The sequence below is a fragment of the Dipteris shenzhenensis genome, chromosome 20 (assembly GCF_047967505.1).
Source record: "Dipteris shenzhenensis isolate YYH24624 ecotype China chromosome 20, Dip_SZ_1.0, whole genome shotgun sequence".
NCBI lineage: Eukaryota > Viridiplantae > Streptophyta > Polypodiopsida > Gleicheniales > Dipteridaceae > Dipteris > Dipteris shenzhenensis.
In genome coordinates this window covers 26718836-26790924 of record NC_141615.1, presented here as the reverse complement: position 1 = coordinate 26790924, position 72089 = coordinate 26718836, and the positions used below count along the sequence as shown (strand labels likewise).

Sequence of the window (72089 nt, the reverse complement as noted above, 5' to 3'; positions counted from 1 at the left end):
CTACTTGCAAAGATTCACCTTAACATCTTTTATCAACGTGTTTTTACTACCAAGACTGACGAGGTCATCCATATCGAGTGTGCAATTATTGTGAGTGCATTTATATTCCTCTTCACATACACCTCGTGATATGGTTCACTCTTTGTGAGCCCTTCTATATTAAGCAAGTGTTAATATTCTTGTACCATACTTGAAACCATATAGTGTGTTTTTCAATTGGCATACTAAGTTTTCAAATCCATTTCCAATTTAACCTTTTGGATGTAAACCTCTTCTTATAGGTCACCATTTATGGATATAGACTTGGCATGCATTTGATGTAAGTGTAGATCCATACTGCATGCAAGAGAGAAAATAAGCTAGATGGTTTTCGTCTTGGTATCTAGAGAAAAGGTTTCTTCAAAATCAATGCACTCTAGCTAATCATATTCATTTTCCAATAATCTTGCCTTGTACTTGTCTATGCTTTTGTCAACATTATCCGTCGCCTTGTAGACCCAGTTGTAGCTTGTGGCATTCTTACCTTTGGGTGATGCCACCAACTTCCAAACATCCTTCTTCAAATACCTTTATACTCCTCTTCCATGGCATGTACCCATTCATGTGATTTGACTAACTCTCAAAATCTAACAACAAGTTTCTTGATTTGTGTCTCAACACCTATAAAATTGTTTGATGTGTTGTAGGCTTCATATCCTTGACAATATATTTTACCTTATCCACTATCTTCTTGGCCCACCTTGTCATGGGTTTTGATAACTTCTTGATCCACATGACCATCAAATGCTCCCTCAAAATTTTATAGATCACCTTATTCTTAAGGGAGAGTATCCCATTCCACAAACTATTCCTATTTGTGCTAGGTAGCATGTCCACAAATATTCCTCATTCTTTGCATGTATGAGCTTCATTTTGCATCTCTAGACTTCCTAAGTTGTGTTACTACTAGTATTCTCTTCTAATTATTCATGGCCATGATCACTTGTCATGTGCTTTTTTTCTCATCAACATCACATCATGGAAATAAAACATTTTATGCATTGTTGGATTATGCATCCTATATGCTCATGCTATTCTACTTAACTATCCATGATGCATTTTTCTCTCCTAGCATCAAACTTGCTCTCTTGTCCATTGGCATAAGAATATTAGGCAGTTGATCCAAATTTTTTGAGATGTTGAACATTTGGCATATGTCTACGCCATTCTTCCTCTAGCTTCATATCATGTAAAGCATTTTTGGGGGATTATTATCAAGTAAAACCTTGTGCATAGTGCTTCTATCCAATACTTTTTGCTGTCCTTGGTTTGGATCATACTTCTTTGCACACTCAACAATGGTGGGGTTCTTTCTTTAAGGTACACCATTCCACCATTGTGTCTTAAGGAAAAAGTCTCTACATATTCCTATGTTTGCAAAAATCAAACATTATAAATGCTTTAGAGGTGTAGTTCTCCCCATTATCAGATCAAAGGCATTTGGTTCAACAACTAGCTTGAGCTTCTATAAGTGTCTTGTACTCTCAAGCAATTCAATCCTTTTGTTTATAAAATAGACAAAAACCTTGTGTATACAGTCATCTATGAAGGAATAGTATTATAAAATATTTGCTACTTGCAGTTGATTGTGTGTTGTCATGTATCCCATTATGTCACTGTGTGTCATTGCCTATTAAAGTTCAAACCGTTTGCTTTCCCTAGTGGTTTGATTCTTGATAAATGATTGCTACATTGTTTCCCATACAAGCATCCTTTACACATAAGAGGGAGACCATGGACCAGGTTTCACTACTTGTATATTGGCATAAGGCAAAAGGGAAGATGACCATATCTCTCATGCCACAAATTTGGATCATTGTGGGCTAACATGCATATTTCACGTGGTGTCACAAATAGTTTGTAGAAGATACCATGTCCAATCCTTTTTTGTGTGGATTAAATAGACCAATATTCTTATCATAATAAAAACTTCGATCTTTGGTCTACGTATTGTAAAGGGAACATTATCTTCATGCAAATCAAGTTGCATAAATACATCAGATATGGACTTGCTCTTTCCATTAGGCAATTCACAATCAAGGTTCTACCAATTCCCTTGATTACAAGTGGATGATTGTCTCCTAAATGAACATCTAGAGCTTCTTTGACTAGATCTTGAGCCAATCCTTTCTACAACACATTTGTTCTAATGCCTTGGAATCAACAATGCAAAAAATTTGGCCCGAATCATTGGTTGCAAGCAAAACAATTTGGCTCGAATCATTAGTTGCAAGCAATGTCATGCACAAAGTGATGGACTTATGATGTCCTAGACCTTTGCATGGCCTATTTACCATAGTTGGCACTCTTTCCATTGCAAACATATGACCATTGGATGCATATCTAACAATTGTTGCATTTGTCCTATGATGTCACTTATCCTTTGTGCCTTGCCCACTCTTAGGCTTGCTTTGTCAATCTAAGGCAATGTGGTCTAGCTTGCCACACTTATAGCATTTTGCTTTACTTTGCATACATGCTTTTTTGCAATACATTGACGTCTCTATTGACTTTGATTACTCCCAATTTGTGTAGGAGTGGATATAGAGAGATTCCACCATGTCGTGCTTTTCTATGGGGCTTTTTACCTTCAAATTGCTTGTAGCTCATGTTTCCAATGCATCTACAACATTCCTTCCACAACACCTTTTGATCGATCCTTCTCTTGGATTGGTAGGCAGATGGATTCATCTAACTTGATAGCCATTTCTCTAGCAATGACTACACTCTATGTCTTTCACATCAATGATATTTTCTATCTATCCATCTTATTCTAATGGTAATAGCTACATCTCCATATCTCATCCTCAAGCTTTCCAATCATGTGTTGATAGTCATTTTGGACACCCTAGTGTCTTGACTTCATATATGGACATCAACCTTGTCCATACATCTGTTCCTTTTATCATATGCATCACCTATGTAAATATTGTGTCCTTCACCTTGTAAACATTGTGTCTTTTACACATGATTTGAGCATGTACATTGATTTGGCACTCATCTCATCAAAGGCATCTTTTTGTACCTGTGTCTGTCTATGTTGGTGTAGGTTCCTCAACTTCAACCAATTCCCACAGCTTCCTTCCAACAAATAGATTCTTTATCTGGCTATTATAGATATCAAAGTTATTCCCATCAAATACGCAAGTATCTAGAACTCACAATTAAGACATAGATGTTATCCCTTTTGATGAATGGTGGATTGGTGCTATTCTACACTCAAATAGATGCTTCCACACTATCATTTGCTCTAAAAAAGCTCATGCTCAATTATTAACTCAAATTTTCCCTTTGAGCAACCCACATTGTAGTCAAAGTTATGTACTTTGATTTGGTTCAAAGAGATCTTGATTTCGAGTCATGAGTGAAGAGTTATGCTCCTTTAAAGATCATGTTCTCCAATGTGACCTCAAAAAATAAAAAATTTAACAATTTTGTAATTTCATATATAGGAACATGGGAAATTTCTATGTATTTGGCACCATCAATACTTGGTCTTTATAGTTTATGTAGCATATATTTTCTGCACTGGACCCAAAGGAGTCCCCTCTTTTTACTTCTCAAAGACCAAGTACAAAAGAATGGAGAAATTCAATATAAGGAAAGGAAAATTAAATTCTCCAAAGTGACCTTTTAATGCACTCCCTATAACATAGTTGCAAGACAAAAAGTGAGTTACTATAGACTAATAAACAGGGAATTAGTGTACAAGATCTCCCTCACATTTCCTAGATGAACACATCTTGAAGCTGGCACATGCGGGGCACATGCTCGCATACTCACATAGAGAACACAAAAACATATGTTTCATGCTCTCTATGAGAGATACCTCAGTGTCTATGCACATCTGATTATACGCTCTATACATCACATCGTAGCAGAACTCAAATATGTGAAAGGAATTTTTTGTATTATGTATTGAGAATTATCGAGAGACATGGGTATGGAATAAAAGTGCTTGATCCTCCACAAGCCCCAATGCTCCCCCTGATAGATATGATAGTGTGAGCCTCTCTATTCCAAAAAGATAACACTATACAAAATATATATGCGCCAGGAGTATTTTGCACTCCCCCCAACTTGCATTTTATCAATAGCCCTCTGATCAACCATGATAAAAGCTCCACAAAGAAGGAGGATGCTCCTCAACCCCAATGAAAAACGATAGAACCTATGAACTTCCTAATGGGCCAAGGATATGTAGACTAGTCATTGGTAGCAGCTTTGCCTCACTACACTCTCATTGCCACTCTAAGTCAAATAAGAAAAGAACGTACATGAAATGTTTCTATCTCTACGGACATTGATAGACTTGAGATATCATGGTAGGATATTGTAATTTTTATATTGTTGGGTGAAGGATGAATGTGATGATGGGGGTGATGCTTGTAACATAATGGTACCATGCACAATAAAAATATTGAATCTTTATTGCACAAGGAAGTTAGCTACCAACATCAAGGTATCTTAGAGATTGTCCACACTTGGAGTGGTAGATGAATGTGTTGATAGAGATTATGCGTACAAAGTAATGGTGCCATGCATAATAAAAATATTGAACCTTTCTTGCACAAGGAACTCAGCTACCAACATCAAGGTATCGTAGAGATTGTCCACACTCAGAGTGGTGGATCTCCGAGTCACTATGAACAATACCACCACTTCTTTCAATGATAGGTCTCCAAATCACTATGAATGATATCACCACTTCTTTGAATTTCTATGTGGTGAAATTCAAGACATAATACTATGATCTTGACCCATATGGCTTAGGAAGAGTGTTGTAACCTATTTGAGGACTAGATGTATGTCATCTACAAGTCCCAAAGAGGGGATCATCACTACGAACTCTAGACCACTAAACTTGAAGAGATGAACAATTTTTGGATCAAACTGTAAATATAAACCCCTATACCATAGAGTCCCCATGAGGCAGATGGGGTTTAGGTGTCCAAAGATCATGTTTTACATCTTGGTGACTTCAGCAATGCTTACACTAGTTAAGACTTTCAATGAGATAGATGGGGGTGAGGTGTCCAAAGAGGAGGTCTACATCTTGGAGACTTTGCCAACTTGAGGTTTACATCTTGGAGACTTTGCCAATGCTTATGATACTTGAGATTCCAACATCCACATTTGTTCTAATTAGCTAGATGGGGGTGACGAGTCTGAAGAGAAGGGTTACATCTTGAAGATTTCACCAATGCCTGTGCTAGTTAAGATGGTAACTATTGCACTTAATCATAATTGGACTTCATGCTTTCCCTAGTGAGCTCAAGCTAAATGCTAAGATAATGGTGTGCACTCCATGTAGGTCAAATCTATGCAAAACAATGCATTATAGGCCAAATCGCTAGCTACATTGTTCTAGTGTGTAGAAAACATAGAATGGGTCTCGGGTGTCCCTAGTGGTAGTCACCCCAAAGAAGAAAACAAGTGGAGATCTTGCATCAAGGACAAGAAGTTGAATGTTGCAACCAAGCGAGATTGTTTTCTCCTCCCTTCTAGGATGCTACACTTAAAAAGGTTAATGGTCATGATATGTATACCTTCTATAATGGGTATTTTGAGTTCTACCAAATATACACTTGCAAGTCAGGATTCTAGATGAGGATATCTTGAAGACCACTTTCTTTTCCTTCAAGATGATAATGTTGTTTAGTCTGCCCAATGACCTTGCACATTCAATGGTTCATGCACATATGTCTCTAGGTAGTTTTCTTGAAGAATTTATTAACAATCAGCAAAAGGCAAGTCTATTATTTTGTGAACCTTGTTTGGATATTAGTGTCACTTCATGGTGGATGAATCATGACTACTTTATTAAGGGATAGGAAATACTTTTTCTAGGATGATGATTGTGAATCGTGATTGTGGTTTCAAGTAGATCAAAGGCACCCATTCTTTTGACTCTAGATTGGTCAAAGACATTCTTCAATCCTAAATTATATGCACACCGTCACTATATGCTTCTTTATCAAGATGAGGAAACAGTTATGTATTTCATTTCATTTGCATCTCAATAGATGATTGACATCGAGTTTCAATATTCAAAACTTGAAAGTTGATAAGTAGTCAATTTTCCTTTTGTCTTGTGTTGAAAATTTCAAGTGTTAGGTACTCCAGCATCCCTTTTTCCTTATTGCAAGTCATTGATGATAAAGTAAAGCGAGTTTGATTTCCCCTTCGAAATTGTATAAGGAGGGTGTTCCAATCTCAAGAATTCTTTAATCAACTTAGACAGGTGTTCTGAAGTGAATCTCTTGATTGCCATTAGTTTGAATGATCATTAGTATGATGGAATACTTTAGCTCTTAATCATATTCTCTTTCGTTGCAGGTTGCACAAGCCAAGACCGTAAAATGGTGCGATAGGATAGAAAACACTATAACATATTTAAGGGAATAGTACACTATTAATGTGGCAAGCAAATGATGCAAAGCAAATCTAACAAGTCATGATTCATTGCCATGATGGATTTTGTGGAGGACACCATGCAACAAATTACACAATCAAGAAAGTCCTTCATGCTAGCTACTATATGCCAAGCTTGTTTTGGATGTGATTGATGCAATATGGGCTTACATCATCATGCATATAAAACCTTTACTAGGCATACTCCATTTGACTTGGTGTATGGTAGTTATATCATAGTGAAGTAGTCCTACTAGTGGAGACTGAGCTATCAGCATTGCAACTTACATTGGAGCATCAATTGACAAAGGTTGAGAAAGAAACATTTGGGTTGAAGAAGGTGAAGAAGCTTGATGAGACCAAGTAGCCTGCCCTTCTTTGTGTAAAGGTCAAGCAACAATGGCAAAAGGCTGTATTAGATACCTATTGGATGCTTAACTCTAAAAAAATGGGAGCGACATTTTGAAGAGGGTGACATAGTCTCATGTTTAAATCTACTCAATCATTAGTGGGATAAGAAGTTCTTATTGTTCACGTGGTCCGGACCGCTATGAGGTGATCTTGCATTATATTGATGATTCAATCGATTGCCATTTGTTTATGCAACTTTTAAAGACATCGCAAACCTTGCCCACACTAGAGACCTTGACCCTCTAAGCCATTCATTATGCACATACTTTAAAAGTCATGTCTTCATGATATGACCCATGACGGGTTGAGGCTTAATGGTTGCAACAAGTATTATACTTTGGCTCCTAATTTTTGGCATCAATACATGGCTACATAAGATGGATACCTCTATGACAACACTTAGCTATGCAAACCCTCTGGCAATGATAGTGAGTTACTATCTCTTGGCATATAGCTATGAGGGTGACCTTGTATAGATGTGAGGGTGACCCCATCATGCCTATGATCAAGGAAGCATCAACCTTGTGGAAGGTGATTGGGAATGTAATGATGACTTGTCTGCCACCCTCGATCCCTAGCAAGATTAAGGAACTTGACTACGCCACATCTACCAATTTCTCAATAAAATGTATGCCCTCCATGAGGCTATGCTTGTGTCACAAGCATGATGGTCGGCTACAAAGTGTTACCCTAACACTATTGTAAGTACTCGCTTCACATGCTTTACTCAACTCACGTCCTCATTAGTACTTCTCCTTAGAATTTGCATATCCACAACTTTCCATGAGAATGCCATTAATGGGACAATTTATTCTAGGGCTCAGTATGATTGGTACGGGTATATCCTTCTTTTGCAATCCCTAGTTTTGTCTTGTTTGCCTTCCACGTTTTGGTTCTTGTGGGCCTGGTGAAGTTCAATAAGTGTAGTGAGCATATTTGATGTAGCTACATTTGAGATAATGAGATATCAAAAGAGGGGTGTATTCTTTTAAAGCTTAAGGCAACTCCTAAGAGGGATGCATAGTATTGATTATCAAAAGAGTGGATGTACTCTTTTAGAGTTTAAGGCGGATGCATCCAGACGAGTGTGTCTTGGAAGGACGTCTTGCTCACTTGTCCGAATCTCATATATGTTGCCATAAAAGTGAACGTTCATCCACACAAGAAATCTTGTTTAGGGGTAAGCAACCTCCCGTTGTGCACTCACTGTCTGATCAAGCGATTATGGTGGACTAGGTGGTTTTGAAATATGGTAAACCATGCACCTACGTGTGAAAGAATACTCGGTCGGACTAGGGGTACTCACAGTACTTGTGTGTACATATCTGAAATCGGCCTAAGGAAAACTCCTAAGTGTGCGTTCAGACTAACCGTCGGCCAATGGAGGAGGAAATAGAATTGGAGGAGGGTCATTGCGAGGTGTGGTGGTTCACACGAGCTGGTGGTCATGAGGCTGCTAATTTGAGTCACCTACATGTGACTGGAGAAGCAGTGATTGGAGAAGTCATTGGAGGAGTTGGTCATGGAGGGGGCGGCATTCATGGGTTGGACACAAGTGTTTTGTGTGTGAGTGGCTGGGGCAGGTTGGTGACCAAGTGAGGATGGGAGCTAAGCCAAGAAGTATTGGAAAGAAAGTAAGAAGAAGAACTTTAAGAAGAAGAAGAAGTGTTTTGTGACTGTCATCCTTGACCAGGAGCCATGCTAAGAACTTAACTTGAAGTTAGACATTGCATTGGGAAACAAGGTGAATGATAATAAATCATTCATAAGGCCTATTCAAGATTCAAATAGCAAAAGAGGGCATAGATGATGAATTGAAAGCGAGGAGGGAGGGAGGGAGGGGGAGAGAGAGAGAGAGAGAGAGAGAGAGAGAGAGACGTGCTAAAAATATGGAGGATTTCTAGAGGAAAAATAGCATGTGGATAAATAGAAAATCAAGAATTTTTCAAAATAACAAGTGAGTACAAGTACTCGTGAGCACTGTCTTCAAATTGGTTATGTCAAAGGAAAACAATTGTTAAGATGAATGAGTGATTAATTTGCAACACCTGTTGAGTGATTAATTTGCAACACCTGTGATGGAAGCCCATGTATAGGAAAGTTAGAATGATTTGCAAACTCCATGTGTGTGTGTGTGTGTGTGTGTGAGAGAGAGAGAGAGAGAGAGAGAGAGAGAGAGAGAGAGAGAGAGAGAGAGAGTTCTTAAAACAATATGAATTTCATTCATGTGGCCTGGCCTAGATGGTGAGTGAAAAAGGGGATGAATTGCAAGCTGAGAGAGAGAGAAGGAGAAGAAGGAGAGAGAGAGAGAGAGAGAGAGAGAGAGAGAGAGAGAGAGAGAGAGAGAGAGAAAGGAGGGGAGAAGAAAATGGAGGATTTTAAGGGATGAGAGGAGAGAGAGAGAGAGAGAGAGAAAGGTGGAGAATTGCATGGGATTCTCATATGCTCCTCCAATCAATGCATGCCAAAAAAAAGTTAACATAAAAATAACTAATACTTAATTTTCTCTTTGGAGGCCAAACGATTACTAATGCCTACCCATTGGATGCAGGCCAAAAAGAAAGTGTGTATGAGTGAGTGTGTGAGAGAGAGAGAGAAAGAACCAAAATAGATGGGGGCCACTTGGCAACAAAGCATGCAGGACATTTTATAAAAAAATGTGGAACTAGTGCTAGTGCTAAGCGAGAAATCTAGCTTGGTGGACTCCTCTGTAAGCATAGCTCTACCCATTTTCGATTTGTGGTGCTTACAGTATAAATGCTCGTTAACATTGAGGTGTTTTGACTCCATGCTCTACAGCTCAAGGTGCTATTTCCTAGTCCTTTGAAGGATTCGAGTAGCAGCAATTGGACTGGTGAGAGAGTAGTTGCAGTTGCATGGTAGACACACACGAGTCATTGCATGGGAAATGGGGGGCTCCCATCGGTGAAGAGACCTCGTACAGATACCGACATTGAGTCTCTCCTTCGAGTGGATAGGGAGAGGATGGATGAGGGATCGCATGATGAGACAGGGTTTAGTAAAGTGCAAAGCATCGGGCAAATTTGACGCAAAGGATGGGGAGGAAGCCAACGAAGAATCGAGACAGGATACCCCCCCATCATACTTTGAGGTGCTTACCAAGAAATTCCAAAGCGGCTTCTCCCCCCTTACAGAAGCGGAGGAGAAGCAAATTCTCCATGCCAAACTTGCTAGGCGAGCAAAAGAGGTGGAATACAAACCATGTTTCAAATCGAGGAAGGTGTACGGCAATGTTTGCATGCTCGACATCAAGGACGTGCACTTGGAGCTAGAGAACCTGGCTAGGGGAGGGCTGTACCTCTATTTCACAGGGCGCATCCCCTCCTTCGAAGAGTCTTTGGAGTTCATGTCATTCGAGGCCAACCTCCAAGGCAAATGTTTCTCTACAAGGTTTCTGGGGAAGGGATTCTTCTTGGTACAATGCGTCTCCAAAGCAATCAAGGACGAGCTGGTGGGGAGAAGTTTCCTTTTCTCAGGTTCATCGCGGTGCTGGTGCTCCTGTGGTTGTTGGAATTTAGTATTGATCATTTCCTGCTGCTGGTGTAGATTGAGATTCCAAATCTCCCTTCGTGGTTGGGGGAAAAAATCAATTACTTGGCGACATCCCTGGGGAGAGTGCTACAGATTCCGCTGGAGTCTAGACAACCGCCGGGGGGAAGGAGGAGGGCATGGATCCTCTGGGACAGGACCTAAGACACACCGGACTTCGTCAAGATCCGATTCTTGGATAGCCCACTCATCGCGCAGCAGGTCAGGTTTAGCCCCTTCCCGGATGATTGTTATGTCTATAAACGCTTGGGCCATTTTGCCAAGAACTGCCTGCTCAGGACTGCGCAAACACGACGTTGGCTGCTAGAGAGGGGGAGACGGAGGGGACTGAGATGCCACCTTCGCATGTGGAGGGAGTATCCAAGGAGAAGACTAGCAACAAGACCGCCATGGGTGAGGATCATCCAAAGGGGGGCGATCGGGACAACCCCCATAGATTCGGAGGCTTGGAATATAGTCATGAAGTGAGGGAAGGTGGTACAGGTACATGATGGTCCAAACACAAGAAAGGAGGGAGGACTCAGGGCGTTGCCTCAGCCGAGTACGTCGAATACTTCAGAGGAGCAACTGTCCATGGGAATACAAGTTGTCTCATGCATGAAGGAGGAGGTGCAGAAGGAAGGTGGTGAGTTGCATGGTGCCACAAGGAGGAGTCTATGCCCGAGAGGCTTACCATCGAAAGAGAGCATTGGAGGAGAAGACGACTCATAAAGCCAATGCAGGAGGAATTCAAGAGGGGGCCCAATCGCAGCCGAAGACGCTTTCCAAAAGTTGTGAGGGGTTCAACACGGGAGAACAGATTCAATTTCTTCTGGGATGCCTATAAGGTCCTTACTCATCATTAATCCCAAAATGATCAAGAACGAGCCAAACGATCAGAGGTCATGGTGCTCGGTTGGAATGTAAGCTGAAACAAAAGGGTTGTCTTTCAGTGATTAGGAGAAGGATGCCGGGTATAAATTTGTTATAGGAAGTGAAGTGTGGGTGTGAGGATGAGTGGTGGTTCGCATTCAAGTAGCTTGGGTATTATTCCTTCGTTAATTCACCCATGAGAGGGAGAGGGGGCATGGCCATTTTAGTTCATAGTGCCCCGCGAGGTTGCCAAAAGCGCGGATGGGTGGTGTAATAGGGGTAGTGGTGGGGGCTTCGAGTTTCAAGTGATGAGTGTGTATGTGCCCAACGGTGCAAGGGAGAGAACGAAGTGCTGGAGGACAATAAACGAGCTGGTGGGGGAGGGGAAATGAGTCCTTGGGGGAGACTGGAACGTTACGGAGAGCCATGAGGATAGATCCCATGGAGGGGCCTTGCTCATGGGAGTAGAGCAGGAAGCGTGGGAACACCTATGCATGGACAGAGGGCTGATTGAAGCAAAGGAGCTATACCAGGAGGGCTTCTAGTCCTTCACATGGTCAAGAATCGGAGAAAGGGGACTCATTTCCGAGCTAGTAGACTGGATAGGTTCTACTTCACCTAGGAAGGGTGGTGGATGCAAGGCCCCATGAAAGGGTCGTCTATTCTCGCGGCGCTCTCCGACCATTCTCCTATTGTGTGGTAGTTCTCAGTCCCTGTCATGGTGGAGAGGATGAAGGATATTCCCTTCAAAATTTCCAAGACCCTCCTCGAATCAAAAACGTTTTGCAAGCGGATCAAAAGATCTTGGATGGAGGGGCAGCGAAGAGATCAGGCCCTAAAGACCGGTGGGATTAGGCCATGAGAGGAGTGATGCAGATTGCTAAGGACGAGGACTTTAAGGCTCGGGCAGCCTTGAAAGGGTGGTTGCTGATGACGGCTTCAGCGGCTCTGGAGGCTCTTTAGATCACTGTAGCCAAAAACTCGAAGGATCAAGTGCTAGCCACGTTAATGGTGGACACGGAGATGCCAGTCCAAGAAGTAGAACTCTGAGAGGCGGATCAAGCTCGGGTCAAGAGTAAGGCAAAGGTGGCTGGCTGTGGGGGACTGTCCAAGGCCTTCTTTCAATATTTAAAGAGAAACCATGAACGGGATCTGATCGACCAGGTGTAGGATATGCAAGGTGAGATATTCACAGACCTCTAGCACATTGCGGTAGTCTTCCAGAAGGAGTTAAGTGCAATCGTGGGCAAGAAGGCACTGCAGGACAACGAGTGGAAGTGCAGTCTAATTAATTCCTTGGAAGGCATCGACCCCAGAGTCATTGAGTACCAGAGGGTGCAATTAGCGTGTCCCTTTACCCTGAGCGAGCTGGGAGAGGCGCTTGACATGCTAGCAAACGAAAAGGTGCCAGGTCTGGACAGGTTGACTGCAGAGCTCTTTAAAGCCTTTTGGGGAGTGATGGGCCAAGACCTCATGGCAATGGCGAATGTGGCTATGAATGACAGTGTCCTCTCCGAGGATGTGAACTCAGGCTTTATGAGACTGATACCAAAGAAGCAAAATAGACTCCGGGTGGGGGACTGGAGGCCCATCACCATGATTAACACTTCCTATAAGATCGTTGCTAAAGCCATGGCGGTCAGAATTCGAGAGCTCTACTGCATTGTAGTCGACAAAGAGAAGAATGGCTTTGTGAAGGGGAGGGACATCTTCGAAAATGTAATGAATGTCGCCATGGCTCTGGACTACGCGAGCGCGACGGGCCAAAAAGCAATTATGCTAGGTTTGGACTTGGATAAGGCATATGATAGGATCCAGTGGGATTTCCTTTTAGAGGTGCTGGACCGTCTGGGCTTCGGGTCCGCCAGCTTCATCAGGATGGTTATACATTTGTTTGGCAATGAGGCTGTTGTCCTTTGTGTGAATGGCGGGGCGGTCGGACGCTTCTTGCTCAACAAATTAGTGAGGCAAGGGTGCCCACTAGCTCCCTTGCTCTTTGCCATCGCGACGACAGTCCCATTAATGCAAAAGATCAAAGAAAAGGTGGAGGGAGAGGGGGCCAGAGGGATCACCCTCCCCTCCAGTATGTAGTTTTGTGCGTAGCTATTTGCCGATGACATAATCTCATTCTCCCAAGAGCAGGAGAGCAGTGTCCAAGCCCTCCTGGAGGTGGTGGAGACGTTCTGCAAGGCTTCAGGTTCGAAGTGCAGTTGGGGAAATTCTTTCATCTTGAGGACAGGTCACGATCCCCCATCGAACTAGGTGAAGCAGCTGGGGATGCTTGATCCTCATCCCCCCAGGGGAAGTTATCCAGTATCTAGGGGTGCCGCAAGGAGTCAGGGTCTCTCTTCGACAAAAGTTCGAGTAGTTCAAGTTAAAGATAAAGGAAAAGCTGAGGGCCTGGAGTGGGATTTCTTTGGGGTGGAACACCCAGTGCCTCGTGGTGCAGCCCATCCTGGCAGCTTCGACCACCTATGTAGCTTCGATTTGTCACTTTAGGAAAACCCATTGGCAGGAGATTGAACGCCTCTTCGGGAGCTTCGTCTGGGCAGAGGAACCAAGGAAGCGAAGGATGCACCATGTCTCGTGGGAGCTCTTGAAAACCCCAAAGATGGAAGGGGGCATAGGCCTCCCGAATGCCCAAAGGAAGAACACATCGCTTATTGGTAAGTGGCTAGCACATCTTGTTTCCAAGGAGGTCCCCTAGACGAAAATCGTGAAGTACTCCATCTCTAATTGTAAATCGATGGGGGCCGGGAATTGGGCGGGGCAGGGATGGTATGAGAGGTTGATGTTTGACTTTCCTTGCAAGATCTCTACATCCGACATGGTGGATGGATCGGTGAGAGCCTGGAGAAGCTGCGTCTTGCTCCTGACATGGTAGGGGAGGAGGGGCCTGAGGGGCGATGGTAGTCTTAGGGAGTTCCTCTGATGGAGCGTTGCCCTGAAAAGGACCAGGGAGGCATTCGGGCTCCATGTAAGGGGCTTAGATCTTGGCAGGACCTTTGGAATATGCACATAGTGGATTAGAAGACGGAGGAGGAGCTGATGACGGAGTTTCGACTGACGGTCAACGAGCTCGACCTTATCCGTGCGGTCCTTGAGAGAACGCTAGAGTCCTGGCCGACGAACATGATCGTGGCGCGTGGATGGGGTGGACAGACAATGGACACTAGGGCAGATGCCGCTAAGGAAGATCACAGCAAGGGGAATCTACAAACACCTCCGCAAGGAGGAGGGGGTGGCAGTCCACCTAAACAGACTTTGCGGGCTCAGACGAGGGGAGAAATGGTGGAAGAAGAGACTCATGGAGATCTGGAAAGGTTGCGATGTAGGGAAGGCAAAGTTCCTGTTGTGGAAAATGACCAATCATGGGCTCCCGATAAGGGCGAAGCTGGTCAAGAAGCTGCAGATCAATCTTGGCTACACGTTGTGCAAGGGGGCAGTTGAAGACCTATGCCATATCTGCTGGAGGTGTCTGGTGGTCAAAGAGGCCTGGAAGAAGCTTGGAAGCGCCATGAGGAATTCATGTCTGATGGCTCACTTCTCTGTCGGATGGAACTGGAGAATCCCGGTGCTGGGAGAGACAGATAAGCTCCCATCCACAGTGGCAGCATGTTGGCCGTACCTTAGGGCATCGGTCCTCTTGGGGGTGTGGAAATACAGGAACAAAATGGTGTTTAAACACAAGATGCACTTGGGTCTGAGAGCCCCAGCAATGTTGGCTATTGTGAAGGTTCGCCTTCGTGACCTCAGCAAGATCTTGGAGAAGCGTGAGCTTGTCATCAGTGGGGTCATGATGGTAGTAGAGGCCAACTTTGTTTTGGGATAGGTCTTAGCTTGTCTAGGGCGTCTAGTCCTTTGGAAGGCCAAATTTTGTATTAGGTCCTTTTTTTCGGGCTGACCCCCCCCTAATACATTCGGCATTGTTTTAAAAACAAGGTGAATGATAATAAATCATTCATCAGGCTTGCCCGAGATCCATATAGCAATAGAGGGTGGAGATGATGAATTGAAAGCCATGAGAGAGAGAGAGAGAGAGAGAGAGAGAGAGGCTCTAAAAATGTGGAGGATATCTAGAGGAAACAATCTTGTTTTCACAAGTGACGTGCATTTAATCAAGGCAACCCAAACCACATAAAATCCACAACTAAAAGGCCATAGTTTGAAAACAATACGTGAGCAACTCCAAGGGAAGAAAGACTAGGCATAAAAGCACTTTGACTATGGAGCCTCCAACAATAAAGAAAGCTTCACTTGCAATAACTAATGGACCAATTGCAAAAAAAAAGAAATTTCAAATTTCCAACAATTTGGATTTTTAGCTTTGCCAAAGTGAACCGTTGCTAAGGCTGCCCCAAAAAAAAGGGCTATTTTGCTTCTTGTTGGATCGCCAAAAACGTAACTTGAAGTAAGACAGGGAAATGGGAAAAAAAAAGAAATAAGATTTGTGAGTGTCAATCCGTGAGCGGCCATGAAATAAGAAGTTAGAAAGGAAAAAATAGGCTCTTTGATCTGTGGAGTGCAGTGCCCTCCTTTCCTGTGCTGTTGCCGTGCCAGAAGAAGAAGACGCGATGCAGCAGCAGGCCACGCAGGAGGAAATGCGTGAGGCTCGCGTCCCCCTCGGCTATCGCGACCAGTGTGCCCACCTCCTCATCCCCCTCAACAAATGCCGTGTCAAGGAATTCTACCTTCCTTGGAAATGTGTCGACGAACGCCATTCCTATGAGCGCTGCGAGTACCACCTCTTCCTCGAGCGCGTCCGCAAAATGGAGGCCCTTCGTGACGCCCCGCACGGCACAACGCCCGCTCACACCCCCGCTCGCACTGCTACCCATTGAATCGTAACTCCAGGTGCCAGCATCATCTCTCTGTTCTTTTATGGCGTAACTCAAAGGCAGTACCCCTTTTAAAATGTAACGGCATTACCGCTCGAATTTTGTTTTGCGAAGCGGATTGCCTGCCCGCAGTTTTTGGACATTTAGGTTGAAAGTTACGGAGAGTTTGTCTTGTCTGCTTGATCCATGCACGCATGTTCCCATGCTTTCGGGAATTGGTGTTGTGTAATTGATGTGCCATTTATGTTGGCGTCTCGATCGGTGATCAGAAGTAACACACACTGTTTTGGCTTGCAATAAAAGACGTTCGTAAGGTCCTCCCAGTTGTGGGGTTCACTCTCGCATTCTGATGCCATAGGATTTGTATGATCGTTCTTATTTACAAGCAATTTACACAAATCGAACAGGATAAGAGACATTATGACCCCAATGGGATAAGCGAGTGGTCCTCTGGTTAGCACAATTTGTGCTGGTTGTCTTCTGTCCCCATTGTGCTGCATTAGTTACTCAGCAGCCTCATTCAACTGCACCTGTTGATTTCTGTTGCAAACTTACAGCCCAGAAGGACTTTAGTCCCAAGACTCCCAATCTTTTCTTTTCTCCTTTGATGGAAAGGTCACCTCCCCATCTGTAAGCCCCCATGTGAGGAGAGCATGGGGGGGGGGGGGGTGGACCTAGGATCTGAGAGATAGTCACATGGGCAACATGATGGTTGCCATGAGGGCAGGGTCAGACAACAAAAGAGAGAGGGAGGGGGCTGGCTGCCACATGGGCAGCACCTCACAGCAAAGAAAAGATGGCTGAAAGGGCTGCCACATGGGCTGCTATGTGGGCAGTACAACAGCCTGGCAGAGGCGCAGCAAGTGTGCATGTACGGGCTGGAAAAGGCCCCTAAAAGAGGTGCACAGGTGGCAGGACAGAGGGCCTGCATAAGGCGCATTAATGGCGAGGGGAACCAGCATATCAAGTTGTCCTGGTGGAGCAGCAAAGGAGGCTGCTAGTAGGCAGGGACCTGCCTTTATATAGGGCTGGGCCCTTGCCTTGATTGGAGGGCAAAGGGCCCTGGAAAAGAGAGCCCAAAAAAGGGGCATTTATGGCAGATCTAGTCGGCCAGATTAGGTCTGTCTGGTCGGTTTTTGCCAGCCCCTTGGGGGGGCCTATAAAAGGAAGGCCTCGAGGTCCTCATCACTCATTCTCTGCAGCAGCAAGCAGGAGAGCAAAAGGCCAGCACTTGGAGCCTATCTTCGAGTACCAAGAAGGCTGAGGAAGCTGCAGACCTAGCTCAAGGTGCTGCCTACCTAGGCTGATCTACATGCAGTAAGGTAGAGAGAACCATTCTGGACAGAAAGTCTACAGACGCTCGAGGTGGGACTCTAGATTTATCTCTTTTGTATTGTGTCCATAGCTTTGGACGGAAATATATTATTTTGGTGTCTTGTATATCTGGCTGGTTCATTATCTATTGATGAGTTTGCACATCTATCGTATGCACATAAGTTTAAGAAGTTTGTGATTCCACACTCCACACCACACTGTGTGAGCTCCTGGGCTATTCTATCAGTCTTCCGCTGAGCGTACTGTCTATTGGTCGATTTCTAACATGGTATCCGAGCCCAAGTAGGAGGCTCACAGGTTTGGGAGTCCGAAGGCAGGGACCTTGCTGAAGGATGACCTTGATTCAAAAGCTCTTGGGAATCGACTTCCACGACTGGAGGACAGTGCCCTTGCGAGAAGGAGGGTGACTCAGGTTCAGTCAGGTGCGTAAGGAATTCTGGTCTATGGAAGGTTGAGTTTGTTCGACTTTGCTGTGTGATTTAGCAGTAGAGATGTCGATCTCTTCATCCTCTTGAGCCCCTGCTCTCCCTTCCTCTTCCCCTAGATTGCTTTCTTTCACCATCCCGAACTTTGGAGAGTTTGGGAAACTGGACGGGACAAACTACCCGATCTGGAAGGTGAAGATCCAGAGTTATTTAGTGGCTCGGAACCTGTGGAAATTGACAACGGGAGTGGAGGCGAAGCTTGAGGATATGGTGAACAAGGAAGGGAAGATACTCATGCTAGTAGATGGAGAGGAGCTCGAAGCTTGGGAAGACAGAGATGCCCATGCCCTGGCATCGATCATAGGGACTACAGCGGACTTTGTGCTTCCTCACATCCAGATGGGCGAGACGTCAGTAGAGGCGTGGGTCATTCTACAACCTTGATATGGATGAGGGAGATTTGGTACATGACCACTTGACGAAGGTCAAGGTGGTAAGGGATCAACTGGTATCAGTTGGTCAGAAGGTGGACTCGTGCCATTTGGCCTTGGTGGTATTGAGGAGGCTACCTCAGAGTTTCAAAAGCTTTGTAACGACTGTGACAGCAGGACAGAGGACCAAACCTCTGACTTTTGAGAAGTTGGGTCCATTATTGCTACAAGAAGCATCTAGGGAGAAGCTCTACAACAACGACAAAGATGATGTTGGGGTAAAGGCACATTGCCACCCTTTAAAAGTTATGACCCCTATGACTGTCTTAAGACAGTCATAGGGGGAATCCCTAATCCTAATAAAACCTTTGAGTTTGTGGTGTGGCTCAACACTTTTTACACACCCACACTTCTTGTGTCTCCCTCTCCTAACGTTCCACCTCCTCTCTTTCCCTCACAAGTGGTATCAGAGCCACTCTCTCACTTCGGTCTACCCCTCCCTCTACCCCTTCCTCTCCCCTCGGGCCTCGTGCCCTCAACAGCGAGCAGGGCGCGGCAGCAGCAAGCAGGGCAGCAGCAAGCCAGGGCACCCGCCGCGCGCAGCAGGTGCGCGAGCACCCATAGCTGCAGCAGCAGCTAGCTGCTGCTAGCTGCTACCCACTACCCGGCGGCCGCAGCCTACCAGGCGCAGCGCGCAGCACCGGCCGCGCGCAGCCAGTCGACCGGCTGCAAGGCAGCAGCCGCGACCAGCCGTACAGCCAGCCGTACCGGCTGTACGGACGCCACGACAGGTACAACCAGCTGTACCGGCTGTACGGACGTGTGCAAGTACAAGGTACAGCCGTACCGGCTGTATCCTCAGCCAGAATTTTGACATTTTTTTGGGGATCCGTGCCCTCGCAAGTACAAGGTACAGCAGGTACACTGCAGGCACAGCAGGTACTTGCAGGTACAGCAGGCACAGAAATTTTTTTCTGGGGAAGAAGGAAAAAGGGAGAGCACTTTGCTCTTTTTGCGTGGTACTTGCAAGTACATGTAGGTACAGAAGTACAACGAAGTTTTTTTTTCTTGATGCATTCCCAGAATTTTCAGTTTTAAAACTGTGTGTTTGAGGTACATCAAGTACACTCGTGTCCCTCGTGCTTGAGGTGACTAGTGCCACAGTGTGTGGTGGTTGCATAGTTATTTTTTCCGGGAAGGTTAGATGCCTTGATTTTGCAGAGGGCTTTTATGCTTTTGCTGAGTGCAAATCTCAGTTTTCGGGTGACAATTTTCAAAGGGCTTTTGCCTGGAAGTGTATGCAGTATATGCCTTGAGGCAGTGTGGAGCCAGGGTGCCCACATTGGTCTCGTTTTTCGCATTGTATCAGTGACATTTCTTTGCAGGTCACAATTTGTGTACGGCACTTAGAAAATCTCAGTTGAGCCACGCTTGGCCAGGGCGCATCGAGTTTACTCGGTCCCTAACTGTCCATCGTTGACAGTGCTCAAAAGATCTTCTTTTCGGTGTTTGTACGTTGGGATTTGTGTTGCTACTATGCACACAGGCAGTTTATGCATTACTTTGTCAGGTGAAAGTACCAGGAGAGTGCTGAAATTTGTATGCTACCTCAGTGTTGAGGTGTTTTTCACTTGGTACAGGTGTCAAATCAAGGGGCTTTTGCCCAGATTTTGCTTGTGAGCACTTGAGTTACTGTTTGAGAACTTCAGATGCCTTTTATCCTCTTGGCTGAAGGGTGTTTGGTTGGGATTATTCCCATACTTTGTTGCAGGTTTGTGACAGGTTGAGGTGTTTGGAGCTTGTTTGGTGGACAAAACAGTGTATGCCAAGTGGTTTATGCATATAAAATCAGTGCAATACCTCATCTGAGGTGGGAGAAGTGATCAGGACATCAGTGTTTTGTGTTTCGTCAGATGATGATGCACTTGTAAAGCACTTGTGGAACAGCTGCAGCATTCTGAAGTTACTGTTTTATGCCTATTTGAGCACGGTACAGTGTGTCAGAAGGTACAGTGACTTGAGGGAAAATTTGCTGCAGATTTTTTGACAGTAAAAAACAGCACTATTGTGAGTGCTCTTGGCTCTTGATAGAGCAGGTTTTCTGAGAAATCAGAATTTTATTTAGTCTTTTTTTTTTTTTTTTGACTTACAGGGAGTCAGGCACTTTCCTTATCTGATATGGCATCAGGGGGAAGTGAATCTTCAATACTGAACATAAAGAAATTGGAAGGGGCACACAATTATGCATTATGGGCAGAACAGTGTTTGAATGTACTTCTGCTAAAGAAGATTTCTAAGCCCATAAGGGTGAAGGGTGTCAAGCCATCTGGGATGGCAGATGATGAGTGGGAGGAGCTTGATTTGTCCGCAAGGGCGGCTATCATGCTTACTCTCACTGATTCTCTTGTGTTCAATGTTCAGGCAGAAAAGACCTCTTATGGCCTATGGCAGAGGCTAGAAGAGTTGTATGCCCAAAAGAGTTCAGCCAGTAAGGTTTATTGGTTGAAGAAGCTTGTCGACCTTCGCATGAAAGAAGGTACAGCTATGACCTCACACTTGAGTGAGTTCAATGCCATCTTTACACAGCTTATCACACAGGGATTGAACCTTGATGAGGAGTTCAAGGCTACTTTCTTGTTGTGTACCCTCCCTGAGAGTTGGGACACTTTTAAGACAACCCTGTCTAATTCAAATGTCACTCTTATGTATGCTGATGTGGAGAGCTCTCTCCTTATGGAGGAGATGAGCAGGAAGAATAATATGGGCAGCAAGTCTTCCAATGCTTTGCAGGTACAGGAAAGAGGTAGGACTCAGCAGAAGGGGAGATCTGCTGGCAAGTCCAAATCCCGCAGTCATTCCCGTGGCAAAAAGGATATTGAATGCTTTTACTGTGGCAAGAAGGGACATGTGAAGTCTAAGTGCTTCAAGTTTATACGGGATCAGAAAGCCAAGAAGGCTGAGACAAAGGATGCAGGCAGTGGAAGCAAAGGTAAAGGCAAGGCCAAGGCAGATGACTTGGATGCAGTGAATGTTGCAGCAGAGGACAGTGACAGTGACAGACATGATGTATTATGTTCTTCTGCTGTAATTGCACATACATTGGTTGTTGATGGCCATGACATGCACACCTGGCTCTTGGATTCAGGTGCTTCTTTTCATGTTACGCCCCATAGGGAGTGGTTTACTTCCTACACAGGTACTCATGGAGTTGTTCATCTTGGGAACAACTATGCATGTCAGATTGCAGGGATTGGCAGTATACAGATAGTATTCCCTGACGGACACATATTTATGCTTGATGGTGTTCGCCATGTGCCGCAAATCAAGAAAAATCTGATTAGCACTGGCTTGTTGGATGACAGTGGTTCACACACCACATTTGGGGATTCCAAATGGGTAATTACTGATGGCCAGGTTGTAGTGGCTGAGGGTTATAAGAGTGATACCTTGTACCCTCTTTATGTTTCCAGTGTAGGTAATCATGTTGTTGCCATAACCGAGCTGCCAAAGGTTTCATTGTGGCATAGCCAGTTGGGACACATGTCCGTTAAAGGAATGCAAGAACTGTCACGTTTGGGTTATCTGCCGTCTCTTTCATTTTCAGATTTGCCTACTTGTGATCATTGCATTTTTGGAAAGCATTCTATGACTCCTCATAAGAGGAGAACTCCCCAGAATAGAGCACCGCTTGATCTAGTGCACACTGATTTGTGTGAGATGCCACAGCTATCACTAGGGGGTGCAAAGTATTTCATTACTTTTATTGATGATGCCACACGCAAAGTGTGGGTCTATTTCTTGAAGCATAAGAGCGATGCCTTAGATGCTTTCAAGAAGTTTGTCGCTCAGGTTGAGAATCGGACAGGACGTAGGCTGAAATGCCTCAGATCCGATAATGGGGGTGAGTATGTGTCACATGCTTTTGTACAGTTATGCGATGCTAAGGGCATTAAACAGGAACTCACAGCCCCTCATAATGCATCTCAAAATGGTGTGAGTGAGCGGATGAATTGAACTATTCAAGAGAAAGTTCGATGTATGTTGTCTTATGCTGCATTGCCCCATGGCTTTTGGGCAGAAGCCGTGCAAACAGCAGTTCACCTAATTAACAGGTCGCCGAACAAGGCTTTGGAGCTGAAAGTGCCAGAGGAGGTGTGGTCTGGCAAGCCACCTTCATATAAGCACTTACGTGTGTTTGGCTGCGAGTGCTTTGCTCATGTACGCAAAGAACTGCGCACCAAATTGGAGCCAAAGTCTTTCAGATGCATCTTCATGGGTTACGGTGACGAAGGTGAAATGGGGTACAGGTTATGGGATCCTGTCAATCGGAAGATTATACGCAGCAATGACGTCATCTTTAAAGAGGATTGTGTACACAGAGAACCCGTGCAACCTGCGGAATACAGGAGGGTTGTCTATGATGATGTCGGACAGCAAAGAATGCCCATTAATATGCAGCAGCAGGCTGCTGTAGATAACCCTGTTCAAGAGGGTATACAGGCTGAAAATCAGCCAGACAATTTTGCCAATGATGCACCACTGGATATGCCAGCAAATGGCGCTGTAGGACAGCCAAATATGGTGGTACAGCCACCCGTCATGCATGACGAACAGGCTAGACAGCAGCCTAATACGGAGCATTTTGTTAGGAGGAGCACCCGTGTATAACGCCCTCCTGACAGGTTTGTTCTAGGAGCCAATAATGTGGCTGATTTTATCATGCTGACAGATTGTGGTGAGCCTTCCAGCTTCAAGGAAGCTATGGGAAGAACAGAGAAAAGGAAGTGGGAGAAAGCCATGCAGTCAGAAATGGACTCCCTACTTCAAAATGATACATGGGACTTGGTGCAGTTACCTGCAGGAAGAAAAGTTTTGCCATGCAAGTGGGTTTACAAAGTCAAAGTGGATTCAAATGCTTTACCGAGGTATAAGGCCAGATTGGTTGCCAAGGGATTTAAGCAGGAGAAGGGCATTGACTTTGATGAGATCTTTTCCCCTGTAGTCAAGATGACTACTTTGAGAGCAGTGTTAGCTCTTGTTGCTCATGAGGACATGGATTTGTGTCAGATGGATGTGAAGACTGCTTTTCTTCACGGAGATCTCCATGATGAGATCTACATGAGTCAGCCAGAGGGATATGCTGTTAAAGGGAAAGAGCAGCTTGTGTGTAAGCTCAAGAGGAGCTTGTATGGACTCAAGCAGGCACCAAGGGAATGGTACAAGAAGTTTGATGCCTTCATGCAGTCCCAAGGGTATCATAGGTGTGAGACCGATCACTGCTTGTACACCAAACGGGCAAAGGATGGCAGTTTGATGCTACTCATTCTATATGTGGATGACATGCTGATTGCCAGCAAATCTCAGCAGGAGATTAGTGCTTTGAAGAAGCAACTGCATAAGTCTTTTGACATGAAAGACTTGGGTGATGCAAACCATATTCTTGGTATGCGGATTATTCGTGACAGGTCCAAGGGACTTTTGTTTCTGTCACAGAAGGAGTACATTGACAAAGTACTGCAGAGGTTTAAAATGGAGGGAGGGAAGTCTATTAGTACCCCGTTGCCTCCTCATTTAAAACTCAGCAGTAAGGACAGCCCCAGATCAGATGATGATAAGGCTGAGATGGCCAAGGTTCCGTATGCATCTGCAGTTTGTTCTTTGATGTATGCCATGGTTGCCACTCGTCCGGATATTGCTTTTGCGGTGGGAGTCATCAGCAGGTATATGGCAAATCCAGGCAAGCGGCACTGGGAAGCAGTGAAAGGCGTCTTGAGGTATCTCAAGGGTACCAAAGACTTGTGCATATGCTATGGTAGGCAGGATGCATTGGTGCATGGTTTTACAGATTCAGACTATGCAGGAAATGCAGATAACCGGAAGTCTACTACCGGTTATGTTTTCACATTTGCAGGAGGTGCTATATCATGGGTGTCTCGTTTGCAGAAATGCATTGCACTGTCAACCACTGAAGCTGAATATGTTGCAGCCACTGAGGCTTGCAAGGAAGCAATATGGCTTACTCGGCTGGTGGGAGATTTGGGCATTACAGGAGATATGCCAGTTTTGCATTGTGATAGTCAGAGTGCTATCATGTTGGCAAAGAATCCGGTCTTTCATCAAAAGACCAAGCACATAGATGTGAAATACCATTTCATCAGGGAGGTACTGGAAGACAAGCGGCTTGAGCTTGTGAAGGTGCATACTGATGATAATCCTGTAGATTTGCTCACTAAGAGCTTGCCTACAGAGCGGTTAACACATTGTCGCCACATCATGGGATTAGGATGAGACCATTCTTATCTTATGGTCTTGTATACAGTAACTGTATATTGCTGTAATTTTATTCTTTTCTCCCCTTTAGGCACATTGGCCTTTAGGTGGGAGGTTGTTGGGGTAAAGGCACATTGCCACCCTTTAAAAGTTATGACCCCTATGACTGTCATAGGGGGAATCCCTAATCCTAATAAAACCTTTGAGTTTGTGGTGTGGCTCAACACTTTTTACACACCCACACTTCTTGTGTCTCCCTCTCCTAACGTTCCACCTCCTCTCTTTCCCTCACAAATGACAAGGCATTGCTGGTGAAGGATTACACTGGCAAAGAGAAGGGCAAGCCTAACCGGGGCAAGTCCAAGAAGGACGACTCTGATGACGAGGACACTTCCAAGAGGAAGCAGAAGAAGTGCTTCTATTGTGACACGCTAGGTCATTTTGCGAAGGACTATAGAAAGAAGAAGGCGGATCAGGAAAATAGGAAAGAGGAGTCCGACTCAGATTCAGAGGGTGACACAAAAGGTGCTAATCAAAGAGTTGTTCTTGGTGACATCTCTGTGTGTTTGTGAGGTCAGATATGTTGACCTAGAAACCATAGTGATGATGTTTGACATTGAGATGTGGGTCGACGAGGAGTCAGATGCCTTTGTGAAGGTGAAGGACAGCATGGAGTGCTTGGTATCTTCTAGGTTCATGGCTGTTGATATTGACACGAGGGTGGATTCCATGGAGTGCCCTAGGGTCTCATGTTCAGATGGATGCTGTACTTCAGAAGGGGACAATACAGGATTACACATGCTATTGGTATGTGCCTCGATGAGGTGCATGGTTTGCTTTTAGAGCAAGCACACAGGCAGTACGACGATCTGGTATGTCCTTGGTGTTCTAAATTTGAGCCTTTATAGCATGCTGTTGAGAGACTCTGCTCTTCATTTGTTTCAGGTATTGGAAGGTAGAAGTGTGAGAAAACAGAATGGAAGCAAGAGTGAGCAAAGAGAGTGAGCTGAACGTAGTTCACTCTCGAATGTCAACTAAACTGAAGTGAATGAAGCGTGAGTACAAGAAAAAGATAAGGGGTTTTGTCTAAGTGACAAAACCCTATCTAATCACTAACCGTAGTTAGAGATTAGACTGTGGTTAGGGGGAAAAACCTCTAAGGGGAAAAAGTGCCCCTAATTCACTTATTACATTACATTGGCCACTGCTTAGAATATATTAATAATTCTAACACCCCCCTGCAATGCCAATGTGGTGTATAAGGTAGTGATCAATCACCAAAAGAAGATAAGTTTAGGGCACTGCAAAATGCCTCAAAATTCTCACGTGGAAGTGCTTTGGTTAAGATGTCTGCAACATTGTCATGTGTTGACACATAGATCATACTGATCTCCCCTGCATGCAACTTCTCTCTGACATAATGATAATGAACCTCAATGTGCTTCGTGCGAGCATGAAACATAGGATTCTTTGCCACTGCAATAGCACTCTGACTATCCACTGCAATAGCACTCTGACTATCAGTGAGAATAGGATAAGGACCCTCCAATATGAGACGAAAATCAGCGAACAAACGTCGTAGCCAAACACACTCAATTATTGCTATGAAAGTTGCCCTGTACTCAGCTTCACATGAGGAAGTAGCCACTGTAGATTGTTCTTGCTCAGCCAAGAAATGCAAGCGTTGCCCAAAAAGAAACAATTACTACTAGTGGACTGCCTAGTATCATAGTCCCCAGCCCAATCTGAATCACTGTAAGCATGCATTTGCAAGTCACCCTCCTGGGAAACATCAAGCCAAAAGACTTTGTGCCTTGCAAATATCTGAAGATGCGTTTTACAGCCTGCCAATGTGTTGTCTTTGGGCTGTGCATATATCTGCTCACCTGAGATACTGCATACTGAATATCGGACCTGGTATTGCACAAGTATATGAGGCATCCAATAGCCTGGTTGTAAAGTGTGACATCCATTGATTCACCAGCATCATACATAGTAAGCTTCAGCCGCGGCTCCATGGGAGTGGCAATAGGCTTACAATCATGCATGTTGAACCTATCCAAGAGCTTCTACACATATTTGGATTGAGACATAAAAATTTAACATGCCCAAATCTGTCATGCAAAATTCAGCTTTCAACTCAGCTTTGAAATATGCAATTATATCCTCATTTGACCCCGTGAGTAGCATGTCATCTACATAAAGAATGATGACTAAAATATCCCCCCCCCTCCTTCTTGATGTAGAGGGTGCTTTCCGTGGGACTATTGTGTAATTCCTTACTTGCCAGGGATGCATCTATCTTGGCATACCATGCACGTGGGGCTTGTTTCAGCCCATATAAAGCTTTGTTAAGCCTTGCATACGTGAAGTGCATTGCCAGAAAGTTCAAATCCAGGAGGTTGCTTGACATAAACCTCTTTCTGCAAGTCCCCATTAAGGAAATCTGTTTTTGTGTCCAACTGATGGACATTCCACAAAAAATTTGCAGCCATTGCAATAACTGGCTGTATGGTGGTCATCCGGGATGTAGGAGCAAATGTCTCCTCATAATCTATGCCGTTCTTTTGTGCATAGCCTTTGGCAACCAGCCGTGCCTTTAACTATCAATAGACCCATCTGGTTTCCTTTTTACCTTGAAAACCCACTTGGTACCAATGACATGCTTACTTGGTGGCAAATCCACAACATCCCAAGTCTGATTTTTCTCTATGGACTGCAACTCATTGTGCATGGCATGCATCCAATGCTCATTATCCTTTACTTTTTCAAAAGAGTAAGGTCCCTCTTCATCAAGAAGAGTCCCTGCATAAGCTGTCTCAACTGAAAGAGCCCCCCTGCGTGCCTTATTGCACTACGAGTCCTGCCAGGCAATGGGGTCTCAAGCCTACTCTCCCTGAGAGTCTGAAGCAACCAATTCGGGACTATTTTGGCTGTGTGTATCTCTTGAATCTGTTGCTTGACAACTTCATTCACACCCTGAGGTGGTACAAAATCAGCTGGTGGCTGAATAGGGGCATGTGGATCTGGAGGAGGTTGCTGTAAATTCTGAGTTTCAGCGGGGGAACCAAATGCTATAGGAAGCATTTCCTCAAACACATCATCTGAAGAAGCTGGAATATGAAATTCAGCATGTGTATGTGCTGAATTTTCAGAGAATATAACATCTCTACTAACAAAAATCTTGCGTGTAGCAGGATTGTAGAGATGATAGCCTTTGCTTTGTAAACTATATTCCACAAAAATGCATTTAAGTGCCTTATCTGACAACTTGTGTCTAAACTCCATAGGCACATGGGCATATGCAACACAACCAAAAACTCAGAAATGGTCCACTAAAGGCTTTCTCCCATGCCATGCCTCATAGGGAGTGATTGTCTTCAAAGCCTTTGTAGGAGCCCAATTCAAAATATAGTTGGCACACACGAGGCCCTCAAGCCAAAACTTGTGAGGCAACTTCTTACTTGTAAGCATGCATCTATCCATCTCCATGGCAGTGCGATTCTTCTGCTCAGCTTTGCCATTCTGTTGAGGTGTAAGCCTCACTGTAAGCTGATGCGTGATGCCTTTCTCCTTCAAAAATGCCTCAAATTCATGAGACCTATACTCTCCTTGTCGATCTATGCGAAGTGTCTGCACCTTGAGTCTTGTCTCATTCTCAATCATAGCCACAAAGTGTTTGAAATGCATGAACACTTCTGATTTTGCCTTGAGACCATAGACCCAAGTGTAGTTGGTGAAGTCATCTATGAATGTAACAAAATAGAGATGGTTAACCCCCAAAAGCAGGTGTCCTCATGGGACCGCAGACATCACTATGAATAAGCTGTAATTTCCTTGTAGCTTTCACTGCACCATCCTTCTTGAAGGGAAGTCTATGCATCTTGCCAAGGATGCAACCTTCACATGCATGAGGAGAAGGTGACTCTAAAGGAGGCAATGCATCAACCATATCATGCCTTTGAAGTGTCATTAAGTTGCCATAGCTCATGTGCCCATACCTGGCATGCCATAACTCCGCATTTTGCATCGCAGCAGTGGGAGTGCTCACTGATATTGCAAGATCGGATCTTTTTTCATATAGATCAAGCTGAAAAAACCCCGATACAAAGTGCCAGACAACATTAAAGCATAGTCATTCTCTTTGTCTCTGACTGCGCACTTGTCAACATCTTCTGTAGCTCAAGCCAAAGCTAAGGAAAGAAATTTCCAAGTGAAGTTTGGCAATCTTTAAGAAAAATAGTCTCTATTAGGAGGCTGCCCTGCTGCCTTGTACATGGACTGGTTCATCCTCTAATGGGCAAACACCTGCTGAGAATTATGGCATTGGCATTACTTGGGCTGCAGTGAGTCGTACTCTTTTCGCGCGTATCCTTTTACTGCCTAGTCAACATGATGTGGGGTCACATTAGGATCATGTCTTGGATCCTGAGGTTCACATGTAGCCTTGATTTGTCTTTTCGTGTGATAGAGTGTGTACATATCTGTATATATGTTGGTACAAACAAAAGGTTTGACTTATGATGTATAGGGGTTATGTGACCTGCGAAAATGGAAAATTGTATAGGCGTATGGCAGCCTGATATAGTGGCCGTATAGGAGCATAATCCGCATGGTTATACTAGTTGGAGAGGGCATTCTGCAGGATATGACATTTTCTATGTGGGTGACATTTCATTTTCTGGTGTGGTAGTTCTTGTGAAACACATGCTAGGATTTTCCAACACATTCTAGGACCTTTATGGCAATGATTTTTTTTTTTATTTTATAAATTTTTTATTGTTTAATTCTTTTGTTTTATTTTATTTATTATTTGCTTGCTATGCAATCTGCTTCATTCCTACGATTTTTCACGAGATGGTGGCAAGTTAGCTGGACGTGTGTTTCAGGCTTCTGACCTTGTTGTCAATTAGCCTGAGCTGGTCAGTCACGTCATCCACATCGCATTCACAAGCTTTATATGTGGTACTTTCAAGGCTATTGCAGCTTGAGCATCATTCGCTTAGGCACTCTGCCACTTCATTCTTGTTTTTTGGCAAGGAAATCTGTCTGAATGTCTCCGCCGATGATTTTGAGAGGGACTTAAGCACTATTAGGGCCTTGGGTCCCAGAGAGACGTTGCCAACAAGATGAAGTTCTTTCACTAAAATTCGTATTTAACAAAGGGAAAAATGAATGCTGTAAGGGTCGGTTGTCAGGTTCAGCACCCCAAGAGCCTACTGTTAAAGCAGTTGTTGCCGGTGACTACCTTCTTAGTTTGTGCAATCTCGAGCTGGATTTTCGTTTGTAGGTGCTTGCCATTGATGATGCTGCTGTCCTTTGTCTCAATATGTAAAGACTTCGTGTAGATGTTTTCTTTCAGGTATCTATTTTCCGTATGCCCATGTCCCCACTACAAAATAGGCCTTAAGTGTTTCAACATGCCTTTATTATTGGCCTGCACAAGTATAGGAAAGTTAACCATATGCCATCTTCTTCATTATAACAGAATTGTCAATCAAACATTCAATTTGAACAGTAATTGTATAGTTACTCGTGGACAACTATAGAAATTACTCCTAACTCCAAATCCTGTCTTGGTGTGTATGTTAACGATTCCTAAGAACCCTACAATAGTGTTCGGTTTTCCTGGCTCCCTTATGTAGTGGTTTGTCTCCATCTTGTCATAAGTGGAGGATTGGTAACATTAGCTACAGTGGAGGATTGCTCCAACCATTACTTGGATACATCTCCCATGATGATGCTCCTCAGTGTCGGGTATATTTTTCCAAGTCCACCCTTGAAGATTACTTGCGGTGTCTGTTGATATGAGCTTAACATGTATGGATAAGCAGAGAAAGGCAAGGGAAAAGGTAAGTTGTAAGCAGGAAGGCAAGGAAAAAGGTTACCGCATATGATGATTTAGTTTTAGAAGAAAAAATGTATTTCAGAAAAATGATCAATTTTGCTGGGTTGATATGGATCATCGTGGCAAGGAGGGAGGCTCATGATGCAAGTTTTTGTCATGGAGCTTTTGCTCAGAAGCATCAACGATCTTCAAAATGTATAAGATAGTGGTTTGGACTACTAGACCTACAGGAAAGGAAAAAGAAAATGAGGCATCGTAAAATAGAAGTAGAGTGGTTGGTGAACTATTTTACCAGCGCCCAAAGGATTATACAGCAATTGCAGAGTTTCCACTTTCTTTTCTAAAGTATATGTGTGTGTTACCTGGAATGAGAATGCTCAGCGGAACGCCGATCCTTAACGGAATAGGAACGACGAAATCCTAGGGAATTGGAATAAAACGCCATGTCATTATACACATCATCACACACTTGTACAACATTACAAAGAGACATACAATTATAGAATTTTGCATATAGAACAATAACAAATAGTGATTCATACTTGATCGAAACCTAGATAACCTAGACACTTCAAAGCTCAAAGTTCTTAGGTAATATAGTAAATACTTCAAATTTCAATGTTTTCAAACATTCACGAATTAACAAATCAATTACCATGTTGAAAATTCAGAAGACAACATTGCAAATAAGCTAGACTATTGAGGTTCTTAGAAAAGGAGTCCAGAGAATAGGTAGAATCATGATGATACATGTGTCGCCATTCTTGATCATAGATGATATATTTCTATAGCATTACGGAATACAAAAAACAAGGTAACGTAGAAAGAGAATTCCTAAGTCTGGGTCTCCTACAAAGCATCTCCACAACCGTTCTCACTAACGTATGCTTCCTCCTCTGCATTCTCCACATCGTCTCCATTAGCTGCAAGATCAAGAATTGTTGTACCATCACTGATCTGATCCTCCTCTGGCTTCCATCTAATGAAGCTCTTAGGATTGAAGTCACGGCTGACCTTCTCAAGCAAGAGCAAGTTTGCATGCAAAAACAAGGTCGTTGGCCCTTTGTATACCAAGCATGCTTCTCTTTTTCAATACTGTGTGCCCTAGGCTATTGTCACATGCACCAGTGCCATGCACAGGTGGCAGTGATGTTTGGCTACATAGTTAGCATTTTCGCAAAGTATTCTAGGACCTTAATGGCAAGGATTTAGCATTTCGCAACATATTCCAGGACCTTTATGGCAATGATTTTTTTAAATCCTTTAAATTTTAATTTAATGTTATTTTTCTTGTTCTGCAATCCACTTCATGCCTTCAATTTTTTGCAAGATGGTGGTGGCAAATTAGCTGGATGTGTGTTTCAAGATTCTGACATTGTCTTCAGTCAGCCTGAGCTCCTCATGCTTCTGGTCAGTCACGTCACCCGCATTCGCAAGCTGGCTACATCCTTTTGATATGTGCTATTTTCATGACCGTTACAGCCCCCTAAATTGAGCAATGTTTGCTTAGGCACTTGGCCTCCTCATTCCTAGTTTTTGGCAAGAAAATCTGCCTGAATGTATTCGATGATTTCGAGAGGAACTTTGACACTATAAGGGCCTTAGGTATCAGAGAGACGTTTCCAACAAGATGAAGTCCCAGCACTAGAATTCGTATTGAATAAAGGGAACTATGAACTCTGTAAGGGTTGGTGGTTAGGTTCAGCATCTCCAAGAACCTGCTATCAAAGCATTTGTTGTTGGTGACCTCCTTCTCAGTCTGTGCAATCTTTGGCCGGATTCTCCTTTGGAGCTGCTCGTTGTTGATGATGAAAGGGAGTGAAGAGGGAAGAAGAGCGTTAGAGTGAGAGTGAGAGAGACACTCAAGTGCGGGTGTAAAAAATGATGAGCCACACCACAAACTCACTTGTGTTTTATTAGGATTAGGTTTACCCTATGACTGTCTTAAGACAGTCATAGGTGTCCTATCTTTTAATGAAGGGTTGGCAATGTGCCTTTACCCCAACAACCTCCCACCTAAAGGCCAATGTGCCTAAAGGGGAGAAAAGAATAAAAATTACAGCAATATACAGTTACTGTATAAAAGACCATAAAGTAAGAATGGTCTCATCCTAATCCCATGATGTGGCGGCAATGTGCAAACCGCTCTGTAGGCAAGCTCTTAGTGAGCAAATCTGCAGGATTATCATCAGTATGCACTTTCACAAGCTCAAGTCGCTTGTCTTCCAGTACCTCCCTGATGAAATGATATTTCACTTCTATGTGCTTGGTCTTCTGATGAAAGACCGGATTCTTTGCCAACATGATAGCACTCTGACTATCACAATGCAAAACTGGCATATCTCCTGTAATGCCCAAATCTCCCACCAGCCGAGTAAGCCATATTGCTTCCTTGCAGGCCTCAGTGGCTGCAACATATTCAGCTTCTGTGGTTGACAATGCAACGCATTTCTGCAACCGAGACACCCATGATATAGCACCTCCTGCAAATGTGAAAATATAACCGGTAGTAGACTTCCGGTTATCTGCATTTCCTGCATAGTCTGAATCTGTAAAACCATGCACCAATGCATCCTGCCTACCATAGCATATGCACAAGTCTTTGGTACCCTTGAGATACCTCAAGACACCTTTCACTGCTTCCCAGTGCCGCTTGCCTGGATTTGCCATATACCTGCTGATGACTCCCACCGCAAAAGCAATATCCGGACGAGTGGCAACCATGGCATACATCAAAGATCCAACTGCAGATGCATACGGAACCTTGGCCATTTCAGCCTTATCATCCTCTGATTTGGGGCTGTCCTTACTGCTGAGTTTTAAATGTGGAGGCAATGGGGTATTAATAGACTTCCCCCCCTCCATTTTAAACCTCTGCAGTACTTTGTCAATATACTCCTTTTGTGACAGAAACAAAAGTCCCTTGGACCTGTCACGAGTAATCCGCATGCCAAGAATATGATTTGCATCACCCAAGTCTTTCATATCAAAAGACTTATGCAGTTGTTTCTTCAAAGCACTAATCTCATGTTGAGATTTACTGGCAATAAGCATGTCATCCACATATAGAATGAGTAGCATCAAACTGCCATCCTTTGCCCGTTTGGTGTACAAGCAATGATCGGTCTCACACCGATGATACCCTTGGGACTGCATGAAGGCATCAAACTTCTTGTACCATTCCCTTGGTGCCTGCTTGAGTCCATACAAGCTCCTCTTGAGCTTACACACAAGCTGCTCTTTCCCTTTAACAGCATATCCCTCTGGCTGACTCATATAGATCTCATCATGGAGATCTCCGTGAAGAAAGGCTGTCTTCACATCCATCTGACATAAATCCATGTCGTCATGAGCAACAAGAGCTAACACTGCTCTCAAAGTAGTCATCTTGACTACAGGGGAAAAGATCTCATCAAAGTCAATGCCCTTCTCCTGCTTAAATCCCTTGGCAACCAATCTGGCCTTATACCTCGGTAAAGCATTTGAATCCACTTTGACTTTGTAAACCCACTTGCATGGCAAAACTTTTCTGCCTGCAGGTAACTGCACCAAGTCCCATGTATCATTCTGAAGTAGGGAGTCCATTTCTGACTGCATGGCTTTCTCCCACTTCTTTTTCTCTGTTCTTCCCATAGCTTCCTTGAAGCTGGAAGGCTCACCACAATCTGTCAGCATGATAAAATCAGCCACATTATTGGCTCCTGGAACAAACCTGGCAGGAGGCCGTTGTGCACGGGTGCTCCTCCTAACAAAATGTTCCGGATTAGGCTGCTGTCCAGCCTGTTCTTCATGCATGACAGGTGGCTGTACCACTATATCTGGCTGTTCTACAGCCCCATCTGCTGGCACATCCAGTGGTGCATCATTGGCAAAATTATCTGGCTGATTTTCAGCCTGTATACCCTCTTGAACAGGGTGATCTGCAGCAGGCTGCTGCTGCATATAAATGGGCATTCTTTGCTGTCCAACATCATCATAAATAACCCTCCTGTATTCCACAGGTTGCACGGGTTCCTTGTGTACACTATCCTCTTTAAAGATGACATCATTGCTGCGTATAATCTTCCGTTTAACGGGATCCCATAACCTGTACCCCATTTCACCTTCGTCACCATAACCCATAAAGATGCATCTGATAGACTTTGGATCCAGTTTGGTGCGCAAGTCTTTGCGTACATGAGCAAAGCACTCGCAGCCAAATACACGTAAGTGCTTATATGAAGGTGGCTTGCCAGACCACACCTCCTCTGGCACTTTCAACTCCAAAGCCTTGTTTGGCGACCTGTTAATAATGTGAACTGCTGTTTGCACGGCTTCTGCCCAAAAGCCATGGGGTAATGCAGCATAAGACAACATACATCGAACCTTCTCTTGAATAGTTCGATTCATCCGCTCACTTGCACCATTTTGAGATGCATTATGAGGGGCTGTGAGTTCCTGTTTGATGCCCTTAGCTTGGCAAAACTGCACAAAAGCATGTGACACATACTCACCCCCATTATCGGATCTGAGGCATTTCAGCCTACGACCTGTCCGATTCTCAACCTGAGCGACAAACTTCTTGAAAGCATCTAAGGCATCTCCCTTATGCTTCAAGAAATAGACCCACACCTTACGTGTGGCATCATCAATGAAAGTAATAAAATATTTTGCACCCCCTAGTGATAACTGTGGCATCTCACACAAATCAGTGTGCACTAGATCAAGTGGTGCTCTATTCTGGGGAGTTCTCCTCTTATGAGGAGTCACAGAATGCTTGCCAAATATACAATGATCACAAGTAGGCAAATCTGAAAAAGAAAGAGGCGGCAGATAACCCAAACGTGACAGTTCTTGCATTCCTTTAACAGACATGTGTCCCAACCGGCTATGCCACAATGAAACCTTTGGCAGCTCGGTTATGGCAACAACATGATTACCCACACTGGAAACATAAAGAGGGTACAAGGTATCACTCTTAAAACCCTCAGCCACTACAGCCTGGCCATCAGTAATCACCCATTTGGAATCCCCAAATGTGGTGTGGTAACCATTGTCATCCAATAAGCCAGTGCTAATCAGATGCTAATCAGATTTTTCTTGATTTGCGGCACATGGCGAACACCATCAAGCATAAATGACCGTCCATCAGGAAATACTATCTGTATACTGCCAATCCCTGCAATCTGACATGCATAGTTGTTCCCAAGATGAACAACTCCATAAGTACCTGTGTAGGAAGTAAACCACTCCCTATGAGGAGTAACATGAAAAGAGGCACCTGAAATTAAGAGCCAGGTGTGCATGTCATGGCCATCAATAACCAAAGCATGTGCTATTACAGCAGAAGAACATAAAACATCATGTATGTCACTGTCACTGTCCTCTGCTGCAACATTCACTGCATCCAAGTCATCTGCCTTGGCCTTGCCTTTGCCTTTGCTTGCATTTCCTGCATCCTTTGTCTCAGCCTTCTTGGCTTTTTGATCCCGTATGAACTTGAAGCACTTAGACTTCACATGTCCCTTCTTGCCACAATAAAAGCATTCAATGTCCTTTTTGCCACGGGACTGACTGCGGGATTTGGACTTACTAGCAGATCTCCCCTTCTGCTGAGTCCTGCCTCTATCGTGTACCTGCAAAGCATTTGAAGACTTGCTGCCCGCATTATTCTTCCTGCTCATCTCCTCCATAAGGAGAGAGCTCTCTACATCAGAATAAATAAGAGTGGCATTCGAGTTTGACAGGGTGGTCTTGAAAGTGTCCCAACTCTCGGGGAGGGTACACAGCAAGAAAGTAGCCTTGAACTCCTCATCAAGGTTCAACCCCTGTGCAATCAGCTGTGTAAAGATGGCATTGAACTCACTCAAGTGTGAGGTCATAGCTGTACCTTCCTTCATGCGAAGATCGACCAGCTTCTTCAGCCAATAAACCTTACTCTTTTGGGCATACAATTCTTCTAGTCTTTGCCATAGACCATAAGAGGTCTTTTCAGCCTGAACATTGAACACAAGAGTGTCTGAAATAGTGAGCATGATAGCTGCCCTTGCGGACAAATCAAGCTCTTCCCAGTCATCAGCTGCCATGTCAGATGGCTTGACACCCTTCACCCTTATGGGCTTAGTAATCTTCTTTAACAGAAGTACATTCAAGCACTGTTCTGCCCATAATGCATAGTTGTGTGCTCCTTCCAGTTTCTTTATGTTCAGAATCGAAGAATCACTTCCCCCTGATGCCATATCAGATAAGGAAAGTACCTGACTCCCTGGAAGTAAAAAAGACTGAATAAAAATTCTGATTTCTCAGAAAAAAAAAAACCTGCTCTATTCAAGAGCCAGAAGCACTCTCAATGGTGCTGTTTTTACTGTCAGGAAAATCTGCAGCAAAACAGTAAATGACCCTGCAAATACTGTACCTTCTGACACACTGTACCGTGCTCAAAGAGGCATAAAAACAGTAATTTCAGACTGCTGCAGCTGCTCAACAAGTGCTTAACAGTGCATAATCATTTGACAAAGCACAAACACTGCTGTACTGACTGTACTGATCACTTCTCCCACCTCAGATGAGGTATTGCACTGAGTTAAATTGCATAAACCACTTGGCAAACACCCAAAAAAAAATGACACTTCAGCCTGTCACAAAACCTGCAACAGAAAATGGGATAAATCCCAAGCAATCACCCTTATACCAAGGGGAGAAAATGCATCTGAAGATCTCTGTCGGTGACTCAAGTGCTATCAAACAAAGTCTGGGCAAAGGCCCCTTGCTCTGACACCTGAATCAAGTGGAGAACACCTCAACACTGAGGTAGCATGCAATATGAAAATCTCTCTGACAAAATCATCCACCAGTGTAATGCATATACTGTCCTGTGTAGAAATGACATACACAGATCCCAACGTACAAACACTCAATGAGGAACCTTTTGAGCACTGTCAACGAAGGACAGTTAGGGACTGAGTAAACTCGATGCGCCCTGGCCAAGCGTGGCTCAACTGAAGTTCTCTGAGTGTGGCACAAGAAATGTGACCTGCAAGAAAATGTCACCTCGACACTGCGGAAATCAAGACAAATGTGTGCTCTCTGGCACCACACTGCCTCAAGGCATACAATGCATCACCTTCCGGGCAAAAGCCCTATGATCTGCTCACCTGTAAACTGAGATTCAAACCCAGTAAAAGCATATGTCCTCTTGCAAAATCAAGGCATTACATTCCCAGAACAGAATAACTGTGCAATCAACCACACACTGTGGTTCCTTCACCTCAAGCACGAGATGAATGAAAGTACATGCTGTACTTTCCAGATAAGACAGTTTTGTGAACTGAAAAATGACCCTCCCTGCTGCACAAAAAACGAAAAACAGCTCTGATGTAACTCCTTGCAGGTGTGGCGGCGTCGTCCGTACAGCTGTACGGCAGGCCGTACGATTGTACGGCAGTCCGTACGGCGGTCGTCCGTACGACTGCCCTTGGAGGAGATTGCGCGACGCCCTTCGGGCTTAGCAGCTATGCAGCTGCTTGATGCACCTCCGCCCTGACCTGCTGCGCCGCCTGCGCCTTGGTCTGCTGCGCCGCCTGCACCCTGATCTGCTGCGCCGCCTGCGCCCTGGTCTGCTGCCCTGCAGGCGAAATGCGCCGCCGCCCTGCAGCTATGCCTCACAATGCGCCGTCGAAGTCCGTCCGTACGACTGTACGGTCGTACGGCGCTGTCCGTACGTCCGTACGGAAGGGGGTTGGGTAGGCTAGGGAGTGGAGGGGAATGGCTCTGATACTAGTTGAAAGGGAGTGAAGAGGGAAGAAGAGCGTCAGAGTGAGAGTGAGAGAGACACTCAAGTGCGGGTGTGAAAAATGATGAGCCACACCACAAACTCACTTGTGTTTTATTAGGATTAGGTTTACCCTATGACTGTCTTAAGACAGTCATAGGTGTCCTATCTTTTAATGAAGGGTTGGCAATGTGCCTTTACCCCAACAGATGATGCTGCTGTCTTTTGTCTCAATATGTAAACGCTTCCATCTAATGAAGCTCTTAGGATTGAAGTAACGGTTGACCTTCTCAAGCAAGAGCAAGTTTGCATGCATAAAAACAAGGTCGTTGGCCCTTTGTATACCAAGCATGTTCCTCTTTTTCAATGCGGTGTGCCCTAGGCTATTGTCACATGCACCAGTGCCATGCACAGATGGCAGTGACGCTTGGCTACATAGTTAGCATTTTCGCAAAGTATTCTAGGACCTTTATGGCAAGGATTTAGCATTTCACAACATATTCTAGGACCTTTATGGCAAGGATTTAGCATTTCGCAACATATTCTAGGACCTTTATGGCAATGATTTTTTTTAATCCTTAAAATTTTAATTTAATGTTATTTTTCTTGTTTTGCAATCCACTTCATGCCTTCAATTTTTTGCGAGATGGTGGTGGCAAATAAGCCGGATGTGTGTTTCAAGATTCTGACATTGTCATCAGCCAGCCTGAGCTCCTCATGCTTCTGGTCAGTCACATCACCCACATTGCATTCGCAAGCTTGCTACATCCTTTTGATATGTGCTATTTTAATGACCGTTACAGCCTCCTAAATTGAGTATCGTTCGCTTAGGCACTTGGCCTCCTCATTCCTAGTTTTTGGCAAGAAAATCTTCCTGAATGTGTTGGATGATTTCGAGAGGAACTTTGACACTAAAGGGCCTTAGGTATCAGAGAGACGTTTCCAACAAGATGAAGTCCCAGCACTAGAATTCGTATTGAATAAAGGGAACTATGAACTCTGTAAGGGTTGGTGGTTAGGTTCAGCATCTCCAAGAACCTGCTATCAAAGCATTTGTTGTCGATGACCTCCTTCTCAGTCTGTGCAATCTCTGGCCGGATTCTCCTTTGGAGCTGCTCGTCGTTGATGATGCTGCTGTCTTTTGTCTCAATATGTAAACGCTTTGTGTAGATTTTTTCTTTCGTGTAGATATTTTCTGTATATGCATGCAGCCACTACAAAACATGCGTTAAGTATTTGAAAGTGCCTTTATTGCTGGCCTGCACATGTTTGGGAAAGTTAACCATCTGTGACAGAATTGTCAATCAAACATTCCCTTTGAACAGAAGCCGTATAGTCACAGGTTTGCAATTGCTCATTTTAGAAAACCCCTCAACATGAGAATTCGTTAGTCTTGGGCTTTTATATAGCATCACTAAGCTTCTCAATAAAGTGCAAGTTTGCATGCACAAAAACGAGGTCATTGGCCCTTTGTGTGTCCCAATCATGTTTCTGGATGGCAGGAATATGACCATCAACTAGGCACATCATTGGAGGCTACCATAGCTCCAGAGGCAGTCGTCAATCGAGAGATGGTGGGCAGAGACAACATGAGGTGACACTAGTTTGGTTACAAATGATGTGGAAATTTTAATGCTAAGCACAAGGAAGATCGGCAATTGACTATACAGGCACAATTGAGAAGGAAAGAGTCATGATTTCTCCACATGGGAATATGTTAGGGAAAAGAAGGTTTGGGTAGGAGCTAGGTGGGAGAAAATTGCGAGTGGGAATTTTGTGAGAAATAAACAGAAATTTGCAGGTTGGAATTTTAATAGGAAAACTCAGGAAATTCTTTATCCTAGGCTACTGTCACATGCACTAGTACAATCCACATGTGTCAATGTCACCTAGCTACAGAGTTAGCATTTCACAACTTCTCTTAGACCTTTATGGCAAGGATTTAGCATTTCGCAACATATTCTAGGACCTTTATGGGAAGGATTTTTTTTTCTTATTTTATTTTTTTAAAATTCTTATTTTATTTAGTTTTATTTTATTCATTTTTTGCTTATTTTGCAATCCGCTTCATTTCTTCGATTTTCGCGAGATAGTGGTGGCAAATTAGCCGGACGTGTGTTTCAGGCTTCTGACCTTGTCGTCAGTTAGCCTGATCAGTCACGTCACCCACATTCCATTTGCAAGCTTGCTACATCCTTTTGAAACGTGGTACTTTCAAGAATGTTGCAGCTTGCTAAATTGAGCCTCATTCGCTTAGCCACTTTACCTCTTCATTCCAGTTTTTTGGCAAGAGAATCTGCCTAAATGTCTTCAATGATTTCAAGAGGAGCTTGGGCACTATTAGCACCTTAGGTCCCAGAGAGACTTTGCGAACAAGATGAAGTTCTATCACTAAAAGTCCTATTGAATAAAGGGAACAAATGAACTCTGTAAGGGCTGGTTGTCAGGTTCATCATCTCCAAGAGCCTACTATTAAAGCAATTGATGCCTGTGACTACCTTCTCAGTTTGTGCAATCTCTCACTGGATTTTCTTTTGGAGGTGCCCGGCATTGATCATGCTGCCGTCCTTTGTCTCAATATGTAAACACTTTGTGTAGATGTTTTCTTGCCCCCCACAGAACAGGTCTTAAGTGTTTCAAAGTGCCTTTACTATTGGCCTGCAGAAGTTGGGAAAGTTACCATCTGTCATCTTCTTCACGATAACAGAATTGTCAATCAAACATTCTCCTTGAACAGTAGCCCATCTCCTACGATCAGTGCAGGGGCGTATGTGACAAAAAAGTAAACTTTTTAAGGATCGGTTGTCAGGTTCAGCATCTCCAAGAGCCTACTAGTAAAGCATTTGTTGTGATTGACTACCTTTTCAGTCTGTGCAATCTCTAGCCTGATTTTCCTTTGGAGCTGCTTGCTGTTGATGACGTTGCTTCGTGTAGATGTTTCCTGTATATGCATCCCTTAACTATAGACGAGGCCTTAAGTGTCTGAAATTCCCTTTATTATTGGCCTGCAGAATTTTACCTCAGTAAAGGCATAATCTCTGCAAAATTCTGCATTAGAAACTGCTCATTATTGAGCATGCTATATAACTTTTCACTGTCACCACATGCTGCAACTTTAGACATCAAATGGAGAACCCCAAAAGAAATGTGTCATCATATATCATCCCTCATAAAGAAGGGGATGTCCGTTATAACTTCAGGGACAATACAAAGAGCTTCGCTTAACTGGTTTCAGACACACAGGTTCCTAGATAAGACCACAGGGAAAGAAATCACTGAGCTCTGAAAGCAGATTGTGTTGCTGTCCACATAGTATGGTGTAGCAATTGCAGGCCTTAGAATGAGGATTTATCCCCAAGACGAACCATATGCTCTAACATCTCGCCCAACTTGTTAACATTGAAGTTGTATCTTCAAATCCGACTCTGCTCCCACAAAGTATGTTCTTGTAAAAAGAAAATAAAGCGTGGAATAATGCTTTAGAAATAGCCCGAATGCACACAGGTAGACTTTGCATTAAGGAAAGTATGTCATTGTAGAGTCTTTGATGGTCTCCAGTCTTCACCTCTTCTCACAGGTCTTCACAAAGATGACGCCTCTTCAGGCAAATGACTTTTGAATTTTGCCAAGATACAGCAGCTTCAGCGTACTGAGCTTTAATCATGACCAGAAATTGATTCGGAAAGAGGAATACCCAAATCTGCAGGCTGTTCTGAATAGGCCATGAACGAGGGACAGCCTCACTTAGTTGCAACAAGAATGGTGCTAAGGTCCAGCAATACCCAACGATATCACTGAGTGAACTGTTTCTGTCCCATCACATAGAGAAAGGACACAAACCAAATATAAGAAAGTTGCCCAGTTGCGGAAAGCACCCTTTTCACAGTTCTTCACAAAGATGATGCAGCTCTTCTCAGAGCTTCAAGAATAGCTTATCCCAGTATCAGGAGAAGGAGACTTGTTCACAATAGAAATACTTCTAGTCATGAGGAAAACCACCCTAGCTCCTATGCATCCAGGTGCATAAAAAATTTTTGAGAATGAGCTTTCTAGCTTGAAAGTTACAGAAGAAAGCGAGATTCTGACACACTCTTGAGCATCCACCTCTATAACCACGAGAAAACCTTTGGCCCTGTGAAACCAAATCTGATGTACTTCAAAATGGCGGACCAACAGAGGATTTTGAGCTGAGAAAAGTTACAGACCTTCCAAATTTGTGCAGAGTTTCCAGTCTTCACATAGTCTCTCTCTCTCTCTCTCTCTCTCTCTCTCTCTCTCTCTCTCAGCATAGGATTGCATCCACAGGGGGCCGCCAGCACTCCATATCTGATTTCATGCTATCGCTCTCTTGTGCTTGACAAGGGGAAGGGACCACATTGACCTTGGAGCACATTTCACTTTGTATTATGATGGCAGTATTTTGATATGACAGGACACAGTTTTTTTCTACTTTTATATGGGTGTCGATGCTCGGTTAGTAGCTTTACTGCTCTAGCTGGATTTGTATCAGGTTCTTTCACAGTCTCATAGATCCATCGGTCTTCCGAAGACCTTAATAAGCTTTCTTTCTTTCTTTCTTTCTCTCTCTCTCTCTCTCTCACTCACTCACTCACTCACATGACTGGCCTAGCCCTCAATCTAGGAAAAGAAGCTTTGATACCACGTTAGGTAAGATGTCACTGTTCACAAAGAGGATACAAGTCACTTAGATGTCTCACACACAAGACCTTAAATAGGCAAGTGGAAAGGTCCACTTGTCCTTCACTAAGCATACCACCTCCAAGTGTTTGACATGCAAGGAGGTGATCACAATATGTTGCCACATAGCACTCACATGTGTCTCAAGCCTAGCATATGACTAGAACCTTAGACACCCACTCAAGTGTACCTCACACATAGAATCACTACATAGAATCACTAAGTATGGATGCTATGATCATACATTTCTTAACACTCACCAACGTGTGCTTCCTCCTCTCCATCCTCCACATCATCTCCATTAGCCCCAAGATCAACAATTGATGTACCATGATTGATTTGATCCTCCTCTGGCTTCCATCTAATGAATTTCTCAGGATTGAAGTCACCACTAACCTTCTCAAGCAAGCGCAAGTTTGCATGCACAGAAACAAGGTCATTGGTGCTTTGTGTCCCAAGCATGTTCTTCTTTTTCAATTCTGTGAGTCCTAGGCTACTGTTGCATCCACCAGTGCCATGCACAGGTGGCAGTGACACTTGGCTACATAGTTAGCATTTTGTAACATATTCAAGGACCTTTATTGCAAGGATTTAGGGTGAAAAGAGGCGCGAAATGACACACCATCAGTAGAAGACAACGCAGGTCAAAGAACACACTTGACTTTTCCAACCAAAAGTCAACGCTTTGACTTTTTCCTCAACGTTGACCTTTGACGGACCTGGTCAGCTTTTGGCGTTGACCATCTGACGAGGGTCAACAGCCGGCATTGACCATCCGACCAAAGTTGGCTAGTTTGCCACAGAAGTCTATAAAAGGTACGTTAGCTCTCCGATTGCAGTAGTCTCGTTACAGTAGGCATTGTAGCTTTTAGTACATGCAGTCTGGCCCTCAGTTCCAGCAGCCAGGCCTGCCATTCAATTCAGGTTTAGTGAGCATGCCTACTAGCATTTCTAGCCCTCATCCACAACATGCAGTCCACTCAGCAGTACCAACTGCTAGCATTTCAGCATCAATTCATCATCCTGTTGTCAGAACAGCATCGGGAAGGCATCAACTCAGATTTAGCTAGCGTCCCTCAGTCCAGCTCTTCATCGACAGTCATTACAGTCTACATCACCATCCCAGCATGAGTCAGATATAGCCCAACATCCCGTGGGGCTCATCATTATATTCAGACAACACATTCATGTTAGTAATTGCACATTGCAATGCATACCAATTTACGTGTCTTCTGTTCTCTCTCTCTCTCTCTCTCTCTCTCTCTCTCTCTCTCTCTCTCTATCTCTTATTGCTATCTAGATCTTAGCTAAAGTTAATCTAAGGTTGTTTAACTATGGCCAAAAGTCTCTGCATGTTATATCTACTCCATATGAGCTCACAAGGAGAGGAACTAGCTTTCTAATTCAAAATACGGACTGCCAAATTCTGCAACAAAAGCAGTTTCCGCTCTATAATCCTCCCACCATAAGGCTTATATTTGTCTTGTTGTGCATCCTTGAAACCATATAGTACTTCAGGTACTAGTTGTTTTCCCACTGTTGCATCACCTCCTTATCGGCCTCTTGCTTGGCCCCTTGAAATGGTCCAAAACATAAGCCACGGCATGCAAAGGTGACTGATAAGTTCCACTGCTCTATTTCCAAGTCCACCAATTCATGCTTTTTAGCAAGACCAATCAGCAACTCGTTCACTTCTTTGTTCATTTTGTCCATCCCCTCATAATCTTCCCAATGCATGCCTTATCATCATCCATAAGCGTCATCAATATGATAATAGGCTTCACTATTTCAAGCACACGATGGACATCCTCCCAAAAGGCATCCGGTAGATAAATGGACTTAGATTTCTTTGCAGATGCAGAGTCATCCATCCCACTCATTACAGACTTGATTTTACCTCTTCGGGATTCCCCAACATGAGAAAGTGTAGGAAAAACCCTTTCCAAATGCTTCAACCGATCCTTTGCTGCAAGCTTGCGATACACTGCAAGGATGTAGTGGTCTGGAGTGATGAACCGATGATATCCCTGGAAAAATTAATCATAAGATTGTTCAAGGACTGCGCCATGCATGGACTATTGATTTACACCAACCAGATAGCAGAGAGTTCCTTGCTATAGTCATGATTCGAAGGCACTGCTTTAACTTGGAGTCTAGAACGTTGTGCATGCAACTTTGCAATCAATGACAAACAAGTAGGCAGCGATGAAGAACTGGTAGGTAGCAATGACAAACAATTGATACCATGAGCATAGCAGCCTGCCCTTGGCTAGATGGTGAGGATGAGCAGAGCAAGCTGCCCTTGGCCACATGCAAGAGCAGTGTGGATGCTCCGGGCTCTTGCAAACTTAGAAGACTAAGTTAGAGCAGCACGCGAGTGTGGGATGGGCGACACCTGCATGAGCCTACATGAACCTCGACTGAGCATGACAGGCTGAACGGAAATTCTATATAGAAAATGATGCATTTGAACCCGCTCCCAAATCCGTACCTAGGCACCCCAATGGAGCGCCTATGGAATGTTCCATAGGCATTTCAGAATGCCACACAGCTGTTCCATATGCAGGCTCTACTCATTTTACAAAACATGGACAAAGAGAACGTGCTAGCAGCGTTCCACGTGAAGGGAATACCGTTTCCTAGTAACAGTAGTGTGTGTTTTTTTGGAGTTTTTCTGGCGGTTTTGCTTTTGCCGTCTAGCTCTTAGGCTGCTTTTGGTGGATCATCTTTGCAACATTTAATTTTACACTTGTCTTCTACATCTTTGGGTCATTGGCATCCCTCTGCTGGGACTTTCTGTTGGGTCACATTGATGGCAAAGTAAAAGGGTGCCTGTTTGTCTCTCAAAGGCTTTTGGATTGGAAGCACATACTGTCCCATCTAAAATGGAATGGTAGGGATACTCTTGCAGGAATTTCTAAACGTGCTGAAACCTTCATCGGCCGAAGGCTTTCTTGTATCCATGGGCTTTGCAGGGACCTCTTTGCTCTTAGTTTTTTAGCTGTAAAGGAATTTCTCATGTGGATGGTGTGCTTGATGTGGATGGTATGGTGATATCTTTTCCTACAGCTGTAAGACAGTATGCCTTAGGGCAGCATTATAGGCCTCTCTGGTCTTTTTTGGCATAGATGCTGCATGCTTTTCAACCCGTCTTGAGATTACTGTCCGCCTAGAAGACTGGGTCCTCCAATCTGATGATCATGTTGACAGTACACTATCCTTGGTTGATATCACGGTTGCATCAATGTATAAGGTTTTAGTGCCTCCCCCTTGGATTTCTACTCATGCCAACCGCATCTGGTGTATAAACCGCTCCCCTTAGTGGTGGTGTCAAATATTGCAACACATTTAAGCTTCCAAACTCCCTCTTCGGCAGAAGTTTTTCTTAAGGAGAGCTTTACTTGGACTTCTCCCTTTTGGCTCTTCGTCATATGCTCTTGCCACTTGTCGACGATGTGTGTCCTCACGGGAGACTGCCTATTTTTTGGCATTGTCCTGAATCTTATGATTTCTTGTTACTTTTAAAGCAAAGCACTTGCATTGACAAGTGTTTTTGGCTGTTGGGATTCCATCCACAAAGGCAGGGATATGATCTTCTTTTGCATTGGGATATTTATTGGGCACTATGGACTCTATGGATCGCAACCATCGAGTCTTTGGTGATCCATCTCTGGCTAAATATCAGTTCTTCCCGGCATCTCTACGGCAATCATTTTTTGATTGTCTACATGCGCGGGATTTAGATTTTTCTGCCTTCTTTTATGTAATGATATCTTCTGCTGTTTGTAAGTGGCTGTCCCTTTTTTAGGGACTGCTTTTTGTGATAGAATGACAAATGGATTTCACTACAAAAAAATTGTGCACGCGTGCATGCGTGTGCATATAGACACACACACACACACACACACAAATAGATAGATAAGGAGTGTGTGTGTGTGTGAGGGAGAGAGAGTGAGAGAAAGAAAAGAAAAGAAATAAATTTTATTAGAGTCTTCGGAAGACCGATGGGTCTATGAGACTGAAAGAAAACTAGATACAAATCACAGTAAGGGTGGAGCTACTGAAACGAGCATCATCACCCGTGCTAAATCCTAAGTCTGATCATACATAATCAAATACATCTGGATGCAACAATGAAAAGAAAAGGACTAGTGGAGCGGAGCGGAATCCTTCGTATGTCATGTCCCCCTGGCTGGTGCATAGCTGGTGATGGGACGTTGGTGCCCGTCAAGGGGTGTCGTGCATCTCGGTCTCCTGGACGAGGCTTGATGCAAGACCAGAGCCACCGTGACTCCCGTGGGACGTATCCCGGGTCTAAATAATGACGGGAGGTCCCCCAGAGTGATCTGTGTGTCCCCTCGATGTCTCGTGTGTCGTGTTGCGATCGTCGGGTCGGGATCTTTGTCACGTCGGCAGCTAGAGACTGGACGATCAATGTCACTCAATTAGAAGAACTCTGTGATCTTGCTCTGAGAGGTGTTTGATGATGTGACCAAGCCCCGTCGCCTGAGTAAGTACTCTCTATGTCGGATTTCCTCGTGAATGAAGGCCGCGAGGCATCTCTGATCTGGGTAGGCGAGGAATCTCGAAAGGAGCCTGGAGCCGTCTCTGAAGAGGCAGTGGTAGCGACCTCGGATCTCGTAGTACACTGGGCACCTGAAAATAAAATGCTCCTCCGACTCAACCTCCTGACAGTCGCACAGTATGCATAAGCGATGCTCCCTAGGAATCCCCTCTGCTCTGTCGCTCTCTATGTGGAGGCGATGTGATGATACCCGAAACTGTCCGATGGAGATCCGTAGTGAGTGAGGCGTATGAAGCTCAGTGTACCCCGGTGGTGTGATGAATCCCTCCTCCGAAATGCGAAGACAGTAATCTCTGTAGAAACTTAGCTTCACTGGAAGCTCCCTCGGCTCCAACCAGGTCCTAAAGGTGTGTAGCTGTAGGAGATCCTCTCGAATGACCTGGTTGGTATGTGGCCCAATCGGGATGGTGGATGGGAGTACCGGAGGGGCATCTAAACTGTACTGAAAAGGAGGTATCTTATCGATGTGGAACCCTAGTCTCACAAACCATCTGTGAGTCCGTGCATACCAGCATCGCTCGTTTCCCTCTGCTGCCAACCTCATGGAGGAATCGAGAGCCAACCACGGCAACCTCTGTCTCTCTGATGTGCAGTCCCCATATGATCTAACCCGGTGTAGATATGTGATGGTTTGAAAGGCTGCATCGAGCTGGAGTGGAGAAGCACCAAACTCGGCTTGAATGATGTGATGTGGTACAGACGGTTTCCCATGGATCATCCGTGAGAGCATGAGGATCTGCAAGCGCTCCACCCGTGTCCACTCTATCTCTGACATGTCAGGTCCCCAACAAGGGCTACCATACATACCGGCTGATTGGACCAAGGAGTCGAAGAGAAGAGCCTTGGTTCGAGGGTCCTGGAAGTGGGAGTGAAAGCACTGCCTCTCTAGCTGAGCTAGTGAGGCGTACCCCCTGCTCAGTCTAGCCTGCATCGGTGGTCTCATCGTGAAGATCGAGCTGGAGAAGATGACCCCCAAGTAAGTGTACGAAGATACGATCTCAACTGGTGACCCACCCAAAGGAAAAGTAAGCAGTTTCCGTTGCATGTTTGCTCGAGAGGTGTTAAAGATCATGACCTTGGTCTTGCCAAGGTTGACCTCCAAATCATGGGATAAACAAAAAGCCCGCAGTGCATCCAGGTGTCGGTGGAGCCCCTCGGGTGTGGACGACAAAAGTACCACGTCATCTGCATAAAGAAGAATCCTGATGATGATCCCGGCAAGTGAGCAACCGGTCCCTCCGAATGTCCCCATGAAAGTCTCAAGCTCATCGATGTAGAGGCCAAACAGGGTCGGTGATAAGGGACAACCTTGTTTGACCCCTATGGTACTCAGGATCTCATTTGTCCAACCTGCGCCTGTACGAACTTAGCCTGAGACTCTCTCATACAGTGCCATGACTGCCCAGATGATCTCCTGATCAAATCCCAGTGTCTGTAGGTGCGTGATAAGATGAGCTCGAGATATTGTGTCAAAGGCTTTGCGGAAATCCACAAGGCAACATTATACTCTCTCCTTCCGTGATTTGGCCTCCTCAATGACACTCCTGAGTGTGAGTATGTGATCCATAGTCCCATGGTCTCGCCTGAAACCGGCCTGACCCTCTGCTCTGAGCCCTCTCATCTCTGCGAACAGGCTGACCGATGCATTCAATATAGCTGCATAGATCTTGGACATCACATGTCCAATCATGATAGTTCTGTAGTTACTCGGGTCCATGGGATCCCCTACCTTGTGTATGGGGGTGATGGTGTTGAGTGTCCAAGTGCGGGGGAAGCCAAGGCAAATAGCGTCATTGAATAGCTTTGCTAGGATCGGGGCTAACGTGTCGATCCCATCTGCGATAAAGTCAGTGCATAGCCCCTCGTGATCCTCAGCTCGGCTGTTGTGCAGTTTCAATGTCGTGTCCTTGACTCCCCCTCTGGTGAACAATGTGCAAGTGGTGGGATGAGGTGTGTGTATGAGGTCTGGAGTGGGCTGGTGTGGGACATCATATAGATGGTGTGCATACGTGTGCCAGACTCTTGTGTCAGTGAGGGGTGATGGGGACGTACGCTCAAGGAATCTCCACCAAAAATCCTTAGAGTTGTTGCTGTACAAGATGTGCAGCAGCTCCTCCTCATTTTGACGAAGAAAAGCCTGCTTCTTCCGATGTACGAGACGTCGGTACTTGCGTACCGTGTCTGGTGTGTTCGGGAGGTGACATCTGGTTTCAAGTCGGAGCTGTCGGTGATAAGCCTTGCACTCCGCATCGTACCAGTTGTTGTAGGGTACAGAACCAAGAGGTGGTGGTCTCACAGGTGTGGGGAAAGATTTGGAGGGCAGCCTCGTGGAGTGTGAGACTAATCAGGGCAGCACGGTCCTCTATGAGTGGTATGTGATCGATGTAGGTTAGGAGTCTGTTTAGGCGTCCAGAGTAGGCCGGCGAGAGGTTGTGATCAAAGTGTATGTCGTGGTAGGTGTCGTGCTTCCTCTGTGGTGTGTGTGGTGTGGCTAAGCATGGGGTGGCGATAGTGAAGAATAGGTATGTGTGATCAGCTCCTGGAGGGAGTGGTGCTATGGTGAAGTCGGTGATACATGAAGTGAAGGTAGGGGATCCCATGATGTAATCTACTACACTAGTGCCCCCCCTGTGTGGGAAGCAAGTAAAACCACCTGAGGAGGGCCATAGGTCGAGCCCGTTGTAGATGATGAGATCATGCATCCTGCCCAAATCAAGGAGTGCGTGAGAGAGAGTGAAGATATCTTTCACAAAAAAAAAGTGTGTGAAGATATAGATATAGCATGCACACACACATACAAATAGATAGATAAAAATGCTTGATATTTATTAATATCAGTGCATGTATGTGTCTCCTTCTGGTCATACATACATACATCTATCCAGCTATAATTATTGTAACAATGAGTTTATTTTGCAGAATTTTATGTGCAAATCACATCATCAGTCCATACGAAGTTCACACAGTGGTGTCATTTTAACAAGTATATCTCACTCTTAAGGAGTTTCCAAGAGTTTGGAATACTTGCTTTAGACTTGTAGGCCTGGACATGGATCCAGCCTTTGTTTTGTATTGGGTGTCTAGTTATTATAATGTTGGACATACAGGCTTCCCATCGGTTCCCATAATTTTATGATGAACAGGGATTTGGAGGGTTCTCTGATGTGAAGGTTGCTAAGGATTGTTACTGCATGTGACCCTTTTCAATGAACCCAATCATTAGACCCCCTAACTTTCTGTGCATTTATTTGGAAGCCTCTGTGAGTCATGAAGCCATTTGTTGGATGTCAGTTGAGCTTTACATATCATTGACAATCCAGTTAGGTTGGTATCATCATCGATAAGCTCAGTTTAAAACTGTATTTCGTGTCTGAAGTGCTTTGGTGCCAATACATGTTTAGTTAAGGATCCAGCTGCAGGTAGACTTGGGTAAATGTGTTCACCAACTTTTTTGGACTTGTGAATTGTGCAGAGAACCTGGGATTGAGCAGTGGAATGCCAGCCTATGACTTATGCTTTCAGACTAGAATACCAATAAGCTCATTTTGGCTCACAGAAGTTTAATGAGATTCTCTGCGTAAGTTGTTCCCCAGTGCAGGAAATGATTTGGACCCCTCATACTGGACGTTCATGGACTTGTGCTGGTGGTTGATGGATAGATTTAAATTTGCCATCCCAAAGAACGTCTGCATCAATGACTGACTTGCATCCTTGAATTGCATAGCCAGTACTGCTGATTTAATGTTTTGCAATTTTATGTCACTTGTGTACTGCATACCAATTGATGGGTTTCCAGTTTGGGCTGCTGGTTCAATTCTGGAGGACGATTGGAGGAAAGCTGATGCACATGTTGTGACTGTGAATTTGGCTTCAGTGGAATTTCCAAGTTAGTTTCTGTTGTCGATGGCTCTCCATGTATGTGCCCAATTATGCATTTATACTTGAAAATGTCATGCATTGTTGTTCTATATGCTCATTTATGATTGTACTTATAAAGGAAAATCAAAATGCATCTAGTAATATATTAGGGTTTAGGCTTACATTAAATTAGCCATAGGCATTCAAGGAAACTACTTTAGGATAATGTAATATTTTGTGCGTAGTCTGGATTATTATAAAGCAATCCCTCTTTGGGCCAATTTCCACAATATAATAGGATCTGTGATCTGAATAGGTAGTCATTTTCAGTTCCCTTTCTTCAACCTCTGTTGGCGTGGGTGGTTCGCTTGGATTAATCTCTCTGTCTCTCTCTCTCTCAGGAATACAGTTGTCGCATTTGGAGTTTTCAGAGGCTTCTTTTGCATTGGTTTCATGGTTTAAATGGCAGAAACTGGGGCCCTTGCAAAATTTTCTTCCGTAAACTCAGCATGTTGCCTTAATGATAGCCATATGATTTAAAATGCTAGAAATGAGAGTTCTCATCTATATTCATATCTTTGCAGATATCCCATCTTCTTGTTTGTTTTGACTTTCATAATTGCAGCTTCACATATTTTATGATTTCTCTCTGTACTAAACAATATGGAGCAACTAATGGTTGTCAGCCACAAACTCCATTCTGTCACCCTTTTGATTGAGCTATTTTGATTGACAGTAGCAGGAGGGGCTAGAGGCTAGAGAGTGAAAGAAAGAAAGAAAAATGTATTGACGTTTGCACGAGGCCTCGCGGGCCTATGAGACAGTGCAAAACCAAAAGGTAACTGATACAAGCCACTAGGGGCTGAATCAAAGGGCTCACTAAGGCCCTTGCTGAATGCTAAAGTGGTAAGCTAGTGAACAAAAATAGTAGAGTAGCAAAATACCTCAAAAGAGTATCAGGTGCTGAGAGGTAGTACATGCCCAGGTTCCATATATCCAGGTAACTTGATGGCTCTCTGATAAGATGTGAGGAGCTCTCGTATTTATGTCTGTCAAGCTGTCTCTCGATGTGGTGGAGGGTGTGGTCTCCTTAGTCTTTGGATCTGGTGGGCTACGTCAAGGGTGACGCCTCGTTTTTGGTTGTCCACCTCTGAGGAGGGCTGAAATAGATCGAACCTCGATCGTCCGCGCTCTGGTTCCTCCCAGAGTCGCATGTGGAGTGCGTTTCTCTTGTTTGGCAGCATCGTGGCGGGGACTCTTATTGCTAATCCATGATGCTCTCATCTCATCAAGCTCGTCTCCCTCAGCCTCACCGGCAGGTGACTCAGATGCATAGAAGTATGTAACAAGCGTTTGTGCTCTGTCAATCTTGGTGGCCTGTGGCATCAGTCCTTGCTGCTCTTTGGTCTGTCGCATCAGTATCTCTCTGTCATCACATCTCAATTAGATAGAGCCCAACACAAACCTGATCCGGAAAAATGGATCGGTCGTGTAAGTGGACCAAAGCCATGTCCCTCCTGAAAGAGGTAGTGATATCGTCCTCGGATCTCTTAGTAGTTTGGACAGACTCATGGAAAGTGCTCCTTTGTCTCGATCTCCTCCATCTGGCATAGTGTGCAGATCCTTTGCTTTCTGGGTATGCCTATAACTTCCCTCCCTCGATCCGCAGTGATATCGCCCTCGGATCTCTTAGTAGTTTGGACAGACTCATGGAAAGTGCTCCTTTGTCTCGATCTCCTCCATCTGGCATAGTGTGCAGATCCTTTGCTTTCTGGGTATGCCTATAACTTCCCTTCCTCGATCCGCAGTCGAAGTGATGAGACTCGCAATTGCCCGATGGCGATCCTCATTGCACGTGAGACTCTCCTATCCTCAAGTTATTGAGTTCTGATGACGAGACCATGCTTCGAAACCCTTAGGAAGTGGTCATAGTAGAACTGGATCTTGGTGGGAAACTCTTGTCTCCCAAGCCCTAGATGTATGTAGCTGGAGGAAGTCTAACCGTATAATACCGTTGATCTCATCTTGTGGGATCATCTTTGGTGGTACAGAGGAAAGGCTAATACATTTGAATGATGTGACTAACAAATCATGTAGATACCCGTGCGTACCATGTTGTATCAACACCGCTCCCTGCTAGTCGCTTGGAAGTCTAATGTAGTCTTGGTAATATCCATTGGGGTAAAGCCCAGACTCTGGAGGAAAGTCACTGCCTGAAAGGTAGCATTAACTTGGAGAGGGGTCATGGTGAATTGCTTGTATGATTTGATGGGGGACTGAGGGCTTGGTCCGAATCATCTTGGATCCCATAATCACCTGTAACCTCTCAAATCTCTTCCACTTTGTCGTTGAAATATCACTCTCTCAGAAAGGTGTTGCATACATGGCAGCTGGTCTCACCAGCGTGTCGAAACACTAACTTTTTTTTGGAGGGTCTTGGAAGTGTGTTTGGAAGCATCGCCTCTCTAGTCGGGCCAGAGCACCTCGCCCTCTTGTGGGTTGTGTTGTACTTGCATGGGTCATCGTGAAACTTGGTCCAGTGAACACTACTGCCAAATATGTGTAAGATTGCACTATCTCGATCGGCTCGACTTGGAATGTGAAGCTATGGCGACGGGATACTGCTCGTGAGCTGTTAAAGATCATAACCTTGGTTTTTCCAAGGTTAACTGCCAAGTCTCTCTCTCTGGAGAACATCTCCAGAGCCTCTAGATGTTTTTGCAATCCTTCTGCTGAAGATGATATGAGGACTATGACATTTGTGTACTACAGTATCTGCACCATCAAGTCAGCTAGGAGTGAACACTCTCAGCCTAGGTGGTCTACAAAGGAAGTGATCTCATCAATATAGAGCCCAAAGAGAGTCAGTGAAAGGGGGCAACCTTGTTTCACTTTGATAGTGCTTCCAACTCAATCTGATAGACCTCTTGGGGCATGTACCCTCCCTCTGACGGAGTCATATAGACTCATGACCCCCTAAATCTTTATCTCTGGGAGTTGCAACTCTTGTAACTTCTTGATCAGGCGAGAATGTGGGACATTATCAAATGCCATACGAAAGTCTACGAAGCAAGTGTACACTTTTCGATGCCTTGACTTCGCCTGCTCAATGATGGCCTACAAGGTAAAAATGTGGTCTAGGGTGGAATTGTGTCTTTGAAAACTTGCTTGTCCACGAGCCTGTTGCTCGAGACCCTATGTGTGGCTGTTAATCTCCCTCTTTAGAATCGATCCATATATCTTAGATAGAGTGTGGCCAATCATAAGAGTGCGGTAGTTCCTAGTGTCCATGGAATCATTTGCTTTGTGTATCGGTACTATGGTGGTGGTACTACCAGTAGGTGGGAAGCCATGGCATACGGCATGGTTGAATAGCTGTGCTAGGATCGGGGTCAAGACCTCCTGTCCATGTGCAAAGTGCTTAATGCGTAGTCCCTCATGATCTGGTGATCTCTCGTTATGAAGTCGGAGAAGAGCAGCGCGTACATTCTGTGCACTAAACAAGTGACAAGTAGTGGGTTTGGGCATAGATGACATATCAGGTGATGCATGACTCGAGACATCGTATAGAGAGCATGCATATGTATGCCAGACTACTGGATCTGTAATGGGGATGGGTGACTTCCCCTTCGACAAGAGCCCTCATCCCGTTGTAGGATCTCCTTCGAGAAAGGATCCGATCACCTCATCCATCTTGTGTATGAGGAAAGCTCGCTTCTTAACGCTGTGTCACTCGGTGTGAGATTCGATGTGCCTCTGGTGGAGTCAGATGCCACGTGCTCGCTCACGTGTGAGGTGGGCTCTTGTGTCTTTGCAGTCATCGTAAAACTAGGGGGTTCGAGGGCATGTTCTGATGTAGGACGTGTGTAGATTGAGTTGTGGGAAAGGATCTGGTGGCAACATCCTATATCATTGAGACAAGGGTGTTTGATGCATGTAGGACTAGGAGCTCAGAAGCCAGGTGGCTCATGTACTCTAGGTCAAAAGCACGATCAAAATGGATTTGAACGCTGGTGGGTGGCGAGGGGCCCCTCCTCATGGATGGCATGGCGGCCAACATACATAAGGTAAGGTATGAGTGGTTTCCCGGAGTGGAGGAGGAGGCACAATAAAATTGTGTATACGTGGGGCAAAGGATAGTGGACATAGCATTTAGTCCACTGTACTTCTCCTGTCACGATGTGGGAAACAAGTGAGCCCACCAGATGATGGCCATCTCCGAAGCTTGCTATATATGATCAAGTCATCAACTCGAGTATATGCCTCCCATATGTTGTCATTGGTGCATCTGCATCTTCTAACTACCTCACGATCTCTAGCTCTGTTTGTTCCCAGTACGCGCATTGAAAGTCACCAAGGAGAGAGAGAGAGAGAGAGAGAGAGAGAGAGAGAGATTAACGTTCACAGGAGGCCTCCCGGGCCTATGGGACGAAGTATGGAATCAGATAACTCATACAAACCATTGTGGGCTGGGGAAAAGGGCTCGCTAAGGCCTTTGCTGAGTACTAAAATGCTATACAGGTGCAAAATAGCAAAAAAATAGCAAAATAGCATGAGGGTGACATGAAAATATCAAATGCTCAGAGCTAGAGTCCCAAGTGCATGAACCGGCTCCATGTATCCAGGCTCCACGGTGGCTCTCTAATGAGATGGAAAGAGCTCACGTATCTGCATTTGTCGAGCTCTTATGTGGTCATGGAGGGCGTGGTCTCCACGATCTCTGGATTTGATGGGCTATGTTAAGGATGACGCTTCGCGTCGGTTGATCTCCCATGAGTAGAGCGAAAATAGGTCGAACCTCGATCGTGTGTGCTCTAGTCATCACGTCGTGTATGGTCTCTATGTCCCTCATCTTACAGAGTTGTGTCGGCTCTCTCCACGGATCCGTACATCTCTCATGTCGGCTAGCTCCTCCTCTACCCCAGAGTGTCGTGCAGTTGAGTCAAATGCATATAAATTTGTGACTTGTCTCTACGCTCGGTCTACCTCAGTGCCCTGTGGTGCGGTGGTCCCAACTTGTTGCTCTTTGATATGTCATAGTAGCGTCTCTCTGTGTCGTCGCATCTCCATCAGGTAGAGCCCAATACAGACCTGGGCCTGGAAGTGGATCAGTCATGAGAGTAGGCCAAAGCCGTGCCCCTCTTGAAAAAGGCAGTGGTAGAGCCCTCGGATATCATAGTAGGCTGGCCAGAGACTGAGAAAATGCTCCTTTGTCTCGACCGCCCCCATCATGCACAACTTGCAAGTCCGCTGCTCTCTGGGTATTTTTGCATCTCTCCCTACCTTGATCCTCACTTGATGGAATGAGACCCACATCTGTTTGATGGCAATCCTCAGCGCGTGTGAGACTCCTCTGTCGTCGAGATACTGAGGTCGGATGATGAGTCCATCCTCCGATACTTTCAAGAAATGGTCATAGTGAAGTTGGGTCATGGTGGGGAACTCCTGGTCCCCCCCCAAGTGTGAGATGCGTGGAGCTGAAGGAGATCTAACTGTATAATGTGGTTAATCTCATCTCATGGGATCAACTTGGGTGGTGCATCCATGCTATACTGAAACGAGGGAAGTTGGTCCATCTAAATGCCGTGATTAGCAAACCATGCGGTGATGCGTGAATGCCATGCTGTACCGACCCCACTCTCTGCTAGTCGTATGGAAGACTCTAGTGCTAGTCTTGGAAGTCTCTCGCGAGGTAGGTCCCAAACTCTGTGGAGGGCCCTGTGAAAACTGCACCCAAGTATGTGTAGGACTACACAATCTCCACTGGCTGACTCTGGTATGCAAAACTATGTCTGTGAAGCACTGTGTAAGAGGTGTTGAAGATCTTGGTCTTCCTAAGGTTAACCACCATCAGGTCTCTCTCTCTATAGAACACCTGTAGGGCATGTAGATGTCTCTGTAGTCCCTCTGCTGAAGATGACAGGAGGACTATGTCATCTGCCTATAGTATAATCTGTATCATCAAGTCAGCTAGTGGTACTCCCTCGCCTCCTAGGCGGTCTATGAAAGATGTGATCTCATCAATGTAGAGCTCGAAGAGAGTCGGTGAGAGAGGGAATCCTTGCTTTACCCTGATCGTGCTCTCAGCCTAGTTTGATAGACCTCCTAGGGCATGAACTCTCCCTTTGACGAACTCATATAGGCTCACCACTCCCCAGATCAGAACCTCTAGAATCTGCATATCTTGTAGTCTCCTAATCACGCGGATCGTAGGACAGTGTCAAAGGCCTTTCAAAAGTCTACAAAACAAGTGTAGACTTTTTGGCGTCTTGACCTTGCCTCCTTAATGATAGTCGTCAGGGTGAAGATGTGGTCTAGTGTGGAGTGCTGTCTCTAGAAACCTGCTTGCCCTAGAGCACGCTGCCCATGTGCCTCTGTATGGCTGCTGATTGCCCTCTCTAGTACCGCCGATCCATAGATCTTGGCCAGCATATGGCCACAGAGAGAGAGAGAGAGAGAGAGAGAGAGAGAGAGAGAGAGAGAGAGAGAGAGAGAGAGTTTATTAAAGTCTTCAGAAGACCGATGGGTCTATGAGATTGTGAAAAACCTGATACAATGAGTTGTGGTAGTGGAGCTACTAAACGAGCATCCACACCAATGCATAATGCAAAAAATGCAAAGTGGCAGTACTAACTTCTAAGTACAACATAGTCATATCTTGACTGTATATATCAATCAATCAATCTCAGCATCATCGTCGACATCATCATAACCATCATCATCATCATCATCATCATCGTCATCATCTCAGTAGCAGCAAGACATCAGGATGGATGAGGCTATGGAAGTGGAGGCATGAGGTCAACAATAGAGCGCTATTGCTCCCCCAAGGGTGTAGTCCTGGTACGTCTCCTAGTCGTAGCTCTGTGTCTAACCATGGTTACTGTGACCCCCGTTGGTCGGGCTCCAAGTATGATCAGTGAGTCAACCCTCTGTCTGAGCTGTCGGGTCATAGGCTCCAGGTCATGTGTTGTCGAGATCTCACCTTGTGGGGTTCTATGTGATCTGGTTGAAAGAACTCCGTGATAGAGCTCTGAGAGGTATCAATCGAGGGAGAGGTCTGCTCCTATCTTCGTGCTCGGAGTATCCTATCGCGGTGTTTGAGCACCTCATGAATGAAACCAACCAAACATCGCTGGTCTAGGTAGGAGAGGAAATGGGCCAAAACCCCATAACTATCTCTAAAGAGGTAGTAGAAATGTCCTCGGATCTCATAGTAAGCAGGACATCTGAATATGAAATGCTCCTCTGTCTCAACCTCCTCATGTCACACAGTATGCATATGCACCTCTCCCTAGGTAACCGCTCTACTCTGCCACTCTCGATACGAAGTCTGTGAGAAGAGACCCGAAACTGCCCAAGAGAGATCCTCAACGAGTGGGGTAGGTGAATCTGCATGTATCCTGGTGGATTAATGAAACCCTTTATTGTGATATGTAAGAAGTGATCTCTGTAGAAGTTTAGCTTCACTGGAAGATCACTCGGGGCCAACCAAGTCCGGAATGTGTGTAGTTGTAGTAGATTCTCACGGATAACTTGGTTGACCTCGTGTGATAGGAGGGGAGAGAAAGGAGCATCCATGCTGTACTGGAAAGGAGGTAGTCTGTCCATGTGGAGCCCTAGCCTTAGAAACCATCTCTCTGTGCGTGCATACCAACACCTCTGGTCTCCCCCTGTTGCAAGTGCCATAGAAGAGGACAGTGCTAGCCATGGTATCCTACTACGCCTGGATGTGTAATCCCCATACTCCCTGACTTGGTACAGATACGTAATGACCTGAAATGCAGCATCTAGTTGTAATGGGGTGACCCAAACTCTGTCTGAATGATCTGGTGAGGGACGGATGGCTTACCACGGATCATCTGTGATAACATGAGAACCTGTAGCCACTCCACCCTAGCCCACGCTATATCCAACAAGTCTGGCCCCCAGCATGGACTGCCATACATCCCTGCTGGGTGGACCAAGGAGTCAAAAAGCAACCCTTTGGTCCGTGGATCCTAAAAGTGAGAGCAGAAGCACTGCCTCTCTAGTCTAGCCAATGAAGCATATCCTTTGCTTAGGCATGCATGCATCACGGGTCTCATAGTGAAGATGGGTCCCCCAAGATAAGTATATGATGAAACTACCTCAACAAGGGACCCATCAAATGCAAAATGCTTATCGTGCATGAGGCTCGAGATGTATTGAAGATCATAACCTTGGTTTTACCCAAGTTGACCTTCAAATCATGAGACTCACAAAAGGATTGTAGTTCGTCAAGGTGTCTCTGCTGCCCCTCTATTGAGGAAGACAAGAGAACCACGTCATTTGTGTAAAGCAATATCCGGATCATCGTGCCCGTGAGAGCAACCTACCCCTCCGCATCACTGTCTCGTAGAGGCCAAACAAGGTAGGTAATAATGGGCACCCTTGTTTGACCCCGATAGTGCTCATGATCTCGTTTGTCCATCCAGATCCTGTCCGTGCTCTGCTTGAAACCGCTCATAAAGTGCCATGACAGCCCAAATGATCTCTTGGTCTGTAACCCCAACAAACATTGATCTTTTATATCCGGTGAAATAGAATACCATAGAGTGCTATTTAGTTAGTACTTAAAGGGCTAGTTTCTATGCTAGCCCAAGTACTTTGGTGTTCCAAAACTATTTTTAGATAGCTTTCTAGCTTTGTAGCTGGTTGTTCCAATAGCTTTTTCAAGCTGCCTCTGATGTCATCATATCTTTCTTTGATGTATGCATAGGCCTAGCATCTTAGGAGTACATGATGCTCATTTTCCACATCTCCTATAGGGATATTCTTTCTTCTTTTGGGACCCTCGGTCTTATCCGCGTTTCCTTCTCCAATTCTAGGTCATGGTTCTCATTTTTCATATTAGATGTGTTTTAAACATATGGAAAGGGAGAGGGGGGGGAGGGGGGCATAAGCGCAAAAGATGGTGCATGATGACAAAAAAATAGCAAATCAAACCCCAGCTCGAGCAACCCCATGCTTGAAGGTTTGTACAAGCCATGCCTGCACAAAATAAACAAATGGCATTCACATGTGTACCATTTGAAGTAGAAATTTCTAAGTCATCTTCAATTCTAATAGCCTCTTTGCAATAGCTATGCAAATCAGAGTAGTATTTTATAACGTGAAACTATGTTTGTATTACTCATTAAGCCCTTGGGAGGTAATTAGTAGGCTTTTGTATAACATGACCTTAAAAAAATGTACTTATAAGAACCTTGATTCTTACCACATGATCCCTTATCTTTCAATTATGGAGTTATTCTATGAAATTCAAAAGGTTCAAGGGATCATCCTTCAATCTGCCAAGATGGAATTTAAAGTAGAAGCTTAGCTTTTCTTTATCAATTAATCCATGAACCATTTAAAGGCTTTGTTATTCATAAATCAATCTATTTACCTCAAATATTTGAGAAAAATATTGAAAATATCTTATGGGATCTTTGTTCCACTATACTTTTGCATGAGCTTGGCCGCTACGGTCTCCTAGTATGTTTATTAAGGCCCATGAAAATGGTGCTTATCTTTGCATCTTTGTGAATCAATCCATATATTCAAATATATGAGAAAATGTTAAAAACATCTTATGGGATTCTCTTTCCCACTATATTTTATATGAACTTAGGTATTGCTATAGTCTAATAGGTCTATTACCATAGTTCATGTTGGAATCCACACATGCTACATTTTCGTCCATTTGGCTGCATTTTTCTTTTTTGACCAAAACTTGCACAAGTCAAGACCCTTTCAGCCTTAATGCTAGCATTCTAGTTCTATTAAGAGGAGGTCACTTATATAGATTATGCACTCCTTGTGGCAAGTCACCTATAGGTTCTCTCTTGATACTGTCATGCCCTTAGGATAATCCTTGAGGCGTTCAAGGAAGGGGATAGTACCAATAACCTACGCCTCACTTCATAGAGTTGGAGGATGATGTTTAAATTTTCCTAAAGATGTCAGCCATAAGTGAAGATGATATAGGATGGAGTTATATCCAAGTGGATTTCTTGATAATATACCTACGCTTGAAAGATCCACACTAAGTCATTGTGAATTTCTAAAGTGAGTGGGTGCACCCATTGACACAAGAGAGGAATCCAATGGAGGTGAAGATGATACAAGATGCCTCACGTTTCATTCTTAATAGTGCACCATAGTGGTGTCAAAACATTGTTAAATTTCTTTGTGAAGGATGGACCAAATTTAGCCTTTAAAATGCAACCAAAATTGCATCAAGAAGGCATGGCCTTATCAAATGGTCGAGAGAAATCGGTTGCCTTTATTTAGGTAAGATTGTAGGTCTATATGGCTTGTGGGACCTAATGGTGCTAGGCGCTCTCTAGTTGTCCATTTGCCTTCAGATTACAGGTTGTAATAGCCTTATGAACAATGATGAGTTGCTCTACTAAACCTTTGATTAGGTATTCATGAAGTGGGTGCTTTGGTGACAATTTGTTATTGGCACAAAAATGGCAAATGAATTGGTCCAAAAAGAGCTTTGCTATGGTCACTACGTCATCCATAGAGGTGGCCATTGTTTTAGACCACTTTGTCAAGAAGTCAGTGGCTACTAGAATATAGATTTTTTGAGAGGAGGATGGAGGGGAGATGGGCCTGATGCAGTCTATGCCCCATTTTGGGTAGGATGCACAAGGTTGGGAGTAGAGGCTGCCTTTCCAAGTTCCCCTACTATAATTTAGGGATTACAAATCTAGCTTTTATCTCCAATCTTGGTCGAAACCCTACAGGATTAGTTTGAAGGCTGGTCCCCAAATTGCATACCATTTCCAGATTGTGTCAATTTGGAATAGGTCTTTATTTGGTTTAGGGATTCATCATTCCTATGTACAACTTGCCTTGGGTATTTATCTCGTTGTCATCTGTGGTCATGTAGCATTGCAATATTGACTAGAATTGGGTGGGTGTTAATTCTTAGCTCATATGTGAACGGAGAATCACAATCCAATTCATCAATCAACACGATGGAGTTTGTTGACAATGAATATTACTGTTTGTTTGTCACGAGGATGTGATTTTGGTTGTGCAAATAAATCCATGGACATTGAAAACCCCTAAGGTGGACACACTAATTCCTAGGTGCACCCACTAGGCCCAAATGCTAGGGATAAGCCAGTGTTTAGAGGGGTCATAAAGTTGGGCCCAAGGGGAACCCAAAGTGCGTCATTGGTAGGAGGGTTAGAGGCCTTGCTGAGCCACATGGTAGTCCCAAGTGTGCGTGTGGTTCCAAGTGTTGACTTTCTCTATCTAGTTGGTTCTTCTCTCTCACCAAATCACCAAAGGGGAAGCATATATGTTGGAATAGAAGAATGTGGTTAAGAATGGTGTGGAAGCCCCCAAGAAAGAGATCATCTCTAAGGCTCTAGAGGAAGAAGAGAGAAGGAGCAGCAAGGTTTTGAATGTCTTGGTTAGAGGCTTAACAATTGGGGATACTCCTATGTCCGATGCCAAAACCTTGTTCACCAAGATGGGCGTCAACCTCACATGCGAGACAACATGGAGAGTTGGCAAAGCTGAGGCCCCAACAAGACCCCTTATAATGAAGCTCCAGACAGCAATGGACCCAACAAGACCCCTTATAATGAACCTCTGGACATCAATGTACAGGTCTATCCTCATGAGCATGAGGGCAACCTTGAAAGGAACAAGAATAAACTTGGATGATGACCTCACATTGCTACGACAGGAGCATGGGAGAGAGGGAATGGTTCGTGTCATGGCAGTAAGGGATGTAAGTAAATAGGCTATCTCTACAGAGATGGGAAGGTGATTATCAGAGAGAGAAAAATGGGAGGAAAGGAAAGAAAGAGAAGAAGGAGAGATGGAAAACACATGACGGTTTCACACCCAAGAGATAAGGGCACAAGGGGGGCTAAGAATAGAAGTTTGGAATTGCAATGGTACCATTTAATCCAACCCTAGGTGTTTCTTGGAAACATACACCGACAAAGACATGATCTTCTACACCGAGAGCCATGAAATCTTGGAATATCTAAAGAATAAGCCCATAGGAAGGAGATGAGAGGAGATAGTGGAATACGGGGGTTAGGAAGTGTGGCTTTCCTTTTCAGAGCACATATGAGACCACTCACATCGATGATCCGAAGAGAGGAACAAGCGCGACATATGTGGGTGCGAGTTCAGCTACCAGATACATGCCCAATCTTCATTGCAGTGTGTTACTTTCCTCCAGACACATCATCTTGAATGGGAGGTCATCACTGATGAGGGCATAGCCCATATGAGACTATCCATGATGACATCACAGAGCTCTCTAGACAAAGGGACACTCTCCTTCTTGGTGACTTCAATACACATATTGGGAACATATAGCTTGGATGGTTAGATTTCGATGAGGATTCCCTCATAGTACTAGAGATGGATGCAGCAGAGCTGGGGATAGTGAGGCAATCGGTAGATGCACCAGTGATAGCATATGGGAGGCATGTACTCGAGTTGGGGGCTATCCACCATGACTTGATCATATATAGAGGTCTCTAGAGATGGCCATCATCTGGTGGGCTCACTTGTTTCCCACATGGCAGGGGAAAAGTATTGTGGACTACCTCCTCAGTCCACTAGCCTTTACCCCATGGATACATGAACTTATTGTGCTACCTCCTCCACTCGAGGCCGACCACTCATGCCTTGCCTTTTGTATATTGGTCGCCATGCCAGCCATGCGAAGGGCCCCCCCCCCACCCACTCGCATTTAGATACATTTTTGACTGTGCTCTTGACCCGATGTATGTGAGCCACCTGGCTTCTGAGATTTGAGTATTACATGGAGAGGGGATGGACCTTGCATATGCATCAAATACCAATGTCTGAGTGATATAGGAAGTTGCCACTGGATCCTTTCCCATGACATGATCTTTACGTGTCCTAGATGGGAAGATTACCAAAAACCCTCGGTTCGACGATGAGTGTAGAGAGATGGGAGCACACCTTACACGTGAGTGAGCACTGGGACAATTAACTTCACCATAGGAACATTGGATCGAGTGACACGGCATAAGAAGCAGGCTTTCCTCATACACAGAATGGATGAGGTGATCGTATCCTTTCGCGGAGGAGATCCTACCATGGGATGGGGGCTCTTGTTGGAGGGGAAGATCCAATACAGATCATGTCATAGATCCAATACTCTTGCCCATCCCCATCACAGATCCAATACTCTGGCATAGATATGCATGCTCTCTATATGATGTCCCAGATCAGCCACCACCTGATATGTCCTCTATGCCTAGACCCACTACGTGTCATTTGTTTACTGTGCAGAATGTATAGGCTGCCCTTCTTTGACTTCATAATCGGAGATCACCAGAGCATGAGGGACTACACACTGAGCACTTTGCACATGAACATGAGATCTTGACACCGATCCTAGCATAGCTGTTCAACCATGCCGTATGCCATGACTTCCCTTCTACTTGGAGCACCACCACCATAGTATCGATACATAAGGCAGGTGATCCCAGGGACACTGGGAATTACCACATTCTTATTATTGGCCACACTTTAGCTAAGATATATGGGTTGGTACTAGGGAGGGAGGTCAATAGCCACACAGAGGGTCATGGCAATCGGGCTCTTGGGTAGGCAGGTTTTCAGAGACATCACTTCACCCTGGACCACGTTTTCACCTTGTGGGCTATTATCGAGGAGGTGAAGTTGAGGCATCGAAAAGTCTACACTTGCTTTGTAGACTTTCATAAGGCATTTGATACTGTCCCACATTCTCGCCTGATCAGGGAATTATAGGAGTTGCAGCTCCCAGAGATCATGATTTGGGGGGTCATGAGTCTATATGAGTCCATCAAGGTACATTCCCAAAGAGGAAAGGCCTATCAAACTAGGTTGAGAGTAATAATGGAGTGAAACAAGGCTGACTCCTCTCACCGACTCTTTTTGGGCTCTATATCGACGAGATCACTTCTTTTGTTGATCGCCTAGGTGGAGAGGGTTCGCTTGTGGCTGACCTAATGGTGTAGATATCGCTATATGAAGATGACATAGTCCTCATATCATCCTCACTGAGAGGGACTATAGAAACATCTAGAGGCTCTGCAGAGAGAGAGAGAGACTTGATAGTTAACCTTGGGAAAACCAAGGTTATGATCTTCAACCCCTCGCGAGCAGTGACCCATTGCCATAGCTTCACATACCATGATGAGCTTGTGGAGATAATGCAATCTTACACATAGGACTTGCAGACTATGGCATATGGAGGAGGTCTCAAAATAGAGAAGCACTTTCAATTTGTTTGCCCAGTCTATTATGAGATCAAAGGACGATATCACTACCTCTTCTAGGAGGAGAATGGCTTTGGTCCACTTACATGGAGTTCCAGGGTTCAGAGGGGGTTGTAGGGCTTAGGAGAAGTCCAGGTTTGAGGAGTGGAGAGCTTGTCTCCTTTGTGACTTCGAGGGGGAAGGGTTGAGAAGGAAGGACAAGGGAGGAGGGAGGAGGGAGGAGGAAGGAGGAGGAGGAGGAGGAGAGAGGAGGAAGGAGGAGGGAGGAGGAGGGGGAGAGAGGAGGAGGGAGTACAAGGGTAAGGAGGGCAAGGGTAAGGGCATGCTGGAACACGATAGTGTAAGAGAGCATGGATGCAATAGAGATCAATCACATGAACACAATAGTGATCTTGAACACTAGCCGGAGCTTCATTCCATTGAGAGATATTCATACATGTTGATCTATACACAATCCATAGGTACCTTTGAGGTGGGACCTCTTTTGTAGGAGACCTTTTGGACAAGAGTCCCTCTACTTTTTGGGAGGACCTTTAGGGTCTTTGCACAAAGTAGGGGTACCTTTGAGTATCTACAAAAAGTGGGGGGACCTTTTGGGTCTCTACACAAAGTGGGGCCCTCAAAAAGTGTAGGCTTTTAGTCTTTCTCTCTCTTTCCCTCTCTAGATCCTGATTTTGCAAGTATGATTGGATCTTCTCTAGAGAGGATTTTGGCTATCCTCATCCTTTAATACTCATCATACCATCTTTCACGCTTAAGATATTATAAGTGGAGCTTTGTCGCTACTCTACACATGCAATGATCTCATCGTTGTTGCTCTAGATTGCGCTTGTGGCCCTTGTTGCCATAGGGTTAACACTACTGCTCCCTGGGCTTGCTAGTGCAAAAGAAGGATGGATCAAGGAGTATGTGCATAGATTATAGGGCTCTGAATAAGATAACCATAAAGAACAGATTCCCAATACCTAGGATTGATGACATCTTAGATAGATGAGAGGGGTTTGCAATGTTTAGCTGGATAGATTTGAAGAGTGGCTACCATTAGATTAGGATATGACCTGAGGATGTGCATAAGACAAATTTGAGGACCACATTTGGCCTATATGAATTTCTTGTAATGCCATTTGGGTTGACAAATGTACCTGCCACCTTCAATCGGATGATGGACAAAATCTTTAGAGAGCACATAGAGCCTTTGTCGGAACATTATTTGATGACATCATAGTGTTCTCTAAAGACAAGGCTAATCATAAAGAGCACTTGGAAATTGTTTTTGCCGAGCATAAGAAGCATAAGTTGCTGTGGTTAATGCCAAGAAGAGTGAAATTTTCATGCTTGAGATCCACTTTTTGAGGATGGAGTCAGGATGGATCCTAATAAAGTGGAAGCCATAAGGAATTGGCCACCGTTGAAAAACATCCATGAAGTATGGAGATTTCTTGGCTTATGTTCGTACTATAGGAGATTCATCTGCTGTTTTGCCAAGATATCATCACCCCTTCATGCCCTATAGAAGAAAGGAGTGTCTTTCATGTGGGGTACTAAAAAAGTGGAGGCACTATTTATATGGTGCAAAATTTGAAATCATCTTTGATCAAGAGAGTATTAAATGGATTTGTAATCAGCTAGAGCTTAAAGGTAGAAAAGCTAAATGGGCTGAGTTATTGTTTGCAAGAGTTTGATATACAATTAACATACAGGAAAGGGAAGTTCAATGTGGTAGCAGACTCTCTTAGCCGAATGCCAATTGTTAATGAATTGAGTTTTACTCAATTTCGGAATGATTTCCTAGAGTCCTTAAAGGGGAAATGTGAGTTTGATCCTCACTTCTTTAAAATATGGAAAGTAATTAGAAATAGGGATCCAACTAATCGAGAGGCTTTCATTGAGGAGTCACATGGAAATGGTGACACACCATAGGTTGGTGATAAAGGAATCAAGTGGAAAAAATATACTATTGAAGATGGCTACCTACTCTACAAGGGTAGAGTATGTGTCTTGGATAATAATGATATTAGGCCCCAAATTCTTTTTGAATGTCATGATAGTCTGAGTGTTGGACACCCAGGAATTCAAAAGACATATGTGCTTCTGAAAAGACAATTCTTTTGGCGTGGAATAGGTAAGGACGTCCAAGATTATGTATTGAAGTGCCAAAAATGCTAGGTCAATAAGGCTGGATGCCTTCAAATAGGAGGCCTCCTACACCCATTGGAGATTCCATTTGCACATGGGAAAGCATCTCCATGGATTTCATTGTGGGATTACCTAGGACACAGAGGGGGCACAACTCTGTGTGGGTAATTGTGGATCGGTTGACCAAGATGGCTCATTTTATTCCTGTTAATGAAGATGTTAAAACTCCAGAATTAGCCAAGCTATTTGTGGAGCATATCTACTGTATGGGCTACCAGCATGTATTGTTAGTGACTGGGATAGCAAATTTAATAGCCATTTGTGGAGGGCTATGTTTAAGAGGTTAGAAACCTCATTGAATATGAACACCGCGGATCATCCACAGAGTGATGGTCAAACTGAAAGGGTCAATCAGATCATTGAGGATATGCTTCGAGCATATGTAAGTAAACGGAAAACTAATTGAGAACAGTATCTGCCCATATTAGAATTTGCATATAATAGTGCCAAACATTCAGCTATAGGTTTTAGTCCATTCATGATGATTTATGGATTTCAACCAAGAGCCCCAATGACAGTGGGACTCGAAAAAGAGAAGGTTCAAGTGGCCAAAGACTTTCTTGAAGATATGAATCAAACGCTTAAGTTAGCTAAAGATAGCATAAGAAGAGCTCAGGATAGAGCATGAAGTTATGCAAACCCCCACCCTAGAAAGTTGGAGTTCTAAGTAAATGAGAAAGTCTACCTTAAGGTACCTGAATCTTCAGAATCTCTAAAGATAGGTAAATGTCCGAAGTTGTCTCCTAGGTATTGTGGACCATTCACAATACTTAAGAGGATTGGAGAACTTTCTTACAAATTAGCCCTACTTGAGGGATGTAGAGTACATCTAGCTTTTCATGTTAGTAGGCTAAAAAGAAAGTGGATATACACGGTGGATGTAAATAAGTGTGGCTAGGCATAAGTTTTTCATGTTAGTAGGCATCTAGAAGTCCACATGGCATGTAGTGGGGTAGGGGGGAGGATTCTAGAGGGAGCTCAAGAAAGGAGGTTTGGGCAGAGGAACCTCATGAGAGAAGCAAAGAGACGATCTCATGAGGAGAATCCGAGGCTGGGTGGAAGACTAGAAGAGCCCTCTATCTTGGCATTTATGTAATATCAATCCCTTCCTCTTTGTCAATGACGATGGATCCAGAGCCTCCTGCTATCTGGAGTGAGATGTGGAGGCATCTTCTGGAACATCAGGTAGGTCGGAGCAGATCGATTTCTCTGTATCTTTGATTTTGGCCAGTGTTAAAGCAAGAACCTTTTCTATTGAATCATCTGCTCCCAAAAACCTAGGTTCTTGCATAGTCATGTCCACCTCGTATCCACACAGGACACCAATAGCTTCATCCTCTTGGAGACCAAACATAACCACTATGTCATTGAGAGAGAGGTATTGTTCTCCATCGACAAGAAGGGGAGCAAGAAACCATATCATTGTTGTAGGGTCAACAGGGGTAGTGCTCGAGGTTGATGGAATTTGAGAAGTAGAATGGGGCTTAGGAGGTCTCTAGAGCACTTCCAGGTCCAATACAGCTTCCCGCTCCTTAGCTTCTTTATCAATGGGCTCTTCATTGTAGATGTTGGGCTCATCTATAAAAATAAGAGGATCAGAAAGGGCAAGGCAGGGTCAGGGCTTGGGGTCGAGGCCTCCTCTTCCATTTGTCCCTCTTGGAGAAGGAAAATAAAGGACATTTCCCAGAATAGGAACCTATTTCCTATGTTGCCGATGACTCTACATGCTAGGAGGTCATCAGTGTCCACCTCCCTAAACCCTAGGGGTGTGATTGAGCTAGGCTCGGAACGTGATCTAAATGCTTCATGAACCTTGGTTCTTGATTGAACAAGTATTTCAAATAATCAATTGGGACCCATCTTTTTGTTGACTCATCAAGTTGATATGCAAAACTCGCGATGTGGTCTTGCATGTACTTGATGAGGTCTTCAAAATCATCTCGGGCTCCCAAATAGGTGCCTAGGACATCTATGTTCTTATCAGAGACTGAAAATAACTCCTCCTCTCTATCAACTAATGGAGCATGGGAGATGAAATCATGGAAGATAGACCTAGCAGGAATCCATGGTAGTTTGGTAGTAGCTAGGAGAACTATGGCTATGATGGTGAAACTTTGAAACTAAAGTAACTTTATAACCTATATCTACCAAAATGCTCTAAATATAAATAATAAAATGAATTATATATTTTTTGGGCAAAACTTGACATTGACATGAAACAAAACCATTCAAAACATCAAAATTAATTGCACCACTATGAAATGGAAAATTTCAAAATCCACAATTGTTCCACCCCACATTGTTTACCATCTTCAATATTGTAGGAGGGATAAAAGTGGCACTATGAATGCGCTTGTGCAATAGTAGAGGATTAAACTCTTTTGTCAATTTCCATGTGTAATTAAAAAAACTTAAAATTTAGTTTCCAATTTCCATTTTTGGAGATCATCCTAGTGAATGACCTTTATAAAATCATTTGCTTTCTCTTTTGCATCCAAAAGAACTTGCTTTGCCACCATAGTAGGAGGGAGTGCCCATTTGTATTTGTGCACTATTGTTTTTGCATAGGATTTGAAATAACCTTGAGCCTCTAAATTTGAACCAATAATGTGAATGAGGATCTATGATTGGGAGCTCCGTTTTGTGTGGAGATTTTGTGTTTTCACTCTGAAGGTGTGCGTGTCATGATGGTAAAATAGATGATGCACTCTAACATGGGTAAGGTAAATATCCATGGTGGGGTTGAGGGCTTGAATATGCTCCCAAGAGAGCTCTTCCCTCCCACTCCCTTGAGATATTAAGCATTCGATAGTGAGAGATGTGGTACAGCTTCAGGAATAATTTAGTACATGCTCAGAGGTTTACCTTTGCTAGCCTTCAAGGCTTTGAAAGCATATGCACATGCTTAGCAATTGTGTTAAATTCTCTTTTCTTGCAATATTTAATAAAGTTTTCTTTTTCCCACCCAAAAAAAGAGAGAGCTCTTCCCGACAACCTTGGTCTATTTTTGTGCCAACCCAGATGCACACAACTAGGTGGTGTTGTGAACACCTTGCATGTCTACATAGACTTGTAGATGTGCACCCAGCAGAGCTAGTGGCAATTTCCTTTAGTGCATTGATGCTTGAAAGGATCCACAAGAAATTGTTCATACCATTTTTCCACCCCAGGTGATCCTTGGCATGATAATGATGTGCATCCAGTCATGGCTGCCTTCAAGGCATGCATCTACAATGCACCTCCATTTGATTGGGATGCTCAGCCTTCTCCTCGGCTTTCCAAAGGGTACGTTTGCCTCTCAGAATAGTCTAACACACAATCCCGACTTCTTCACATGAGGCCTAAAGTGCTAGGATTAACTTCTCCCACAGGCAGGCAAGCTCGCATCGCACCGCCACCGTATGGGAACAGGCGAGTGGTAGTTGATGGAAAAACTAAAGTGGGATCTCAAAACAAGGTGAATTACATTCAATCGGCCTGCCCTTTGGGGATGTGTATTTTGAAGGTTAGATATGTTTTTTTTTTTCTTTTAAAAGTGGTTGCAGTGAATGTTTATGTGGAGAAGTTATGTTGCTAGGTAATCCATTGTCTTTTTGTTTTGAGGTGCTCAATTTCTTGTAGGATGTTGTTATCAATTTTGATGTGTTTTTGTTCGAGTGGTTTTAGGAGGTACAAGCTTTTGGGGTCTCTTATTCTTGATAGTGCTGTGTATGTAAGGCCATGCGATTTGATGAAGGAAGGGTCAAACGCAAGGCTACCCATGGATAGCCCTTGAGAATGATGGATTGTTCAAACGGCAGGTGCTGCATAGGGAATTGTCTTCTAGAGATGGAATTGAATTTGTTTTTACCTATTTGGAATTCTCTTGTTATTTGATGTATTGGTGTCCATGTCTTTGAAATGGTGTTGTCGTAACTGGTAGAGCAATCGAAGCGAGCTTGTCTTCCGATTGCTGAGTTGTTGAATAAGACCCAAACCACATGTTGTTCATTTGTTAGTTGAGAATGTTTAAAAATTCCATCGGCTCCATTGACCAAGCCATTAGGAATGTCAAGACTAACTGAACAAATTTCGACAATCATCCCAAGTTTCAAATGAAGCATCTTATGCAATCCTACTGTGTTTCTTAGGGGGGACAGTTATGGTCTTGCTACATGTCTTGTGTCTTTTGTCTATTTCTTCGAGAATATGAGGATCATCTTTGAGCAAGTGGAATACTTCTTTGTTGTGAATGTCTTTTGAAGCATTAGTTTAGAAAAGGTGGGGAATGTTTTGTTTGTGCAGTGG

At 44.3% G+C, this 72089-nt stretch overlaps 1 protein-coding gene across 2 annotated transcripts; it reads left to right on the top strand.

The window, feature by feature from the left end:
• Positions 1–15741: 15741 nt before the first annotated feature.
• LOC147889471 (NADH-ubiquinone oxidoreductase B18 subunit) lies at positions 15742–51432 on the top strand. Of its 2 annotated transcripts, none has more exons than XM_087391635.1 (2): positions 15742–16140; positions 50386–50898. In XM_087391635.1, exon 1 carries the CDS (start codon positions 15861–15863, stop codon positions 16125–16127), a length of 267 nt encoding a protein of 88 aa, XP_087247761.1. In that variant the 5' UTR covers positions 15742–15860; the 3' UTR covers positions 16128–16140; positions 50386–50898. The 2 variants fall into 2 exon arrangements, with proteins under 2 accessions (XP_087247761.1, XP_087247760.1); XM_087391634.1 differs by lacking the exon at positions 50386–50898 and adding an exon at positions 50939–51432 and having other exon boundaries at positions 15744–16140.
• Positions 51433–72089: the final 20657 nt, after the last annotated feature.

Bases quoted from the DNA above. Each gene is read 5' to 3' on its own strand.
- LOC147889471 (XM_087391634.1), top strand. From the start codon at position 15,861: ATGCAGCAGCAGGCCACGCAGGAGGAAATGCGTGAGGCTCGCGTCCCC.